The sequence below is a fragment of the Vicia villosa genome, linkage group LG1, assembly GCF_029867415.1.
Source record: "Vicia villosa cultivar HV-30 ecotype Madison, WI linkage group LG1, Vvil1.0, whole genome shotgun sequence".
NCBI lineage: Eukaryota > Viridiplantae > Streptophyta > Magnoliopsida > Fabales > Fabaceae > Vicia > Vicia villosa.
Window position 1 is genome coordinate 54,002,723 of NC_081180.1, and position 72,089 is coordinate 54,074,811.

At 31.0% G+C, this 72,089-nt stretch overlaps 2 protein-coding genes and 1 long non-coding RNA gene across 3 annotated transcripts; all 3 read left to right on the forward strand.

The window, feature by feature from the left end:
• The first annotated feature begins 30,717 nt into the window (after positions 1 to 30,717).
• LOC131638078 (2-oxoglutarate and iron-dependent oxygenase domain-containing protein CP2-like) lies at positions 30,718 to 34,846 on the forward strand. Its single transcript, XM_058908634.1, has 9 exons — positions 30,718 to 31,153; positions 32,485 to 32,532; positions 32,746 to 32,922; positions 33,018 to 33,168; positions 33,256 to 33,342; positions 33,917 to 34,041; positions 34,160 to 34,278; positions 34,370 to 34,481; positions 34,626 to 34,846. Exons 1-9 carry the CDS (start codon positions 30,830 to 30,832, stop codon positions 34,659 to 34,661), a joined length of 1,179 nt encoding a protein of 392 aa, XP_058764617.1. The 5' UTR covers positions 30,718 to 30,829; the 3' UTR covers positions 34,662 to 34,846.
• Positions 34,847 to 55,116: 20,270 nt separating this feature from the next.
• On the forward strand, positions 55,117 to 55,977 carry LOC131606544 (E3 ubiquitin-protein ligase RHA2A-like). Its single transcript, XM_058878753.1, has one exon. It carries the CDS (start codon positions 55,214 to 55,216, stop codon positions 55,706 to 55,708), a length of 495 nt encoding a protein of 164 aa, XP_058734736.1. The 5' UTR covers positions 55,117 to 55,213; the 3' UTR covers positions 55,709 to 55,977.
• Positions 55,978 to 61,566: 5,589 nt separating this feature from the next.
• Positions 61,567 to 63,441, forward strand: LOC131606554 (uncharacterized). Its single transcript, XR_009284877.1, has 3 exons — positions 61,567 to 61,853; positions 62,178 to 62,323; positions 62,433 to 63,441. It is a non-coding gene; the product is annotated as an uncharacterized LOC131606554 (long non-coding RNA).
• The last annotated feature ends 8,648 nt before the right edge of the window (positions 63,442 to 72,089 follow it).

The following is a 72,089-nucleotide window of genomic DNA, read 5'->3' on the forward strand; positions in this document are numbered from 1 at the left end:
GCAAAATCCAACACCGAAGAAGAACATTTGAGTCATTTACACAAGCTGTTTGACAGACTCAAGAAATACAGATTGCGACTGAACCCGAACAAGTGTACCTTTGGAGTAAGATCCGGTAAACTCTTAGGTTTCATCGTCAGCAGTAAAGGTATTGAGGTTGATCCTGCCAAGGTCAAAGCCATTCAAGAAATGCCTATACCCCGTACCGAGAAACAAGTCAGAGGATTCTTGGGACGTCTAAACTACATAGCCAGATTCATTGCCCATATGACTCCTACTTGTGTGCCAATCTTCAAATTACTGAAGAAAGATCAAGTGGAAAGATGGAATGACAAATGCCAGTTAGCCTTTGATAAAATCAAAGAATACCTTCAAAAACCGCCAATCTTGTTACCTCCTGTGGAAGGCAGACCTCTGATAATGTACCTAACTGTGTTAGAAGATTCAATGGGGTGTGTACTCGGACAACATGACGATTCCGGTCGAAAGGAGCACGCAATCTACTATCTTAGCAAAAAGTTTACCGATTGTGAAACAAGATACTCACTACTCGAAAAAACTTGCTGTGCCTTAGCATGGGCGGCTCGCCGACTAAGACAGTATATGCTAAATCACACCACTTTCCTGATCTCCAAGATGGATCCAATCAAATACGTGTTCGAAAAACCTGCTCTCTCTGGAAGGATTGCAAGATGGCAAATGATCCTAACAGAATATGACATTCAATACACTTCGCAAAAAGCAATCAAAGGAAGTGTGGTAGCTGATCATTTAGCTCATCAAGCAGTAGATGATTATCAGGCATTGAACTTTGACTTCCCAGACGAAGACATTATGCTAGTCAATGACTACAAACAACCAGGATCCCGATGGACTATGGTTTTTGACGGAGCTTCTAATGCGCTCGGCAATGGCATCGGAGCTGTGATCATTTCCCCCACAGGAGGTCATACACCCTTCACCGCCAGATTGTGTTTCAATTGCACCAACAATATAGCCGAATACGAAGCATGCATTCTGGGTCTCAAAGCTGCAATTGATCTAAAAATCAAATTCCTTGAAGTCTACGGAGACTCGGCCTTGGTAATCTACCAAGTCAAAGGGGAATGGGACACAAAGCACCCAAATCTAATTCCATACAAAGAACATGTGTTGAGTTTGATTCCTTACTTCGAGGAGATCACTTTCGAACACATCCCACGCGAAGAAAATCAACTAGCTGATGCCTTAGCTACCATGTCATCCATGTTCAAAGTCAATTGGGACGACGAAGCTCCTATGATCACCATTTACAGGCAAGACGAACCAGCCTATTGCAATGAGATCGATACCAAACAAATGGAAGACAAATCATGGTTCCATGAAATACAAAGGTATCTCGAAACCCAGGAGTACCCTGAAGGGGCATCTATTAACGACAGAAAGTTTCTAAGGAGATTTGCCTCCAAATTCTTCCTAAGCAATGGAACTTTGTACAAGCGCAACCATGACTCGACTTTACTTCGTTGCGTAAACAAGAAGGAAGCAGAACAAATCATGGAAGACATACACAATGGTACCTTCGGTACTCATTCCAACGGACATACAATGGCTAAAAAGATCTTGAGAGCAGGTTACTACTGGTCTACCATGGAGACAGATTGCCATCATCATTCCAAAACTTGTCACAAATGCCAGATATATGCCGACAAAGTGCATGTACCTCCAGTTCCATTAAACGTTCTGACGGCTCCTTGGCCTTTCGCAATGTGGGGTATTGATATGATTGGAGAAATCAAACCTACTGCTTCCAACGGACATCGCTTTATCCTGGTCGCTATTGACTACTTCACAAAGTGGGTAGAGGCAGCTTCATATGCTTCTGTCACCAAGAATGTGGTAGCCAGGTTTATCAAGCACAATCTCATTTGTCGGTACGGCATCCCCGAAAGGATCATCACTGACAATGGCACGAATCTAAACAACAAAATGATTACTGAACTCTGCACGCAGTTCCAGATCAAACATCATAATTCTTCTCCATATCGACCAAAGATGAACGGCGCTGTCGAAGCCGCCAACAAAAACATCAAGAAAATCATACAAAAGATGACAGTAACCTACAAAGACTGGCATGAGATGTTACCTTTTGCTCTTCATGGTTATCGCACATCTGCGCGTACTTCAACAGGGGCAACTCCATTCTCGTTAGTCTACGGTATGGAAGCAGTTCTCCCAATCGAAATCCAGATTCCTTCCTTAAGGATCATGAAAGAAGCCGATCTAGACGAAGACGATTGGATTCAAACTCGATTCGACCAAATACACTTGATCGATGAGAAAAGACTTGCAGCTATCTGTCATGGCCAGCTATACCAAAAGCGCATGATCAAAGCCTTCAACAAAAAAGTCAAAAGTCAAGCATACCAAACTGGTGGCTTGGTTATCAAACGCATCATCTTACCACAAGGTGATCCCAGAGGCAAATGGACCCCCACCTACGAGGGACCATTCATAATCAAGAAAATATTCTCCGGCGGTGCCATGTTGCTTACCACCATGGATGGCGAGGATTTCCCACACCCTGTGAATGCGGACATAGTCAAAAAGTACTTTGCTTAAAAAAAAAAAATACAGCTCGCTAAGTTGAAAACCTGAAAGGGCAACTTAGGCAAAAATGAGCGTCTCGGTGGATTGAAAACCCGAAAGGGCGATCCAGGCAAAAATTAGAGACAAAACAAATACAATCCCGGTAGGCTGAAAACCTGAAAGGGCAGCCTAGGCAAAAATTAGGGAATAAAGCATACAACTATGTCCCGCTCAGCTGCCTACTCACCGACAAGGTTCAACACCTCAAAGACACCGATCAGTCTAATCACTTTCTTCCAACAAGTGAGGGATGAGATGCTCGAAGACAGATTGGCAATAGCAGAATTGAAACTTGACTGGATCGTTCTCACATAGCTATTTCTTTTCATAAATACTTTTCAAAACTTTCTGACAATTTCCTACTTCTAGGATTGTTGTCTCCCTATACTAATCCGCCTATCACGGCACCTTTTCAAAAATCAATGCAGCTTATAACTAACATTTTCATTTTTTCTGTTTTGAATACGCGAGCATCCCAATGATATTTTGAATGAACATATGCATTTGAATATGATTGATGTTTACCAGGAAAAACAGGAATAGCATTCAGGAAATGTCCCGATCATCTGGACATTATCCCATCAGAAGAAAATTACCAAGAGAAACGCATTTCTCAGCAAATTCCTCAAAAAGATTTTCTCTTCAAAAGAAGTCTTATTCCCCAGCAGGATTGTTCCAGATTACTATCTTCAGAAGGTGTGATCCCCGCACCCGGACTTGGTCAGATAGTGCATCGGAGGATTATGCATTTTCCTCATTCCCATTTGAAAGGGCATCAGAACTTCCAGTTACCTTTGGTTCCCCAAGCAGTAGTCAAAGATCCTTCAACGGGATACCCGGGTTCTCAAAGAATTTCCCCAGACGAGGGTACTCAAGCAAGACAAAAGATCATCAACGATCACAGTCCAGCTGACTAGTGGGAATTTATTTTTCCAACTAGAAGCTTGACACGCATCACATTCACATTCATACATTCATACATTCATACATTCATACATTCACATATTCATACATCATACATCATGCATCATGCGCATATTCATACACAGCATAACATGCATATTTCTCCGGGAATATCTCACATTTACATGCATCATAAACATTGCATATCACTAACTTGATTTTTCAGGTAGGCAGATATCTTCAACAAAGATGTTCTCAATCACATGCCGTGTTCACCTGAATTCCATGAACGGTTCTCTCAGATATAATCAAGCCAAAGATTCATTCTGATTACTTACCAACTCAAAAAACAAGCATCACAGATCAAAGTTGATACCTCAGACGGTTCCAGAACGATCTAACATCACAGATCAAAGTTGATACCTCAGACGGTTCCAGAACGATCTAGCATTACGGATCTAAAGCGATACCTCAGACGGTTCCACAACGATCTAGCATTACAGATCTAAAGCGATACCTCAGACGGTTCCAAAACGATCTAACATTGCAGATCTAAAGCGATACCTCAGACGGTTCCAGAACGATTTAACATTGCAGATCTAAAGCGATACCTCATACGGTTCCATAATGATCAACTTCCAAAATCTAAATCGGAAAAAACTTTGGACAAGTTCCGTAGCAATCATCCTCCAAGACTTAAAGCGGTAACCTTGGACGGTTCCGAAACAGTCAACACAAAGACTTTCAAATCCTTCATCAAGATATAATCAACAGATTCATTCTGATGAACAAACCATCAACACATTGTCCAGGTGGCATCCGAAAGCCCATCTCAGGTAATGTTTCAATCTGCCAACAACATTTCACAGACAACATTCAAATGCAACTTCCAACATCTCTGCTGATCAAGGTAAGTGCAAATTTTCAGGGCATCTATTTATTCAATCATCTTCTACCCTCAGATTTCAGACAATCTCTTCAGGTTTAAGAAGATTGAATAGGGGCAACTGTTATACCCCAAAATTTGCCCACATATTTTTTCAAGAAAACTCCAATCTGAAAATTAAGAGTTTCATATAATCATGGATTTTTATTTCAAATATCCTAGCATATGAAGTACTTAAATTTCAGAAACTTTTCTTATACAGTAGCTTGGCTTACAGAGGAATTTATTCTTACGCAAACGCCAAATACTGTTCATTACATCACAAATACTATTTATTTATTTACAGATAAATAGTACTAACACAATCATGCAGAGTTAACTCTTTTTGCAGGCGCAGAAGCAGGAAACTCACACTATACTGGTAACAATTGTTTTTGGTTTCCCACTAACTTTTGTACTATATTCCATTATTTTCAAAATCTTTTCAAATCTCTTTTTCAAAAATCAAATCTTAACTTGTGTGTTTTCTGCCAGTCAAATATTTCTATTTCTGTGCAGTAAACAATTTTCAGGTTATTATCGGTAATTTTGCCCGCATACCGTAAATATCAGTTATTTATTATGTTTCTGTTTTCTAACAAGTCATGTAAATAAATTTTCATGCTTCACACCAAACAAAAACAAAAATAACAACAAAAAAAAAAAAGAAAATTAACTTTGACGGTTGATTTTTCACTTTAACTGCTGCTTCAGTACACGAACAGTCGGTTGACAGACAAACTGCAGACAGTACAATTCACAGTGATTTGTACAATCAATCAAATCAATCATTCACAATTCAAATTTCCAAGATTTTTGTGTTAGAAGTCTTCTGAATATCACATGATTAGCAGAAACTCAACACTGCACAAAAATCAGGTACGCTTAACTGCCTCCTATACAGACAGTCCCTAATCAGGGTTTTTCTTGTTTTAACAGGAGCAACAAGTTTTGAGAGCTCAAATGGATTTCATATACATCCATACATCTCAAAGTACCATCATACAAATTTTCAAACTTCAATTCACTCAGACGCACCGTCAGCAGCTCAAACAGTCAACAGACGACCCGTTTGACCAAAAAAGTCAACTGACAGTCAAAAATGAAATTTTTTGTCAAAGTCCATATTTTGTCAAAGGATTCAACATTTGATCATTGGATGATCACAATTCATCAAGGAAAGATCAAAAATCAACAAAACCCTAAGATTCAAAATTAGGGTTTTTGCCTGAAAAGTCAACTCAACTTTGACTGATCATAACTCTCTCATCCTTCATCCAAAAAATGTCAACCAAAGCTCATTTTGAAGGAAATTCAATTATCTTTCAAATGCAATTGATCCCATGGTCATAGCATTCACCATTTGAAAAATATGGCCAAAGACATTACAGGTCATTTTCAAAGTCAACAAAAAGACACTTTTTTCAAATGGACACACAAGGAGAACCAAAAATCATTTTGATATGAGACCAAAGACATTGGTTAGAGGACTCTTTGAGGTTTCCAAAAAGTGCAAGATCTCCTTCATATGACAAAAATTGAAGGATTTACACCTTGTTGAAGTTGGCTAAATTTTGGGAAAATGCATGAAATCAACATTGCTCAAAAATGTTTTTTTTCCAAAAGATGCCAAGTTTTTATGGTCCAAACATCTTTGCCATGTTACTATGGGCCTCCCACGACCAAGATTAAGCCCATACCTTTATTGTCCATTTTTTGCATGATTTTATCTTACTTTAAGATTAAAATTAAAAGGAAAATGCATGGATAATGGTAGCTTGATCTCCAAGCATGACTCACCACAAAGAATCTTTTATTTTTCTGCAAGAATTGAAGAGCAAGGCAAGAGCATTGAATGGAGTCAAGGCTTAGTCAAAATTCAAGGTTTTTTAAATATTAAAAAACCAAACTTTCAACAAAGGCAACAAAGCTTCTTGCTTCACTTCCAAGCAGCCTTTGGGCTATAAAAGGAGCTCTTCTACATCCACAATAGGAAGGGACACGAAATATTGCAAGGCATAGTCAAGAAAGTCACCAAAATTCTCTAAAATTTCCATAACTTTGTAAATTTCAAATTCAATTCTCCAATCAACATTAATACAAACCAAGCTTTCTAATCATCTTCTCAAACATTATAGAGTAAGATTGAACTCTAAATATAGGCCTATGAGAGTCGTATAGTGCATATAAGTGTTCTTCATGTATATATGCCTTAACTTTCATTTTCATATTTGCAATTAATTTCCATATGAACTAACCACCCTAACATGTTTATGAGGTCCTACATAAGTGATCTGGGTCTTAACATGCCAACTCCCACGTGAGGATAGCCATATGCCATTAACATAAGCTTATGAGTGTTCATACTTTAACATCTTCGAACCTATAGCTACGAGCCTCAAATCACGAAACTAATGACATATTTGGATTCAGGGCATCATGTTTAGTGGATCTGGGTTGCTTTCATGTGTTGCTAACGTGTGTTCTTGCAGGTTTGGGAAGCTACCAAAAATAACGTTTTCTTATTGTAAAATAGAGGGGGTTCAAAACCCCCGCTATCTGTCTAGAAAAAATGCATGGGACGGAGGTTGAAGACGACCACGCGTCCGAGCGTGGTTCGTCAGTCAACAGTCAGCTCTCTCTCCCTCTGTTTCCATTGGTCCACGCAGGCGAAGGTGGGGACCAGTCTGACTTTGGTCTCCCACTAATCCCATGATCTACTTTAACCATGTGCATCATGTGACCTCAGATCTGAACCCTTGGATCACTTCAATCTTCAATCCAACGCCTCACACACGCAGCTCCATGCTATGGCCCCTCAATCAAACCACACAGGATTAGTATCCTTTTATTTCTGTTATTTATTTTCTATTTTATTTTAATTTCTTTGTTAAATTAATTAAAAATAGTTAAAAAATCCAAAAAAATCCACAAAAAATATTTTAAACTTCTAAAATAATATATTATTTTCTGAAATAAAAAATATTTTATTTTTCTTCAAAATTTCAATATTTTACATAATTAATTAGCATGTACTTATATATTTGCTTATTAATTATTTTAATTAGTCAAAAAATCATAAAAAAAATTGTTCTTTGTGTTAAATATTGTTTATATATTATAAACTAATTTTGTACATATTTAGGATTATTTTTCTCATTAAGTTTTAATTATTTGTGTAATTATTTATATAATTATGTTTTGATTAACTTAAAATATCCAAAAACAAATTTCAAAAATTCCAAAAAAATTAGTTTTGTTCTAAAATCAATTAACAAACATTTTGTACATATTTTTAAACTTATTTGCTAGGTTTAATCATATTTCCATCTTTTCTTTATTTTAAATTAATTAATAATGCATTAATTATATTTAAAATAAATCACAAAAATACAAAAATATGCCTTTTATTTCTTGCAATTTAAAATTCCTAGATAAATGTATAGGATGTCAAATTCATGTAAATAGGCTAGTTTACATTTCCCGCACAATCGATGTAATAGCGTAGATTTACTTTCTGCACTTTACATTTCCGCATTTTAATTTCCAGCACCCATATAAACTGCGTGTATGTCAAAGATAAAACTGAACCGTCAGATCACTAACTTCAAAGATAAATATCTGAATTCAATCACAATCACATTTGCACCTCCTAGGGTAACCCCTTTTCACTCTTTTCAAAATCAAAGTTACATTTCTACTGTTTCGAGTACAAAATCGAACCTTTTGTTTATATCCGACGAATGGATAGATTTTTAAAGGGAACAAGGATAAAGACCTCCTAACTCAGGGTAGACCTCCTAGTTTGCTTGCTCAAAATCAAAACAAACAAAATTCTCATACACTGTTGTTTTTTTAAAAACGAATTTTCCAAAAGACAATATTTTGTATACATCCAAACACGGATCATTACAAAATTAACGATCTTTTCAAAACATCTTTCGAAAGATAAACAAGTATTTGTATATATCCGCACAAGGATCATTACAAATTCTATTTGCAAAGGTATTTCAAAAACACAGGTAAAGCATTCCGAATCAATTGAAAAGTAAAGCAAATGAGCTAAGCAAACTAAAGAGCCCATGGATAACCATGGATACAAAGGGTGCTAACACCTTCCCTTTGTATAACCTACCCCCTTACCCAGAATCTCTCAAAGGTCTTTTTTCTGTTTCTTTTATAAACCTTTCCTTCATTGGATAAAATAAAAGGTCGGTGGCGACTCTGTAAACTTTTTCAAAAGTGACGCGAAAGCGTCCGATCGACAAAAAAGAGTCAGTTCACGTATCCCACCCACGGAGGGGTATGGCCCGAAAGGACGGTCCACAAAGACTTTGAGAAAGTTAGCTTGTAGATTCTTCTTGAATGAAGATGTTCTGTACAAGAGAAACTTCGACATGGTTCTGCTCAGATGCGTTGACAGAAAAGAAGCAGAAATACTCATGAGAGAAATACATGAAGGTTCCTTTGGTACTCACACCAATGGACACACCATGACAAGGAAAATACTTAGAGCAGGATATTATTGGCTGACGATGGAGTCAGATTGCTACCAGTACGCAAAGAGGTGTCACAAATGTCAGATCTACGCCGATAGAATTCATGTGCCACAATCTCTTCTCAACATACTCTCTTCCCCTTGGCCTTTCTCCATGTGGGGAATCGACATGATTGGAATGATCGAACCAAAAGCGTCCAACGGACATCGCTTCATCTTGGTAGCTATAGACTATTTCACCAAATGGGTTGAAGCAGCTTCATATGCGAACGTTACAAGACAAGTTGTCGTCAGGTTTATCAAGAATCACATCATCTGTCGCTACGGCATTCCTAGCAAGATAATCACCGACAATGGGTCAAATTTGAATAACAAAATGATGAAGGAGCTTTGTGAAGAATTCAAGATTCAGCATCACAACTCATCTCCTTACAGACCAAAGATGAATAGAGCTGTAGAAGCAGCTAACAAAAACATCAAGAAAATCATTCAGAAGATGGTCATCACTTACAAAGATTGGTATGAAATGCTCCCGTATGCTCTTCATGGTTACCGTACATCAGTACGTACTTCGACTGGAGCAACTCCTTTCTCCCTTGTATATGGCATGGAGGCAGTCCTACCTATAGAGGTTGAGATTCCATCAATGAGAGTTTTGATGGAGGCAAAATTAACAGAAGCCGAGTGGTGTCAAAGCAGATTCGATGAATTGAACTTAATCGAAGAAAAGCGCGTGACAGCTTTATGCCACGGACAGCTATATCAACAAAGAATGAAGAAAGCTTTCGACAAAAAGGTTCGACCTCGCACAATCAAAGAAGGCGACCTTGTACTCAAAAAGATTCAATCTTTTCTCACAGATTCGAGAGGGAAATGGACTCCCAATTATGACGGCCCCTACGTGGTCAAGAGAGCTTTCTCAGGAGGAGCCTTAATACTCACGACTATGGATGGAGAAGAATTCATCCGTCCTGTGAACGTCGACGCAGTCAAGAAATACTTCGCCTAAATAAACAAAAGAACAGCTCGCTAAGTTGAAAACTCGCAAAGAGCGACTTAGGCAAAAAAGAGCGTCTCGGTGAATCGAAAACCCGAAAGGGCGATTCAGGCAAAAATTAGAGACATAAAAAATATATTAATCAATCCCGGTAGACTTAAAACCCGAAAGGGGTAGTTTACGCAAAAGTTAGGGATATATGGCAAGTAAATGTGTTCAGGACAAACTTGATCATTCAAAATCCATAGCGGAGTATTCATCAACAGTAGGTCATCTTCTACGAAGCACGAATACAGCGCAATTCGGAGTGGAAGGGAAAGATAACGGTCGTCACGTTTCATCGTAGCCCTTTTCCCGAAAAATTACCAATTTCCAACTTTGTAAATACTCCATGGAATCAAGCATTTGGCTGATTACCATTCCATATATAATAATTTGAGCCTTGTGCTTTTCTTTGCAATCTAGTCTTATTCAGTTTCTTGAAATGCATTTTAAAGTTTAAACAGTCATTTTCTTGAAACAAATGTTTTCATAAAATAAAATGAATTTACTTGCAAAAATAAAGGTGAAATTTCTTTCTAAGGTTTACAAACAATAGGAAGAATGCAAACAGTTGCTCCGAGAACGGTTGAGACTCCGGGAATTAAAATTTCCCCATGAGGTCGCTTTGCGAACATCTCCCGATGACGGATCTTTACTTCAATTCATATTACTCACTTCGGACAGCGGACAACTGATAACCAGATATTCCCAACGAAGTTCGAGCTACAAGAAGAGGACATCTTCTGATCAACAAGAATTCAAGTCGTATCTTAGTATTTTCCATCTGCGACAATTCTATTCACATTCACTTTACATTTTATCATTTTATCATAATATTCATGCATACATTACATCATGATTGCATAGCCGAATCAGGCTTTGATCCTGTGAATGCCTAAGTCATTTAGGCATGAACTCAAGTTTCCCCTGCAAGTTCCGGAGAAACTTTTTTTCGAAACAACAGTTCGTACACAAGGATCTCACCAAGCAAGTCAACAGATGGTAGTCTCCCTCAAAGAGATAGTTTGTTCACTTTTGGAATTCCTCAGCCGAGAATCTCCCGCAGAGCGACATTCGACAGTCTTCTTCAGATAAGATAGTCTGCTTCACATTTTGGAATTCCCTACAGGTTTGGTATTTCCCCAGCAAGGTCAAGAGGTGCCATTCTTCATCAAAGAGAAATTCAGAATCTCCCAGCAGATCGACAAATAATTCCCCCGCGGAGTCAGCGAATGGTAGTCTTCATCCAGGAAGATAGTTCACGATCCCCAGCGGAGTCAGTGAACGATAGTCTTCGTCCAGAAGATAGTTCAGATTCCCCAACAAAGTCAGCAAATGGCAGTCTCTTTCATCAGAAGATAGTTTGCTCACTTCTATCATAACAAAGTCAGCAAATGGCAGTCTCTTTCAGCAGAAGACAGTTTGCTCACTTTCTTTCATGACAGGGTCGACAAATGGCAGTCTCTCCCAGTAGAAGACAGTTTACTCCCCTAGCAATTGGCAAATGGCAGTCTTTTCCCAAGAAAAGACAGTTTGTCTGTTAAATACTCAAGAGATCGACAAATGGCAGTTCCTTCGAACAGTTTGTCTGTTTCTGGGATGTTTAACTCCCCACAGAGTCGATGAATGGAAGTTTTCCTCTTAGGAAAACAGTTCGTTGATTCCCCAGGCATCAGTTGACGAATGGCAGTTTTCACCCCGAAAACAGTTCGTCCGCCTTCAAACAGAGTCATTAGCCCCTCAAAAGATCATGAGGCCATATGACATTCTTTCAAAGACGTCAAGTCAAAAGGGAAGATGATGAAGTTTCTCTACAGCCGTCAAATGGCATCTTATCTCCAAGCACTGATAAGAAGTTTGACGAGGAAACAAACCTTTGAAGTTTATTTATTACCGTCAAATGGTATCTCATCTCCAAGTGCTGATGAGAAGTTTGATGAGGAAACAAACCTTTGAAGTTTCTTTATTACCATCAAATGGTATCTCACCTCCAAGTGCTGGTAAGAAGTTTGATGAGGAAACAAACCTGTGAAGTTTCTTTATTTACCATCAAATGGTATCTTACCTCCAAGTGCTGGTAAGAAGTTTGATGAGGAAACAAACCTTTGAAGTTTCTTTATTTACCGTCAAATGGTATCTTACCTCCAAGTGCTGGTAAGAAGTTTGATGAGGAAACAAACCTGTGAAGTTTCTTTATTTACCGTCAAATGGTATCTTACCTCCAAGTGCTGGTAAGAAGTTTGATGAGGAAACAAACCTGTGAAGTTTCTTTATTTACCGTCAAATGGTATCTCATCTCCAAGTGCTGATGAGAAGTTTGATGAGGAAACAAACCTTTGGAAATTTTCTCTTTATCTGAGATATTGTCCAAACGCAACTGAGACCAGTTTCGAGATTTGGACATCCGGAACGAGAGGAGGTTGTTTACCTTTTTCTAAGTATCAACACTTAGTTAAAGAAGATGGATTGCGCATCCTACATTGCCATCCATTCACCAGAATCCACATCAAGTATTTCTGCAGGAGTTTGTCTCCTCATCCCCCGCCAAGTGCGACAACGGGATCAAATCATGCAAAGATTTTATTATCTCAGGAGCGCCCAAAATTCGGGCATTCTTTGATATTTAAGTCTCTTTTACGCAGGAAAGATCGAGATCTCAATCTCTCTCCCTCCAGATAAAAGAAACTTAAATAGGGGCATCTGTCATACCCTAATTTTTGACCCCCCTGAGATGTCACATCCTAGGCGTCAAATTCGAAAATGTTTCTTGATCGGTTTGGAAGCCGTAATCAAGATTTCATTCATTCACTCATTCTTTGAAAGAAAATTTCGGGTTCATGGAAGTTTTCATTTAAAGGCGCCATTACCATTGGTTTGATTTGAGAGATTTGTTTAGGATTTATTCCATGGTTTTTGGGCACGTGGATTGCTCATGGTGAAGAAATTGATTCATATGGATTATTTGATCATTCATGGAAATTTAATCAAAAATGCAAGAAATATCTTTTAATCCATTTTGTTGAAGGAATTATTTCAAGTATGGTCTAAAACCATGAATTTAAGAATTTCGAGTTCAATATCTTTTCAAGTTCATTGGTGCAAAGACACTCTTCAAATCACTTCAAGGAATTTCCATTCAAGATTTATCATGGTTCATTTGAATTTGCAAGATTCAAAATTTCATTCAAAGAATATCCAAGATTCATGATTCATACAATTTCATTCAAAGAGTTCCAAAAGGAAATTCAAGCATTTTTACAAATGGAGTTCTTTACATAAAAAAGTTCCAATTTCCAAATGAATTACAAGGTGGACTTCATTCAAAATTCAAGATGTTACAACATTCAAAGTTCCATTGATTCTCAAGAATACAATGTCCAAATTCATACAATTCTAAGGTGGAATTAATTGGAATTACAACAAGCGAAAATCCAATGCTTTCTTGAATTCTTCAATCTTCAAGTTTCCATTCTTCATCCAAGTCTCCTTCTTCATGTTTTCTTCAAGAGTCCTCATGTGACATGAAAAAAAAAGAAACATAAAAGAGGTAAAATTAGCAAAAGTCCAACAAAATAATTCAAGAAGGGCCCAAAAGCCCAAATCAAGTCAAAGATGTCAAAAAGTCAAAAAGTCAAAGAAATATATATATATTATGTCATAACTACCACATGGAAGTTACAATGTATGACATAAAACAATGCTGTATCGTGGAACTTGCAAGAGTTGTGAAGGGAATCTTTCCATCCCATGTGCATGTTCCTCCCATGTGCACAAACTTGTGAGCTTTGCCATTAAGCAAACTTAGCATGTAAGAAATTCTGCAATGATTATTTTGGGAAAGAATATTCTTTGTGATGATTAAAGCTTTGCCACTAAGTAATCTTACAGACTAAGCTAAAGCTCTTGAGGTGCCAAAAATGACCAAAATTGTCCCTCATTTGTTCCTCTATAAATAGAGGAGAGGCAGAAAAAGAGAAAAGAAAAGAGAAACTTTCTGTCACGCCTAAGAAGAAGAAAAACAAGGGGGAGAACACAGCAGTCTGTAACTTCTAAGTTACAGAAAAATACAGAAGGAAGAAGGAGGAGAGAAGCATTCATACCTTGCTTGGGTGCTGGCAGCTTTTCATCGATGGCTCCCATCTTCAAGCCTCCATAGATAACTCTTCAACATCTTCGCCACAGAATTACAGCTCGCAGCAAATTTCCAGAAACATAGGAACAGCAAATTAAAGCTAAAATTCAGAACAATACCAACAATCAATTCAAAGGTTCAGAGCAATATCAACAACAACAATTCAGTTTCCAGAAGCAAGAAGAATCAAAGTCATACCTCGACGACAAATCCGGCGCGTAGGTAAGTCGTTTCCACCTTACTCTTGATAATTGCTTTTAATTGCTTCTGTAGATATCATTCTCTTATGTTGTCTGAAAACCGAAAATACAGAGAAAATAAACAAATTGTTGCTATGTCGTAAAAAGAGAAAAACGAAATTGGAACAAGTTTGTGTTACCTTGGGTTAAGAGAACTTTTGTTCTTTCAAACGGAATCGGTGATATCTTTGGAAGCACAAGCTGTTGTTGTTAAACCCAGAACCACCGCGAATCCGAGAGTAGCTTCGTTGTTGTTGTTGTTGTTGTCATTCGCGAGGAAGATGATGATGAGAACGAAATCCATGGTTGTTATCGCGGAAGAGAGAAACCGAGAGAGAGATTCGTATTGTTGTTGATTGTTCCGAGAGAATGAGGCAATTTGTTGGTTGTTGTTGTTTCTCTGATGATTCTCAGAACAATCGTGAAAGAGAGAAAGGGAAAAGAGGCGCTGCCTCTATGTTTTGTTTTAGGGTTTTTTTAAGAAAACCAACCCTTATGTTAAGAGAAGAACCGGATCCGGGTTCCATCTGAACCGACCCGGTCCGGTCCAGATTGTTTTGTATTTTAATTCAGCATATTGGGCTGCACACCTCCCTTTCAGATTTTGAACCTCCTCAGGCCCAATTATTAAATTTTTCTAAGTATTTCTTTTAGAAACTATTTTTCATAAAAAGTATTTAGTATTTTATTTTAAATATAGGATTTAGTTTTATTTTCTAATCCTTTATTAAAATACCAAAAAATATTAGATACATATTTTTATTTATGTTTTTAATTATTTTCTTCTTTCATAAAAAAATAATAACAAAAATATCTTCTCTTAGGATTAATTTCATTTGAATTTAGTATTTTCATATAATTTTGTCTAGTTAATCATTTAAATTTTATTTGATTATTGTTGCATATATTACTTGAATTTTCTCACTTCACCCAAGACTTCGAGATTATATCTCCGTTGTCTTTTTCCTTTGTCTGTTTGTTTGGTCTTCCATTTGCTGTAGAAGTCCATAAACAACTGCTGGAAAATCATTAAATGCTGTAAGCTGTTGAGCTTATCCGATGTTCTTTTCCGCTGGTGTGGATGCTCAATAACTGTTGAGATCCCAATTTATTCCAAGCATATCATTTGAAGATCAAGGTAACCCCTCAAACTCCGAAATTCAATTTCTCATTCTTCGAGGTAAGCCTAAAACTCTTAAACTGTTTTCATAACAGTAATCATTTCAAATCAATAATCAACTGTTTTCACAACAGTAATCATTCAAAAATCACAAATCATTTTCAAATTGCTTTTATCACCAGTACTGTAAAGTACTGGGCCTCTAATAGAGTGTAAGTCCCAAAAACCTTCTCTTCTTAGCTTGTTTTCAAAACTGTATTTTCAAAATCTTCTTTCTGTTTTCAAAACATTCTTCTGGTATTTGAAGGGCATTATTCCCGGTGAAACTCTTCAGATACCTATGTGACCTTTGTCCATCTTCACTTCTTCTGTTTTCAAAAACCATTAACTGTTTATCATATATATATTCAACTGTTATCCACCAATTACTGTTGAGGCTCTGTACATACTTCTCCAAAGGCCTCCACTCCATCCAGGTTAGGCTTTACAAGCTTTTAATTTACAGTCTTTATTTAAATTACTGTCAAATATAAACTGTGCATATATATTAGTTTAGAACTACGTTTGAGTATAAACCTTAGGACAGTTAAACTATATATATATATATTATAGGAATATGGCCTATGATTGAGAATGTCTTCCCGGTGAAGGCTCTTTCCTAATTAGAAATCTGTAGTTCAAACCCCCAAGATGAATTATTCCCGGTGAAACATCTTGGCAAAAACCTTAGAATCCAAAAAATATAGGACACATCCACCCAAAGAGGAATTATTCCCGGTGAAACCTCTTACCCATTTGCTTAGAGCCAAAATAAGTTCAAAACTACACAGCTTTCTCTTGTGCTATAACAAGGACCCTCGATTAGCCTCCTCTTGGGCTTTGTACAAGGACCCACAGGCTTCTTAAAAGCATTTCCAGCTTCCTCTTGAGCTTGTATACAAGGACCCATCAGGTTTCTTATAAACATAGGAATAGGTCTTTAGTCACCTTTTAGCCTACCCTGGTGAGTTTTCTTCCAATTTAAACCAGACTTTTAACAAGCTAAGTTTTGTCTCAATTTTGCATTGAGTACACCTTTTGGAATGAGAGACATGGACAGTCTCTGTCACCCTTATCTTCATCAATCTTCCTTAGCAGAGTCTTGGATCTATGTTTATTTTCTCCTCAGCATGTGTCAGCCTTCATCTTGGGCTTTAAACAAGAAGTCTCCACTAGATAATCTTTCTGCCATTCATTTTAATAAAAACCCCTGGAAAGGGTTAGCCTCCAAACATTCCTTTATTTTAACAAAAACCCCCTGGAAAGGGTTAGCTTCCAAATCAATCCATCATTTCAATAACAAACCCCTGGAAAGGGTTAGCCTCCAAACATTCTTTCACTTTAACAAAACCCCTGGAAAGGGTTAGCTTCCAAACATTCCTTCATTTTAACACAAACCTCTGGAAAGGGTTAGCCTCCAACATCAGTCTTTCAAAACCAAATATTCATTCTCTTAGGAGATAATTTCCCCAAAAGAGTCAAAACCCCTGGAAAGGGTCAGCCTCCAAAAAACATGATAAAAGTCAGTCTTTTAACAGACAATTTCTCCAGCTGAGTCAAAATCCCTGGAAAGGGTTAGCTTCCAAAGAAAAACAGTCTTTTAATAAATAAAATCTACTCAGTAGAGTCAAAACCAACAAAAACAGTTAGCCTCAACCTTGGGCTTCATACAAGGCACCAAACAATAAAACTCCCCTGTCAAAAGTCAGCCTCAACCTTGGGCTTTGTAAAAGGAAGATAAACCATATTTTCATGTGTCAAAGATTCCTAACACCTAGGATCTTTTCCCCATAGAGTCATCCATACTCAGTTTATTTAAGAGTCTGCCACAACCTTGGGCTTTGTACAAGGCAGAAAATAATGTTTTTCCTAGCTAGAGTCAGCCACAACCTTGGGCTTTGTACAAGGCACATAAAATAGAGTCATTTATTCAATTATCCTCAGCAATCAGCCACAACCTTGGGCTTTGTACAAGGCACACAAATATAGTCTCCCTAAGTAGAGTCAGCCTCAATTCTGGGCTTTGTACAGAACACAAAAATACCCTGTAATTAATCCTCAATGGAGTCATCTCCCAGAGTCAATATATTAATTAATCAATCAAAAAGCCTCAAGCTTGGGCCTCATACAAGCCAGCTAAAGTCAAATCTTTTATACAGTAGATAGACATAGCTTATCTCTATAGAGAGATATTTTTACTACTCTACCACATTCAAACAAACAAACATTTCAATTTCAATTTTAATCAAGTCTCCCATTTAGGATTTTGAAAGGCATGAGCTGGCAGTAAAACCCAGACATGTAGTAACTTTCCCTAATTTGGATGAGCATCTTTCTTTCATTTAAGAGGCATTTGACTGGTATACTTGCACATACACAAGTAAGGTCCCCCTCTTGAATGAAATGAATTCAGTTATTCTGTCACTCTTTAAATGTTTGTGGTAGAATAGTACAAATACCTCTCTGTAAAGATGATTTCATGTCTCTTTACTGTAAACAGAGATTTAATTCAAGCTTCAACCTTGAGCTTCAAGCAAGGCACCAAAAATAATTAATTTCCCTAGTTAGTTCCCCGAACTACATTAAGCTCTGACTTCCACTAGGGATATGTAGGCATGAGGTTCACAAGGAATCTCAGCGAGCTAATAAAATACCAAAAATAGTCAGTCTGTCTATCTGTCTGTCTTCCTTTAATCAATTCAATTCTCTCTCCTAACACAAAGGAGAAACTTTCCCAATCATTAGCAGCAAACACAATCACAATGACACAGAGAAGGTTCCTGTAGAGTACTACAGATATGTAGGGTGTTTAAACACTTCCCTATGTATAACCGACCTCCCGGACTCCAGAATTTCTAGTCTAGGTGAAATCCCCACACTTAGCAAACTCCTAGGGTTTAGTTGAGATCTTTTTTTCCCTTTCCTACTCGTAGGACCAATAAGAAAGTTTGTGTGTTATCGTAGGAAGAACTGAAATAAAATTCATCCCACCACGGGCGCATTCTCCTTCCAAATTTCGCGTGAAGGGTTTAGCGTGCCGTCCTCCCAAGTGAAACGGGGAGGTAAAGAAAACGACCACCACAAATACCATTAACTCAACAAAAGGACAAAAGAGGATAAAGTGCCACAATGACAAATGTGGTGGTCCCAAGCATTATGCCACTTGTCCCTATCCTACAACCACTCGCCGGTGTCGCCACCGGCGACACCAGCTCCGACTCCGGGTCCGGGGGCGTAGAGGCGCTAGTGGCGGCTTGTCTCAGTGTCTGTGATTTGAATTTTGAATTCGGAAAGTTTGCAACTGTTCACGAAATAATGCAGAATTGAAACCATGCAAATGGTACATGAAACAGTGTACATGCCAACAGTCATAATTTTTGAAAAATATATTGTTTCATCAAGGGTCGCTACCTTTGAAACAATATTAACATGGCCTATTAAAGGATGATTTCGGATTTAGAAATCACATAAAAAAAACCGAAATTCCTCTAAATAATTCCAGAGCATTCTTCGCTGCATTCGAGTTTTCACCGGTCTTGCGCAAACTTTATAAGGCTGAATTATCCTGGATATTCCTACATCAAAACTCTAAGACATTCGAGAGTGCTTGAAATACTATAAAAAAGTGATTCTATTCACGATTCCAGCCTCGGTCCATTCGATTGAAACTTATATTTTTCTAACAAATACAATTGCACTGGAAACTAAATCATATTATGATGACACACGTTATTTTTTATGCAAATCAATTAGTTTATGATGATTGTACATAGACTTTATTAATTAAAAAAATATTTCAGCCATTTACTAAATTTTTATTTAAGTTTTTCTTTTTAAAATTTAGTAATATACATTAACTATAATTAAAGGTACTATTAAAATGTAATAAATTATACTAAAATTTCAATTTATCAAAAAATGTTAGTGTATTTTATGATAAACGGTATCATTTATACTTAAAAAATGTCATAAATGTTTGTATATGATAAAAGAACATGAGACAATTATGATAGAAACATACATAAATTTTTATGAAAAATATAAATATATCATTCTTTTTACCTTTTTACAATTATATATTATCATTTTATTTAATTAGTACACATAATATAAAGTTTTATCACCGCAACAAAAGTAAATTTTCCCTCTTTATAAAAACGTAAAAAATAAAATACATTAATTATAATAATTTTAATTATTATAATAATATACATTAAACGTAGAAACTTATAAGCATTTGATGGGAGTTGTCATACATTTTAGGTTTGAAAAAATTAGCTAATATTTCAAATAGTTTTAATAAATTTTATTCTCTAACTATGTTTAATTTCTCAATTAAAATTATATTTTTTTTAAACTTATAAATTATATTTTTTATATGATAATAATATACATTAAATGTAGAAACTTTTAAGCATTTGACGGGAGCTGTCATACATTTTAGGTTTGGGAAAATGGGCTAATATTTCAAATCGGTTTAACTCATTTGGATTCAATTGGGGTTTGTTAACTCATCTGAATTGACGGGTAGATGTGAACGTATCTCAGCTATTGACTAATCATTTTAATGTCTATCTTTTAACTATTTCTTTTGTTACCGTTTTATAAAATTGAAGCAGACCACATGTCAGAGCAGAAGTGTACTTGCAAAATTTTGAAGCGTAAACAATAATTTAGTTTTTCAGTTTAAAATATTTTTACTATAAAAGTAATTTTAGAGTTTTCTTTTTAACTTAATGTAATAATACTTACCATCATTTTTAAACAAATTTTATTCCATGGTTAAATATTTAATTTATCATTATAAAAATATAAGAATAAAAATTATTTTGTAGTTATTTAGATCCTTATTTGAGATATAATATATTTTGAAATTATTTATATTTTTATATAAATATTAATAAAACAAAACAAAATCAATTGAAATTTTATAATTTTTATAAACTTAAGAAATAACTAAAACTTATAAGAATCTTTTTAAATTGACTTTATAATTGTAATCATGATAAAAATATTTTAAATGGTAGTCATAAAAATTTAATGATAAATGGTAATCATAAAAAATAATGATAAAAGATAAAAAATGTATTAATATAGTCAATTTTATTAACGGAATAAGCTACAATTATTTTTATAAACATGAATAAGTTATAAATTGTTATGAATAATTGGATGATTTGTCTCCCAAACACTTCATTCCTTATTTAATCCATTTATATTTATTATATTGTCTAGATGATGTTCTATAAATAGGACCAATCTCGTTGTATACGATTACACCGATGAAATAATATAGAATCATTCTATCTTTCTCTCTTCTCTTTTATCTTCTTTCTCCTTACTTCATAACATGTTATCAACACGAAGCTCTGAGACTTAGAAGGTACTATTATTTACGTTATTTTTCTTTTATATTTTATATATTTTTCTCTCTTCTCTTTTATCTTCTTTCTCCTTACTTCATAACATGTTATCAACACGAAGCTCTGAGACTTAGAAGGTACTATTATTTACTTTATTTTTTTTTATATTTTATATATTTTCTATGTGTTATTTATAAATATATTGGCTAGAAATGAAAAAAAAACTGTGATGATTTGCATGCATCTTTGATAGTTTGCATGAATAATGTTAAAGCATCCCTGAAGGATACAAAACAAATTATTAATATAGTTCCTGAAGAACTTGTTAAAGCATCCTGAAGGATAGCAAAACAAATTATTAATATAGTTCCTGAAGAATTTATTACGCATCCCTGAAGGATAGCGAAACAAATTATATATATAGTTTCTGAAGAACTTATCAAATATCCCTGAAGAATCATATTGAGGTTTTATATAGTTACTGAAGAACTTATCAAGCATTTAAAAAAATGCAAATATTATTATTTTTATTAATAAAATATTTGTGATTGAGTTCCTGAAGAACTACAAAATGAGTTCATGAAGAATTGAATAAAAAGATTTGTGATATAGTTTCTGAAGAACTTCGGAAAAAAATTGTGATTGAGTTTCAATATTATATCTTATTAAATTATCAAATAATCCCTGAAGGATTACAAAACAAAAAGTTTGTTATATAGTTCCTGAAGAACTTAACAAATATCCCTGAAGGATAGTAATGAGTTTATATATAGTTTTTGGAGAACTTAACAAATATTCCTGAAGCATAGTAATGAGTTTATATATATTTCTTAACTTATCAAATATCTTTGAAGGATAATATTGAGTTTATTAGATAAAGCATATCTGAAGGATAATATTAACAATCCCAGAAGGGTTACATCTATAATATTAACGAATCTCAAAAGGATTGCAAAATAATATTAACGAATTAACGAATCCCAAAAGGATTGCATCTATAATATTGCAAAATGATTGCATCAATAATATTATCCAATTCGAGAAAGATTGAAAGAATGATATTGAATACCCTAGAAGAATTTCATAAATATTTTTGTTATATTGATCTAAAAATTTGTAATATGCTCCTAAAATAATTGTCATTCCAGAAGAATAACACAAATAATTTTAATGCATCCCAAAAGGATGATTATATTTTTTTAGATCGTTGTTTAATTTATAACAAATAATTTTAACGCTTCTCAAAATGATGCTTATATTTTTCTTAGATCATCATTTATAAACTAATAATTTTAACGCATTTTCAGAAAGATGATTATATTTATTTTAAATTATTATTTATAAATATGTATAATATTCTAATTTATTTCTCTAACATTTGACTGCGTTAGAAACTTCTTAAAATTTTTAGAATATAATTTGTTATATGTTTGAGATTATAAATCTATATATTTCCTTAAAGGATTGACTATATATTTTTTTATTGTCTTTGATGATTGAGGCATTGTCTATGTGTTTGGTGTTAAAATATTTTACTAGAATAAATTTTGTTATGTATAATATATCAGTTAATATATTTATGTAACAATTAGTCAATGTTATATATATATTTTATTGCTGCTATTAGATTTCTAAATTAAGAAACTTTTGTCAAATATTAAGATGTGTTTGATATTTTAAGATATTTTTTATATTGGTTAATTAATATCATTTGGTGCAACAATTTTAATGATATATTTTTTTAACTTATATTATATAATTATAACTCATAGTAATTAAAGAATACAATCGTATTACTTTGACATATTCCTTATTGACTATCACGCTTAATTAGTAATAATGTGGTTTCTATATTTGTATGAAATTTTGTGTGTTTCTAAAGGAAAATAAAAAATATGAGAAATTGAGTTATTGATGACATTAATTATTGCATCGATTAAAATATGATGCAAATGTTTATTATCTACTCACAACCAGCCGTGTGTGAAATTGTTTTCTCATACTAAGATCTCAATATCTGAATTTTTCAGAATTTTTTTGTTAAGTATCACATGAATTATTAAAATTAATATTGAACATCTTATAGTACATGTTCATGAAAAAAAATGGACTTGAAGATCTATTCTTTAGACGTCTAAAGTTAATTTATATGGTTGATACTTGTGAGATTATAAATTCTAAATTAGATATTTGAAACACGCAAAACATGAATATTAAGATATTTATCCATATCATGCCAACACATTGTGATACATTTCTCCTTCCTTGATGTATAATGTATTTTAGGTTAGTAACCTTATACTTCTCGTCTAAGTGAACTTTTGGATGTGTTGTGTAGTTTTCAATTGCTTCAATATAATACATTAAGACGGATCTTGAAAGAATATTGGAAAAATCTATTTCAGATAAATCCGAATTTTGAGATATAATTTGAGCAAACAATTGGCTACTTGATTGCAGCCTAGTAGGTTGACTATTAATTGAGAAATTAAATTTTCCAATATTAGGGGGAGAGATTGTGCATCTAAAGAGTGAACCAGAAGTTCAAATGAACAATTTAAAATAAATTGTTGTCTTGATCATCTTACAAACTAATATGAGCAAAAAGTTCCAAATATTATTCATTCGCAAAGTTTATGAAATAAATTATCAGCTGTCAATATTATACTCATAATGAATTCTTTTGTGAATAATCTAATATTGCAAATGAGTTGTAACTGTGCCTGAAGCGTGGTATGAAAGTCGGTTTCAATGTTAAAAGTCCTATACCTAGAAAATAGACTAAAGTTAAAGATGGCCCAAGTGAGGATATGAAAATTTTAAAAGCACTTCAACATAATTTATTTTTAGTTCCAGAAGAACTAATCAAGTACTTGAAATATGCAATAAAGAGATCTCGATAAATTATCTCATGGATGAAATGAAATGGAACTGAAATTAAGATAACCAAATAAAGTCGACATTGGCAATGTATTTGTATCAATATAGCGCTAAATATGATAAATGATAACGAGGATCATGAAAAAAGTCTATAAAAGATTATAGACAAAGTGATAATTGGTCAAAATGAACAAATCATGAATCAAAGTCTATCAAAGATTGTAGGCAAAGTGAGACTTGACTAAAATGAATATATTCAATGTTGGAGAATTAAACTCACTTTACAAGTGACTCAATTTTGAACATGTAGTCCCAACACCTCAAGGTGTAAAACCAATGAGATATAAATGAGTTTTTGTGAAAAATCAAAATAAGAATGGAATAAAGTTTGATTTGTTTCTCAATGATTTTCGCAAAGACTTAAAATTGATTTTGATGAAACATATCCACCTGTAGTGGAGTTAATTAATTTTTCAATATATGATTAGCCTTGTAGCATATGAATGGCTTAATTTGAACATGATGGATGTTGTGACATCTTACTTATACGTCTCACTTGATAATAATATTTATTGAAACTCGCTAAAGGGTTTTATATATCAGAGAAACATAATTTTGAATCTCAAGAAACTACTCCATGAAATGAATAAATCTCTCTCTATAGGCTGAAGCAATTTGGACGCATGTGATATAACCATCTTAGTAAATATTTGCTTAGAGAGTGATATACAATTTACTCCATTTGTCCTTGTATTTTATAAACAGACCAGGAAAAGAATTTCCAATAATAGTTATTTATGTTGATGATATAAATATTATTGGAACTCTTGAAGAGATTCCAAAAGCTATAAATTGTTTAAGGAAATTATTCTTGCTGAAAAACTTGGGAAAGAAAAAATTCTTACTAATTGAACATTTAGAAAATGAAACTTTTATATACCAAGAAGGTTATATAGAAAAAAAAATAACATTTCTATATGAGAAAATCTCATATATAGAAAAATGTTAAAATGTTCTTATATGATGGACAAATCTTGTATGTTGTCTACCTCTATGATGTTAGATCATGGGATTTGCAGACGATTTTTTTTTACCTCGAGAAGAGGATGAAAAAGTAATTGGTCCTGAAGTACCATATTCTAGTGTAATTTCAGCACTAATTTATCTTGCTATCAATCTATTAGCAAGACACAGTTCTTCACCTACACGAAGACATTGGAACAAAATCAAACATATGTTTCATTATCTTAGAGGTAAAATAGACACTGGTCTATTTTATACCAAAGTCTCCAAATTCGAATTAACAGGTTATACAGATGCAAGTTACTTGTCAGATCCGCATAATGGTAGATCACAAACAGGCTATTTGTTTATTTACATGTGGTGGTACAACTATTTCATGAAGATCGGAGAAACATACAATAGCAACAAGTTCATCTAATCATGCAGAAACTTTTAGCATTACATAAGACTTTCCAGTGCAAAAAGGATTGTTCTTTATCGTCGAAGAAATAATTGTTCAGTTGAGGGGGAGAAATAAACGTTCAGCTGAGGGGGAGAAATCAATTTTTCTTAAAAGGATATGTACTCTTTTTCCTTCACTAGATTTTTCCCACTAGGTTTTTTCTAGTAAGGTTTTAACGAGGCATATCCAAAACAAACATCCAAGGGGGAGTGTTATGAATAATTGGATGATTTGTCTCCCAATCACTTCATTCCTTATTTAATCCATTTGTATTTATTATATTGTCTAGATGATGTCCTATAAATAGGACCAATCTCATTGTATACGATTACACCGATGAAATAATATAGAATCATTCTATCTTTCTCTCTTCTCTTTTATCTTCATTCTCCTTTATAACATAAATAATTTTATGAAAGTAATAAATTTAACTATTTATACAATTATTTGTATAAATGAGAATAAAAAGCAGAATATGAAATTTTCATAATTTTTTATTTAAAATTAATTTGACAAAGTATTTTAAATTTGAGATTCGGATATTTATTACACTATCAAATGGAGATTACTTAATACGATTATTTTAAATATATGGGAATAAATATATATTATTTATCATAAGTTTAAATTTCTATTTTTTTATAATTGTACATATTTAGATCTAGTTACTCTATTAACATATTCATATTTTAATTATGTGTTTAATTTTTAAATATTTTATCTTTTGCTCTGCAATTTTTTGGCGGGATACTGTCATACATTTTAGATTTTAGATTTGTAAAATTTGTAAATTTGAAATTTTACGGGGAGCTGTCATAAAAATGTAATAATATCTAAAATAGGTTTACTAAATTTTTAGAATTAACTCATTTGAATTCAATTGGAGTTTATTAACTCATCTGAATTACGGGTAGATGTGAACGTATCTATGAGATACAAGTTATTGCACAAATGCTTGATATATATAAAGGAATTTTGCAAGTCAGAATTAGATACATGTAATGTGAAATCTCGATCAGACCCGTGCGACAGTCCGGGTTTTCTACTAGTAACTATTATATAAAAGAAGCCAATGATATTATAGTATTTTTCATTTAGTTGTACGTGGTACAACTTTTTGGCCGGTGGTTAATTAAGCGGGTTACAAAATATTAGATAGTTGTCCAATCCATTAATCTTTTATTTGTGTTGTTCTTTATTTATTTTTTAAATCAAACATTAGACAAATATTTTTGTCCTATCCAATCCCTTATTTTTTTTAAGTAAATCAAACACATCCAAAACTTTTAAAAACAAACAACAAAATCACAAAATACTTAAAGATACACTTCAAAAAGTCTAGTATCTTAATTCAATCAACTAGGGTACCCTCCTTTTAATTTTGGCAAGAAATCATTCCCAAGCCAATAATTTTGCCATTCTAACCACATTTTCCAAACCAATTTTTATTTTGATTAATTTTATATTCAAATATATTATCAATTATAATTAAATTATTACACTTGTATACATTTAATTTTTATAACATTATTTATTAGTTAATTTTAAATCAAATTATCTATTTAATTTATTTTATATTTATAAGAAAATACTTTTAAAATTGAAAGAGATTATTTTAAAATAACTAGATTGTGACCCGTGCGTTGCGCATGTGTTATTTATTTTTCTATATGTGATAATATTTATTGAAAGAGGTAGAAAATAATTACGGAGTATTATTTTTAAGCAGAAGTATATGGAGACCTAATTTAAAATTGATTTGTTTAATCAGAAGTATATAAAGACCTAATTTAAAATTTATTTATTAGGGAAAACATATGTAGATCTAATTTTTTAAGGGAAAAAACGTATGCAGGGGCTTTTATTTAAGGAGTTTGGTGCTGGAACTTTTCTAAATGGTTCGGAGAAGGGAGTGCAGTGGCCACTTCAGCTATGGGTATATGGATGTTAACTTGCCTCCGTTAGCGGAGATTTCCATGGGTATTTTCCGTTTGGGGCCCCAAAGACGGAGAATTTTATCCCCGTGGGGACGGGGATGGGGAGCAAAGTCTCCCCGAATGCACTTCGGGGACGGGGTGGCGTAAATATTTCCCGCCCCGTGGAGTCCCCGTCCCGCCTAAAATAGCATAATGTCATTAATTTATATATAATTTTAAATTATTATGTAAGTTTATTTGTTATTTCATATAATTAATCTTATACACAAATTTAATATATATATATATATATATATATATATATATATATATATATATATATATATATATATATATATATATATATATATATATATATATATGTATTGTTAGTAAAAGAGTGAAAACTAAAAGATTATTTCAATTTTTTTTAGTTTGAAATTTTGGTGGTCATGACGCTCAATAGATTAAATATTATTAAAACAATAAATTTATCACAAGGAAATAATTTCTAAATTTCTTGTGGTTAGTTTTTAAAGCTTTTCCAATTAATTTGGTTTAAAATAATAAATAAAAAATCACGTTTATGGACTCGCGGGGATTCGTGGGGACTCGCGGGGATCCGCGGGGACGGGGATGGGGGACAAAATCCCCCGTAGCGGGGATCCGAAGCGGGGATGGGGAATATATTTGAGGGAGGGGATTGTGATGGGAATGTATCCCCCGGCCCCGTCCCGCCCCATTGACATCCCTATATGGGTATGCTAAATTCCGGTTGGCCGAACCACTATGCAGCGCCTGCTGCTACTGTTTGCGGCCCGGTTGATGCTGGCAGCAGTACCGATGATGCGCAAGCTTGCGGAGATCTCTGATGGACGTACTTTATTGTGTTCCGGTTAGGGAGAATTGCGAGGATAGCTTCTCGTGGGCTTTGTCTACTAACAGGTGCTTCTCCGTTAAGTCTTGCTACGACCTCTTTATGGCGTCATTATCCGGTCCTCCTTTGGAAAGTAATAAGGTATTGGCCTTAAACTATCTTTGGAAATGCAAAGTTCCTTCAAAAATTCTTTTTTTTGGTTGGAGATTTTTACTCAATAGATTAGTCACTAGGGATCAATTGGTGAGAAGAGGTGTTTTGGTGGAAGGAATTGATTCTTTATGTGCTTTGTGTTCTTCGGAGGAGGAAACCTTGTCTCATCTCTTCTCTTTTTGTGTAATATCTCTATTCGCATTTGGAGAAGGGTGTTTACGTGGCTTGATATATCCGAATTTTTGTCTTTTGAGGAGTTTGGGGCTTTTTTTTATAACTACGGGAAGGTTCCTTTCTTAAATAAGCGAATGATTGTGGGTAATGTTTGGCTTGCTACGGTTTGGACTATTTGGTTAAAGCGTAATGCCTTGATCTTTAAAGAGGAAGATTTTAGCTTTACTGAGTGTATGTCGGAGATTGTTCTAAACTCGTGGAGGTGGTTATGTGCCTCTTATAAGAGAGTGAATCTTTGTAGTTTTTATTATTGGAATATTCTTCCTCTTCTTTGTTTTGAGAGGTAGAAGCTTTCCTTCTTGTATCGGGGCGGAGCATCCCTTTTGCTCCCTATAATTCCATTGCTTATTTAAAAAAAAGATATACTATATCAAAAGTGAATTTACGTGTACTAAATAGTAAATCAGTATTAGAGTTTTTGGAAAGTGACACGTTATAAAATTTGTGATTTGGAAATATTTATTTAAGATGGGAAAACAATATGATGATGGGTGAAAGAATTTGAGATTCTGTTTTAATATAGATGATAATAAATTTTGTGATGAATAAAATTATTTTTCTTTGATATCGTCTAAATTTAATGAGTGTAGACAATTATTTTTCTTTGCAATGGTTGATAAATATGATTATAAATTATTGATCGATTATTGATGATTAATAATAATAATACTATTATTATTATATTTTTATTATTATTAGAAGAATATTATATGAGTTAAAAGGTAGTGCACTGACAGTGTAAAACTATTTTACACTGTCATCCAATAGGGAGTCATGAATGTGTCATGTCATTAAAGTTTTTTTAAAGTAAAATAATGTTTTAATCGGATGCATGGTGGTGATTGGTTGACAGTGTAAAAATATTTTACACTGTCAGTGCATAACCCCCTTTTCAAATTTATTATTATTAATAATATTGTTGATTTAATACCTATATTATTATTATTATTATTATTATTATTATTATTATTATTAATTATTATTACATGTAGGCAATTAGGGTTAGAAATAATATTGAATATTATTATTATTAGATGAATATTATTATAGATTTATTATTTAATTATTATTAATAATAATATGGGTAATTTAATATTTATATTATTATTATATTTATATTAATATTATTATTAATATTATTATTATTATTATTATTATTATTATTATTATAATATGTAAGCAATTAAGGTTGAAAATTAATATTGAATATTTAAAAAAATGTCACATATACAATTGAAATTAGAAAAAATGCCACGTAAATAATTAGGATTAGAATTATGATCAAATTTGTCATCATAATAGTCTTAAATTTAAATTAAATTGAAATAATTTATTAATATCAATAACTTATTTATATTAATTTAAAAATATAAATAATTATTTGTAAAATGAAAGTGATCATTCTAAATATACTTTAATTTTTAGTTTAACATAGACATTTGTTATTTGTCAGGGAAAATTAATTCAGAAATGAATTATTATTTTGTTAGGGGGGAAAGGTGGTATTAATTAAAAAAATATTATTTAAATATATTATAAAGTTAATAGTTATTTATATAGAAAGTTTTGATTTATCACTTTAAAAAAAAATGTTTCATCACTCACTTAAAATATTAGTCTTTTGTTCTTTTATTAGAGAAATTATCTCTTATAAAATATTTTATTTATTTAATTTCCTGATTTTTACACGTTTAGGGGTATAAAAAATTATAGAAGTTTAATAATTTTTTTAAGGGGTAAATCAAAACCCACTTATATTACATGAGATAAATAACTATTAACTTTATATTATATTATTAATTTAATAAAAAAAAGGATATGCTCTGATTGGTTGTATGTGTAAAATTAGTTTATTCTTTCAGGGCACTACCTTTAAACTCTAAAAAAAATACCCTATCAACCAATTACAACCATGTTAAATGTCTAGTGATGATTTTTTATTGTATGACGTGTAAAATTCATTGCAAAATTTTTTAACTCATTTAAAATAACTTATTTTTAAAAAAAATTATAGTAAAATATTTTTTATTAATTTTATAACTAGTTAAAGAGAAATACTTGCATGGACACGAACCTAAATCCATATTTTTTGGAACAACCAATTAAAAGAGAGAGAATATAAATTTATTTAAATTTTAATTTCGTTTTTAATTGACATCATGGGGTGGTTGAGATAAAAGAGGAGAGAGACAATTTTATTTTTAATTTTTAATTAATAAAAAAAATGTGATTGGTTGTGTGTAAGTATAGTTGTTATAATTGTGTCTACTTAAAATAATAATAAAAAAAAATTGTAATAAGAGAATCAATCAAAACCTTCCATCATCTTCCTCTTCTCAATATCTGATTTTTTTTCTTGGTATGAACATGAAAGAAGAACAGTAAACCCTAAGACACACCACCACCACCACCACCACCATGTATCACCACCACCACCAGAACGGTTCCTTGGAGCGCAGAGCTCAAGCTTCAAACGGAGACATTGCTACTAACAATGGCACTAATGCTGTACTCGGTGCTTCCAATTCCAATTCCAATTCCATTACCAGACTTCTTGGAAACCCTAGAATTGATCACATACCTGATAATTATGAAGACCTTCCTTTGGATTTCAACCCTCTTGTTTTCACTTCACTCGAAAGACACCTTCCTTCTCATATTCTTACCCTTTCCAGAGACCTCAAAGCTCACTACATGTCTAATATTCTACTCCGTTATTTGCCTCACAGTGAACGCATTAGGGTTTGTGTTTTTCTCTTCATTTTCTTGAATAAAAATTTGATTTTTATGTTGCTCTTAATCAATAAGATTCGTGGATTGTTTTATATATATGTTCTAGTTGCTTGATTGGAGGGTTTTGAGGGAATTTAGGGGTAAATGGAAATTGGGTAAAGTTGAATTTTGCAATTTGGATTTTCTTTCTTAGTTCTTATGTCAATGCCATTGTCCGAAAAATATATCGATGAGGCCAGTCTTATCTTTAGGGCTGTTTGGATTGACTAATTTGAGTTTATCTATTGGCATATATGTACATGTGAGTCTCTTTAAGCTGTAAGTTGTTTATCCAAACAAGACCTTAATTTGTGTGCCTTTTGTTAAAGAAAAGTACTTGTTTGTGTATTTTCTGCACTCGATACATCTGGCTGGCATATTCATGGTTTTACTTTTACATGAAACCATAGTGTTCCTTTGCATGAGTTTACGTTTTACAAAGTCTGGATTCGCTTGCTACAACTGTTATCGGGAATGTAATATTGTCTTTTGTCGGGATGGCATCGCTAGGTTGCATTTTCTAGAGCCACCTATTTCAAGTTATTCCTTTAGATGTCTTGTAAACCGCCAAGAAATAAGGCGTGTTAAAGTGCAAATTTGATACTCAAGAATGTATGAGAAGGGCATTATTCATAACTAGCAAATTGAAGTTTTGTGGTGATCATTTATTCCCTCAGAGATAGATGAAAACAGCTGTTTGGCCATGCCAAAATATAAATCTCAATTCAGACTGTAGGAAATCATATTAGAACGTTGGATTTGAGGTTTAAAAAATATTGCATCCTCTTAATATAAATATAATTAGTTGATTCCAAATTGATATGAGGTTTAAAAAATATTGCATCCTCTAAATATAAATATAATTAGTTAATTCCAAATTGATATGTATTTGAGCCCGTGTCACAACATATGTTAGTTAGTTAATGTAATAAAAACAATTACTTGTTATCCTAAAACGGTGATGACAAATGAGCTGTGTTACCAAATATCCGCCATGACAGTGCTATGGCGGATATACATGGCAATTTTTGAGCTTGCCGCAATGGTAAATATTGGCCGATATTGTGGGTTTTTCTCGCCATAAACCGCTATATTTGTGGCCGGTATGGCGGGATTTTGGCTCTCTCCCATTCGCCATCAACAACACTGCAAATGAGCCTAATACATGTTGTTTTGGGATAGTGAGTTTCTCCTAGTAAGACAGTCGGAATGAAGTTTCTTTTGTTTTTCCTATTATTTTGTCTTTAGCTTGGTTTTGTCCAATTTCTGAGTTTTTGGTTGTTCTATGCTGGATTGAACAGATGCAAAAACAGAGGGAATACAGGCTAAGGATCATATTAAACTATCCTGTAAGTTTTCTATTGAATGCTAGAAAATCCTGTTTGTTTCTTGTTATGATTCTTTTGTAAATCATGGGATAAACATTGTTCTGTTTTGAAGGGGGCATATTTTATTCATGGCATGTATAAGATAATCAGGGATTAGCACATAAATATAAAAATTTCTAGCATTTATTTACAAATCACGCCCTATCTTACCAATTATTCACATTTGATTTGTAGCCGCTTCATAAGGAGATATATACTAAGCTCAGTGAAAACTTTTTTGCACCCTCATTTCTCAGAGCTATTAAAGATAATACAGAAGCGAGTTTCAGAAGTATAATGGCAGAACCCTCCCGAGGAATTTACACGTTTGAAATATTTCAACCATATTTTTGTGAAATGTTGATATCAGAGGTATCACATTCCTTTTCTTTCCTTTACGTGCACATATCGTTGCATCTGTTCTATATTAGTGTTTTGTGTTTTCTTAACAGGGTTTGATTGCTTAGGTAGATCATTTTGAAAGATGGGTCAACGAGACCAAAGTCAGAATCATGCGACCTAATACAATGAATCAATATGGTGCTGTTCTTGATGATTTTGGCCTAGAATCCATGCTTGATAAATTGATGAATGATTTCATACGTCCTATAGCCCGAGGTTTTTTTTTTCCTTAAGAGAATGAATGAGAATAGAGGACAGATAAGCAAACAATACTCACTTTTGCAATTTGAATTATTTTTGTAGTTTTCTTTTCTGAAATCGGTGGATCCACACTGGACTCTCATCATGGTTTTGCTGTTGAATATGGAGCCAATAGAGATGTGGAACTTGGTTGGTTTTTCAAACTTCTTTCACAGTTATGCAACTTGTTATTAGCTCAAACCTTTATCAAAATTTTGAACCTAAATAGTGTGTAATGTTTTGGACATATCTAAATAGACTATAATGATAAATTATCATGAAACCTTCCAATCATGGGTTGCGGCGGCGGCGGATTTTGGACGACTGCATTCCCTCTAAAATCCTCAATCTAGAATGATTTATAGTTCACTTATACTATTTTTTAAACTTTACTCCAACTTTCCTGAAACTGATTATTTGAGTCTATTTTCTGCCTTGTCATTTTCCTTTTCTCTGATGCACAATACAGTTAGATATACAATTCTAGATAACAGCTGCTATTATTAGTCTTTGCTTCTTTCTTTCTAAGAAAGACCAACTTTTGATGCCTTACTTGTTAAGCCTAATGAAACATAATAGTTGGATCTCATGGATTTTATTCTCCACTTAATCTGCTTCCTTCTTGTTTGCCTTACATTCTTTTGCTACCTATTTACTTTTTACCTCTGAACCTTTTAACTCGATATGCTTTTGTTGGAATCTAAAAGATATTTTATTTTTACAGGGTTCCACGTGGATGATGCAGAAGTCACCTTAAATATTTGCCTGGGAACACAATTTTCAGGCGGTGAACTGTTCTTCCGAGGTGTTCGATGTGATGAACACGTGAATACAGAGACCCAATCAGGGGTATGTCTGCTATCTTTTTGTTAGAGGATAAATATCGATGACGTTGACCAAAATGGGTGATAAGTTATCTGAATTTCATGTCAACGCTTTTTTTAAAACTCCAAACATATCTATGCAGGAGATATTCGATTATCATCATGTTCCAGGACATGCAGTCCTTCATTCTGGTCGCCACCGTCATGGTGCTAGACCTACAATATCTGGGAATCGGATCAACTTAATTCTATGGTGTAGAAGGTATTTGCATCACTTTTCTCATACTTGAATGTGGGTGGCAACCCAAATTCTTATACTTCAAGCATAATTATTGTCATTGTTCTTCATGTAGTTCGGCGTTTAGAGAGATCAAGAAATACAAGAGAGAATTTCCTAGCTGGTGTGGAGAATGCAAACGCAAGAAGAAGGAAAGAGAGCGTATATCAGTTGCTGCCACCAAAGCGGTAATGTAACACCATGAGACCATACATTCTTCGGCAGGGATTTGAACTGTCTCTTCATGTTATAAAGCTAGGCACTACCGCGGTAACACCAAACTTGCACTTGCACAATGTTAATATTGTAATATTATGATTTTCATTCTGCAGGAATTACTGAAGAGGGAGCTTAAATCCGCCTCATGAATTAGCACCAGCTCATGCAAATGGTACTTGGTAGCGTCAAATTGACATTTTGAAACTTTTTTTGGATTCAGGTGTATTCTTAGTGTAACGATAATGTGATTTTATTTAAAAGTAATGTAAGCATACATTTCATTTTTTGATTGGAAGCTAATCTTTCCTACATTATAAATAAATAAATTATGGGATCTTTGTGTATATTATGAAAACCACATTCTTTCTGGCTTACCAATCCCTCCGGAGAAACATCAATTTGAAATTCTATATTTAGCCCTATAACAGTTTCTCATATTATGATGTTTTCACTTAACACTAATTTTATCAAAATTTATATTTCATAGATAGGACTAAATTGTTGGGTGATTTTATAAATAATATTAAACTAATTATATAATTATGAGTGTTATAGAAAATTAACAGATAAAGATATACACATATGTATATAGGATCAGTTTTATTTTGGGTTGGATTTTTTCACATATCTGAAATCCAGTTAATAATTTTTATGTTTTAGTATTTCTAACTTTATTTTATTCAGCTTTTTAAATTTTTAAGAAGATAAGGTATAACAAACCAGCAAAAATTTTTTATTTATTATTTTTGCAATGGGGAGGGCATACGCCCAAAAGAAAAATTAATTATAATAAGATTCTCCTAGAAATGGAATATTCTAAAACATCAGAAATCAAATGCCTTGAAAACACTTGAATATTCTCTCCAAAAAAGAAAAAAAAAAAAAAAACTTCATTCGTGGTTTCAAACTTAGCTAAAGCATCTGCGTAAAGAATGGCTTCTCTATAATTGTGAGTCACCTTAATATCTTCAAACATCTCCATAAACTGAACGATTTGTTTCATCAAGGAGAAACTATCCATATCCAAAGATTTGATTGACTTGATCACGTCGATAATTATGGTGGAGTCCATATTAACGTCCACTTTAGAGTATCCCAAATCTTTAGCGACATAAATCTCCCAAAACTCAACTTTAACTACACTACAATTATTTAAAAATCGTCCTTTAGTTCATATATATTACATTAAAATTACTTAAAATTTTGAAAAAATTGTCTTTACACTTTCCGTTCATATATCTGAATATGCCAAAAATTCGTCCTTACACTTTCCGTTCATATAACTGATTATACCACCGCAACCTGACACATTACCACATCTACAAGCTCCATTCAAATTTAACTTCACCCAACCTCTATCTGGAGGTTGCCAACCTACCATGATCAAGCTATACTCCCTACCATACACTATTTTGTTTTTTTAATAGGTAATGAATCTATTAAAAAGGAGTATAAGAGATACTCTGTCCAAAATACAAAACGGAAAATCCCTACCTCCTAAAACATAGAAGAGGTAGAGTATTCCACACAGAAGTTACAAAGATTTGTTAATTTACAACATAACCTTAACCACACTCATGATCTATGAGTAATTCCACCAACCACTATTTTGTTATTCGTCATGCTTATATCATACTCATCCACCCTATTTTTGACATGAAGTCTCAGATATTTCGGTCTATTGAAGCTCTCCTCGTGCATTTCGTTGTTTCTCCAGTACCAATTACTATGACCCAACCGCCTAATAAGTTTCCCATTTATTGTTCATACTGAGTTTGAGATCAATCGAATCTAAAAATTCCATGGAATTTTTTTATCTTTATTCTATTAGGAACCTTGTGCAACCAAACATGCTTAGCTTTGGGATAATCTCTTAATGCATGCAACGTTGACTCCTTGACACCTCCGCAATCTTGCAATCAGCACCACCAAGCCCTTTCTACAAGAACAATAAATGTTTATACATTTGGCCTTGTGATTTTGATGATAACTTTACATGTTATCTTAGAGAATAGTTGTATAGACTAATGGTTTCGTTCTAGTGTGTAGCTGCTGCTAAAATGTCCTGACTCTGATAGCAAGGCATGTGACGTCATCAGGTTCTGAACATACACTCTAGAAGAAAACATGTGGTTACGTGTTTCGTTAAAGTCAAGATTCTCAATCTATCTTCTGCAACGTGTCTAAGAAACGTTAGTACAAGAGGTTTTGATCGTGACTTTGTCGTTTAGCTTTGGAGGCCTTCTGAAGCTCTACTTATGGTGTTACAAGTTCTGAAGATTACGAAGACATGGTTTTACTGAACAAGTTCTGATGATATGCAGAAAAGAAAGTTCTTACAACCAAATGCTGAAGACTCGGAAGACAAGTTGTATGTGACAAGTTCGGAAGATTCCAAGACTTAGGTTCTAAGGCTTAAGAAAGCTTCTTCTACAATAAGCTTCAACGTTCAACATTCAAAAATTTAAAGCCTCTAAAGACAAGAAGAAAGTTTGAATGGTTAATGTGTGATATTGTACAAAAGGTGCATAAGGTGTTTGTGACCTCTACCCTCTAGGGTGCGTAAGGACACCCCTTTATACTGCATTGTCAACTATAACGCCCGTATTTCGATTTATCATTTAATTTGGATTATTTTGGTATTTATTGAGTTTTGGCGTATTTTGGGCGATTTAGTCGGTATTATTTCGGGATAGCGGATCGAGAGTTAATCGAGAATTTTAATATTTTCGGTATTAGAAATATTATTGGAATAATATTTGAAGTTTTGGGAATTTTACGAGTAATTAAAATTAGACCAGAAAATGCGAGACATAGAGTAGTTAAGGGAGTATACTGAAATAATATAATTAAGTGGGCTACAGTACGTGTAATTGGTGTTATTTGGCCCAATTGGAATAGTAAGTGAGACACTTAGGTTTGAGGGAAAAACCATAAAAACATAATTGAAAGCATTTGGGAAAATAGAAGCAGAGGAAGAGAATAAGGGTTTGGTGGTGAAACGAAGAAAGTGCAGAAGAAGATAAACTGCAGAAAAGTGTGAAGCCGGAAGCTTAGATTCGACCGGAAGTTGTAGAGAGGACTCCGAATACAAGGTAAGGGTGAGGTTCTTACTCTATAAACGGGGATATGATGGACCGTATGTAGGGTTGAGGGGATTAATATTATCTCTATGTCTAGTATGATTTTTGGTGTCTGTGTTTGTTCGATTGATTTCCTGAAAATTGCATGAAATATGTGTGATGATGTTGCTGTGTTGTTAATCCGAAAAATTGTCTGAAAGATTATGTTGTTATGTGATTATGTGTTGTCTGTGAGGTTTGAATTATAATTGTAATTGATGATGATGAACACATATGTTTTTGTTTTGTTAATTGATTTGGTGATGCTGCGATGATAAATTTTCTGGAATTGGAAAATTATTGCGTTGATTGAAACTGACACTGGGATAGAAATTGAATCTGAAAAAAAAAAGAAACTGATTTGGTGATGTTGTTATGTGATTCTTCAGCGTTTTTTCCGTTTCTTACTTTTCAACAATGGCATTTTCTTTGAAGGTTATCGCGGTTACATTTTTAATTTTCTTTCTTGGATCAGTTGATGGATTCGACAACATCATTATTTCTTAGTCAGGGCTCCAACGTAGTACAAGGTGCAACAGAACATGAGGCTTACTAGCTTACTAGCTGTCTTCGTGCACCAAAAGAATACAATTTTTCACTTCATGTGACGACGACCCGTAGACAGAAAATTTCCTCGTAACCGGTACATTTGACCGAAGTTTATTCCATGACGACGGCAAGGCAATCATATAACCTTTATATTCTTTTGATTTTTTTGAAGTATTTTAGATAATAATCATCATTATGTATATGATTAACTTGTTCAGATTGCGAAATCTTTAGTTTTGAAAATGTCGTTGTGTTGGCCAATTTACACTATGAAAGACAAGGACTTCTGGAAGCATGAAAAAAAAATGGGCAAGTCTTTCGGTTTTGAGATTAAATTCGAGCGTAAACCTAGACACTCTTTTTCTTGTTAATCCACTCCTCTAACTCTACCCCACTTCAACGGTTTTGTTACTTCGTCTTCTTCAACTTCTTAGCGTTTTTTCTTTTTCTTACTTTTTAACAATGACATTTTCTTTGAAGGTTATCGCGGTTACATTTTTCATTTTGTTTCTTGGATCAGTCGATGGATTCGACAACATGGTTATTAAGTTAGTCTAGGCTCCAATGTTTCGCAAGGTGCAACAAAACATGAGGCTTACTAGCTGCCTTCGTGCACCAAAAGAAGACAATTTTTCACTTCATGTGACGATGTTCCGTAGCGAGAAAATTTTCCCGTAACCGGTACAGTTGAACGAAGTTTATTCCATGACGGCGGCGAGGCAATCATATAACCTTATATTCTTTTGATTTTTTTGAAGTATTTTAGATAATAATCATCATTCTGTATATGATTAACTTGTTCAGATTCCGAAATCTTTAGTTTTGAAAATGTCGTTGTCTTGGCCAAGTTACACTATGAAAGATAAGGACTTTTGGGAGCATGAAAAAAATAAACTTGGGCGGGTCTTTAAGTTTTGTGATTAAATTCGTGCGCGAACCTAGACACTCTTTTTCTTGTTAATCCACTCCTCTAACTCTACCCCACTTCAACGGTTTTGTTACTTCGTCTTCTCTATCTTCTTCAGCGTTTTTTCTTTTTCTTACTTTTCAACAATGACATTTTCTTTGAAGGTTATCGCGGTTACATTTTTTATTTTTTTTCTTGGATCAATCAGATGATTCAACAACATGGTTACTTCGTTAGTCTTGGCTCCAACGTAATGCATGGTGCAACAGAACGTGATGCTTACTAGCTGTCTTCGTGCACCAAAAGAAGACAATTTTTTATTTCATGTGATGACGATCCGTAGCCAGAAAATCTCCCCGTAACCGGAACAGTTGACAAATGTTTATTCCATGACGGGGGCAAGGCAATCATATAACCTTTATATTCTTTTGACTTTTTTGAAGTATTTTAGATAATAATCATCATTCTGTATATGACTAACTTGTTCAGATTCTGAAATCTTTAGTTTTGAAAATGTCGTTGTCTTGGCCAAGTTACACTATGAAAGATAAGGACTTTTGGGAGCATGAAAAAAATAAACTTGGGCGGGTCTTTAAGTTTTGTGATTAAATTCGTGCTCGATCCTAGACACTCTTTTTCTCGTTAATCCACTCCTCTAACTTTACCCCACTTCAACGGTTTTGTTACCTCGTCTTCTCCATCTTCTTCAACGTTTTTTCCGTTTCTTACTTTTAACAATGACATTTTCTTTGAAGGTTATCGCACAAATTCCACAAGTTAGGCTATCTTCAATAAAAGTTTCCTAACCTCAAAGAATATGCCAACTATGAGTATGAGGATGAGGAAGATATGTTACTTGTGGTAGCTGGAAGCTCTAATAAGAGTTTCTCTAAGAATCACATTTGGTTCTTAGATAATAGGTGTAACAATCACATGTGGAAATAAATGATGGTTTTCATTTATTGACTCATAGTTCATGGAAACTGTGAGATTGGGGGACGATTCCCAGATACAGGTCACATGCAAAGAAAATGCATGTCATATCATCAATGGCATTGCTCAAGTTGTCACTCATGTCTACTACATTCATGAATTGAAGAACAATCTGTTGAGCATAGGTCAACACTAGAATAAAGATATTTAAATTATGTGTAAGCATAACGTGTGTAAGGTTTTTCATCGGAATATGGGATTTCTTATGTCATCTAAAATGGCCTAAAACAAGTTATCCCTCATAACTGCTAATGTTGAAATGATGTATTGTTTGAAGATTGAGTGTGAAGATATTACACACACACATATATATATATATATATATATATATATATATATATATATATATATATATATATATATATATATATATATATATATATATATATATATATATGAGGAGGGATCAAATTACACCAACAAGTTACACTAATTGTTACACTCTTTTATAACCATTGATGGTACTTTAATCAAACGGTTATTAAAGGACTTCTTTTAGACACATAATTCACACGATTCTTTCTAAAGATAATTTTCTCTATTTTTGGTAATAAATAAAAAATGATTTTCTAAATATTCAATAAATAAAAAAATTAGAATTCTTAAATACTTCTACAAAAATTATTAAATTATTAATAAAAAAATAGTTTCTTCTTATTTTTAAAATAATCTCACTTTTTAATTTTTTATTATATTCAACTAAAGCAAATAATTATTTATGATTCTAAATATTTCTTAAAAAATCATAATTCTTAATAAAAATAGTTTTTTTTTATTTTAACCAAATTTATTTCTTATTTAATGTTTTTAATACGATTATGTAATCTATTTAAAATTTTATAAATTTTAAAGTGTGCTTTAAGTGAATAAAATTTTGTTTTACTTAGAAAATGTTAATAAATATTAATATTTACTTTTTCTTTTAATTTTATCCACTTAAAACAATATTATTTACTTTATTTTAAATAAAACAATATCTATACACTTAAAATACACAATAAAAGTTATAAGTTTTTAAATAAAATTTTAAAATTGTATTAAAAATATAAAATGAAAAAAATAAAATAGTGAGTAATGTGTATATAATTATTATGTTGTAAAACAATATTTACCCACTTAAAATACACAATGAAATTTATAAGTTTTAAAAAAAATTACATAATTGTATTGAAAAATATTAAAGAAAAAATAAAATAGTGAATAAAATGTACATAATAATTATGTTGTAATCGAAAAAAATTATCACTTACTATAGAAATTGTACATAATAAATTATACATAATAAATTGTACAAAATCGTATTAAAAAAATAAATAAATTAAATAAAAAATAAATTTGTTTAAAATAAAAAAAGCTATTTTTATTAAGAATTATGATTTTATAAGAAATATTTAGAATCATAATTCATTTTTTGTTTTAGTTGAATATAATAAAAATTAATATAAAAAAATACAAAAAGTGAGATTATTTAAAAATAAGAATATACTATTTTTTATTAATAATCAATAATTGTTTTTAGAAGTATTTAAGAATTCTAATTTTTTAATTTATTGAATATTTAGAAAATCATTTTTTATTTATTACCAAAAATAGAGAAAACTATCTTCAGAAAGAATAATGTGAATTATGTGTCCAAAAGAAATCCTTTAATAACCGTTAGATTAAAGTAACATCAATGGTTATAAAAGAGTGTAACAATTAATGTAACTTGTTGGTGTAATTTGATCCCTCCTCATATATATATATATATATATATATATATATATATATATATATATATATATATATATATATATATATATATATATATATATATATATATATATATATATATATATATATATATATATATATATATATATATATATATATATATATAGCATTGTAGGTATGGATTAAAAATTCTAGAAAAGAAGCACCTGATGAAAGAATTGCCTATAAGTGAAGAATCAAAGTAAGTATGTGCATGTTGCATTGTAGAAAGCATCGTAGAGAAACAATTCTAAATAAGAGTGATTGGAGATTAGAAACGTAATTGAGGCTTATACACTATGACATATATGACATTGTAACTCCCTTTTCTAACAATAATTAAAGATAAGAGGTATATACTAATATTCACAGATGATTTTAGTAGGAAGACTTATGTGTATTTATTAAACTAAAAGCATAGGAAATTATACTATTATAAGAAGTTCTAAGAAATGATTGAAAAATAAATTGGAGAGGAAATTTGTGAACATGCAATCTCATGAGTATGGAACTTCATAGTTGCCATTGATAAATGAGAAGAAAGCATAAGATGCATGTGAAGAAGAAGAAGAAAGGTGTAAGTTCTATATTATTCATTTCAAAGAGTAGTGGAAGTTACAATGAGTCTTATATAGTTAGCTAGTGTAAGGTAACTAACTATGCTAACTAACTAACAAACAAAATAACCAACTAACTAACTCTACACAGTTAGTTAGTATTAGTACACGTGGAATTATCTTCTTCAGTTGCATCATTCACAACCCCCCTCAAGCTGGAATGAATATCAAACATTCCAAGCTTGGAACGCAAATGATTGAAAGGGCCTGGATGGAGAGATTTAGTAAAGATGTTAGCTACTTGTTCATGTGTCGTGACAGGCATCAAATGTATGGTTCCATCAAGAACACGTTCACGTACAACATGACAATCGATCTCAATATGCTTTGTACGTTCATGGAACACGGGATTCGCAGCAATGTGCATAGCTGACTTGTTATCACAATAGAGGATGATAGGTGATGTTGAAGGTAGATGAAAGTCATGGAGGAGCGAAGTCAGCCATATGCTCTCACATGTTGCATGCGCCAATGCCCGATATTCTGCTTCAGAGGATGATCTGGAAATGACTGCTTGTTTCTTGCTCTTCCAGCTAATGAGAGAATCACCAAGAAAGAAGCATATGCCAGAGGTAGAACGTCGAGTGTCAGGGCAAGCTCCCCAGTCGGAGTCAGAAAATCCAGACAAACGTAGGGCAGAATTGGATTTAAAGAGAAGGCCTTGACCAGGATGGTTTTTGAGGTATTTTAAGACGTGGATGGCAGCAAGCATGTGTTTGTCTGTGGGATTTGTAAGAAATTGGGAGAGTTTACTGACAGTATAAGCTATCTCCGGACGAGTGTGGGTGAGATATAACAATCGACCAAGAAGCCTTCTATAAGTAGAAGGTTCAGAAATGGGATGACCAAAAGTTTGATGCAGTTGTAGATGAGGTTGCATGGGTGTGACACAAGGTTTGGCACCTAGAAGACCAGCATCAGAAATAAGATCAAGAGCATATTTCCTTTGGCAAAGGAAAATGCCTTGTGTTCTACGAGCCACTTCAAACCCGAGAAAGTATTTGAGAGCCCCTAAGTCTTTGATGCTGAACTTTGCATCAAGTAGGGATTTGGTGCGTGTGATTTCTTCAGGATCAGTACCTCATATGACCAAGTCATCAACATAAACTAAGATCACAGTGAAACCTTGAGGGGATTGCTTAGTGAAGAGAGAATAGTCTGCCTTGGACTGCGAGTAACCAGAATTTGTGAGTGTGTCAGACAGCTTGGTGTTCCATTGACGACTAGCTTGTTTCAAACCGTATAGGGAACGTTGTAGCTTGCAAACAAGATTAGGTTGAGGTAAGTCCAGACCTGGAGGAGCCTTCATGTAAACCTCTTCATGGAGATCTCCATGAAGAAAAGTTGTGTTAACATCAAGCTGAAACAACGGCCAATGATTAACTGCTGCAATTGCTAGAAGAACTCGAATGGTTGTCATCTTCACTACGGGATTGAAAGTATCTGTGTAATCAAGGCCTTCAGTTTGGGTAAAACCCTTAGCAACCAAGCGAGCTTTGTATCTTTCAATGGTTCCATTGGCATGTAACTTCACCTTAAACACCCATTTGCAACCAATGGCTTTCTTCTGTGGAGGCAGATGTACAAGATCCCATGTCTTGGTTTTAATCAGAGCATTCAACTCAGCCTGAATAGCCTTTTTCCAATTTGCATCACAAATAGCATTCTCATAGGATTGAGGTTCATAGATAGAAGAAATATTCAAAATGAAATGCTTATGCATGGGAGACAAAAAATTATAATTGAGGACATTAGCAATAGGGTACTTACAAAGAGAAGAAGATGATGAGCCAGCTGATTTTGGAATACTGGATGTATCTGCCAAGAGTGTGCAATGATAGTCCTTAAGGTAAGAGGGTGGATGAACATGTCTGGTTGATTTCCTAATAGGGTTTGTGTCAGGTTGAGTGATTGTGGTATGTAAAGGAGAGCTGGCAGTAGGAGAAGTTAAGGGAGGTTCGAGGGAAGATGAATTTGAACTAGGTAATGGAGATTGAGAATAAGGATCAGAAGGAGGCTGAGGATGAATGGAGGTTGCAGTCATGAATTGATTGTCAAACAGGTCATCAAAGGGAGGAAATTGAGTATGAGATGTTTGAGAATCAGAAGAAGAAGAATGAGTATTGGTTTGAGGGTTAAGTTTGTATGGAAATATAGTTTCAAAGAATGTGACATCTCTAGAAAGAAAGATTTCTTTGCAGTGAAGGTCAAATAAAAGATGCCCTTTCACTCCAGTTTTGTAACCTAAGTATATACATTTTCTGGATCTGGAATCTAACTTTTTTCTATTAGCTTTCAGGGTTGTGGCAAAGCACAATGATCCAAAAACCTTAAGGTATGACATGTCTGGTAGAGTGTTGTGCAAGACTTGGTAAGGTGACTTGTGTTCTAAGAAAAGGGTTGGTTATCGATTTATAATGTGGACAGAATAGCTAACTGCATGTGCCCAGAAAATATGTGGTAAGTGAGATTGAAACAAGAGGGCTCTAGCAGTACCAAGTATATGTTGGTGTTTCCTCTCAACAATACCATTTTGTTGAGGGGTCCCTACACAAGAAGTTTGATGGGTGATACCACATTTTTGGTAAAAAAGAGGGAGTTTAAACTCATTGCCATTATCAGTTCTAATGCATTTTATTTGGCAGCTGAATTGAGTTTTAACTAAGGCTACAAAAGATTGAACAATAGTAGCAGCCTCAGATTTTTGTTTCATTAAGAATAACCATGTGAACCTACTCTTATCATCTACAACAGTGAGGAAATACCTAAAACCAATCATAGAAGGGGTGGCCAATGGGCCCCATATATCCATATGAAGGAGATCAACAACTGAAGCAGACACATGATTACTAAGAGAGAATGGTAGTCTCTTTTGTTTGGCATAGAAACATACATCACAAGGTAAATCAGTTTTGACAATTTTGATAAAAGGAAAGATCTTATTGAGTTCAAGAAGTTTGGCATGTGAAGTATGCCCAAGTCTGAGATGCCAAAGGTTACAATTAGAATGATCAGTATGTGACTTGTTAACTAAGGAATTGATAGTATGGCTAGGTGGATTGGGAAAGAGTGAAATAGTAGGAGTCTTGAGCAGATACAATCCACCATGCAATTCAGTTGTGCCAATCATCTTCTTGGAACTGAAATCCTGTATAACACATGCAACATTAGTGAACATTAGTTGGCATTTGAGACTTTTAGTTAGTTTAGGAACTGAAATAATATTGAAGGAGAATTTAGGCATGTATAAAACATTGGTAAGATAGAAGGACTCAGTGAACTTAGCAGTGCCTGCAAGATTTGTGGTTACAAGGCTGCCATTAGGGAGTTTGATGGTAATGGGCTTGATACGATTTATGCATTGGAAAATTTTTTGAGTGTAGCAGACATGATCTGTTGCACCCGTATCAAGGATGAAAGTATCAGGATGAAAAAAGTTAGGGAATATACAAATGATACCTGAGTTGGAAATGTCATGAGATGTAAGTTGGTTAATGCTATGAGATTGTATTTGTGAGGCATCTTGAAGTAAGGCTAGTAGGGCTTTGTGCTGCTCAGGAGTAAAAGCCAATCCAGGAGATGTTTGGACATGAGCTTCAGAATCATCTCTTTGTTGAGCCTCAGGTTTGTCTTGTGAGGTGGTATAGTTGTTAATTGCACCAACTGCACCATCGGTTTTCCAATTGGGGGGGTATCCGTGCTTTTTGAAACAAGTGTCAATGGTGTGATTTGTCATGCCACAATGTGTGCAAACATGATTTCCTCTACCTCTGCCACCAACATTTCTACCACCTCTTAGATTACCTCTTCCCCGAGTATAGGAATTCCCTCTAGTTTGAGAATCACGACTGGTATTGGGAGCAGTCAATATTTTTGATTCATCAAGGGGAGTGGAAACTTGTCTTTCTTGCTGAACCAGTAATGAATAAACTTTGCAAATGTTTGGTAAAGGGTCCATCAACATAATTTGAGATCTAATAGCAGCGTATTGATCATTCAACCCCTTTAAAAAATGAATAACCTGATCACTGTCTCTATATGCACGAATCTTGATGAGAGCACAACAAGAGGGATCACATTCACAAGTAGGAAGAGGACGAAAATTGTCTAACTCTTGCCATAAAATTTTCAGTTTAGTGTAATAAGAGGAAATAGAAGAATCACCTTGCTTAAGGGTACAAATTTCTTCTTGTAAATCAGAGATGCGAAACACATCACCTTGGTAAAATCGTTCCTTCAACTCATTCCACATGTCAGCTGCATTATCCATCCAAAGAATGCTTTGAGCTATTTCCTATTCAACAGAATTCTTGATCCATGACATGATCATGGTGTTGCACCTATCCCAAGCAATTGAATTGAAATCAAGATCTGTAGGGCGAGGCAAGACGCCATTGATGAAGTGCAGTTTATTCTTGGAACAGAGAGCCATAGTCATTGAACGAGACCAAGAATGATAATTGTTGCTTGAGAGAAGAGGTGTGACGAGAATCAGTGCAGGATTCTCGTTTGGGTGCATGAAGTAAGGGTTAAGAGTATCAGTTTGATACCCTTTCTGTTGGTTGCGAGGAGTGGATTCGCCATGGACGCTTCCCTCGGTGTAGGCTGATATGATGAAAAAAATGAAGCAAGAAAGAGAACTATCACGGAGAAGTGAAGGAGACGATGATGGAGATGAAGAAACTTGCATAAAACAGCGGAAGAAACGAATCACAGGCCTATGATACCATGTGAACATGCAATCTCATGAGTATGGAACTTCATAGTTGCCATTGATGAATGAGAAGAAAGCATAAGATGCATGTGAAGAAGAAGAAGAAGAAGGGTGCAAGTTCTATATTATTCATCTCAAAGAGTAGTGGAAGTTACAATGAGTCTTATATAGTTAGCTAGTGTAAGGTAACTAACTATGCTAACTAACTAACAAACAAAATAACCAACTAACTAACTATACACAGTTAGTTAGTATTAGTACACGTGGAATTATCTTCTTCAGTTGCATCATTCACAAAATTTGTTACCTAAGGACTGACAAATAAAGATAATTCAACTCTTATTAATTCAAGAATTTTGGTGAAGAGAATGACATCAAAATGCAACTTATTGAAGCCTACACTCCTCATCAAAATGAAGTGGGTGAAAGAAAGATCATAACACTCATCAACATAATAAGAAGTATGTTATTAGGAAAGGGAACAGCAAAATTGTTTTGGCCTAAATCCGTGAACTGGGAAAACTATATAATAAATAGAAGTATTATTACTGCTACACCAAATATCATTGAATAAGCTTGGAGCAAATCAAAACCCTTAGCTTAACACTTTAGAATCTTTGGATGCATTTCCTAAGAAAACAAGGCTATATATGCATATATAGTCTTGTACAAAGTGTATATATGGTATAAGACTATATATGGACTAAAGCAGACTCCAAGGGCTTAGTATAATAAAATAGATAAGTAATTTGAAAATCAAGGCTTTTTCAAGTGTCCTCACGAACACACATTATTTTTGGAAGAAGACAACAATAGAAATTGGTTGATCATTACCCTTTATATAGATAATTTAATCTTTTTTTAGAAAATGACAATAATATGTTAAAGGGTTTCAAGTAATCCATATTGCATACCTTTGACATGAGTGTCTTGGGAAAGAAGATACATTTTCTAGGAGTCAAAATTATGCAGGACAATGAAGAAATATCCATGTGCCAACAAAGATATGCTAAGGAAATACTTGACATGTTTGGTATGAATCAAAGTAATGTGTGTATACCAATTATGTTAGGGACCAAGGTATCAAAACAAGACAGTGGAAATAATGTGGATCATACTCAATTCAAGTAAATTCTGGAAAATTTAATATACCTAAATGCTATTAGGCCTGACTTGATGTTTGCAGATAGCATGATAAAAAAATACGTGAAACATCCCGTGGAAACTCACTTATTGACCATCGAAGAATTCTAAGGTATCTGAAAAGAACAATTGAGATGTGAATTCAATACAACAAATAAGAACACTTTGAATTGGTTCCTTAGTCTGATAGTGATTATGGAGATGTATATGACAAGAAAAGTACTTTAAAGTATGTGTTCTTGCTAAGATCGGGTATAATGTCTAAGTCATCAACATAGCAATGTATTGTGACCTTATCCACAATTGAAGTTCAATTCATAGTTGCAACTCATTGTGTGTGTCAAGGCAATATAGTTGTAGAGAATTCTAGATTGCTTAGACCTAAAGCAAGGTCAGTGCTTAAATATATTATTAAAAACGTTAAACAAAAATATTGTTATCAAGTTAAACAAAAATATTGTTATGCATGAAAGGAGCAAACATATACATACAATTTCATTTTCTAAGAAACCTAAATAAGAAATGTGAAGTTGATCCATATATTGTTTCTCACAAAACCAACTAACATATATAATGTCAAAACTTCTAAACCTTGAAGTCTTCGAGAAGCTCATTAACATTTGCAAGATTTCTATAATAGCTAGTTTTAATATTTCTAGTTTGATTTGATATATTGTTTATAGGGAAAAGCTAACATGTGTCCTCCCAAGGGCACATGTTAATAAATTATTTGTAAAAATATTCTATTGAAACGTGTACATTTAATATTTTGAAATTTTAAATATAATTTTATTATATTTAATTATATCTAAATTTTTATAATTCTTATGACACATGTTAGCCTCATCCTTCTTTATAAACTAGTAAAGGACCCGTGCGCCCGCACGGGTCACGTAAAGTCGGTATAAATATTAAATAAATATAATATGGTTATGGTTAAAGAATTATATTAAAATATATATTAATTAAGCGAAATAATTTCTTCAATGATGATTATCATATCAATATTAATTTAATTTATCAATTTGTAGTTGTTTTCAATGATGATATTTATGTTGGATAAAAATTAAAATAATATTAGAGATAATTAATTATTATTGTTGATTACAATTTTAACTCTGAAAAAATATAGTTCTTGATAAAAAGTAAAAAAATAAATAAAAATTGAGATAATGTAGTTATTATGTACTATCATTATCAACAATTTTTATGGGCTCCCACCCCTAGTATGTCTACCCGCCTTTTTTTTCCGCAGACGCACATTATCAACAATTTTTATGGGCTCCCACCCCTAGTATGTCTACCCGCCTTTTTATGAGCATGATTCAAATTGCAAATTCAAATTATCAAAATAAAAAATTGCAAAAAAAATTATAACATCTATATAAGTCAAGAAACAAAAAATAATGAAATGACATATTATAATTCAATGCAACACATTTAAATCTCATTATTTAACTTTAAATATATATTTAATTTGATTTACCAAAGAAAAATTTGTACAAAAGATGTATATTATTAATATTAATGTTGCTTATCACATATATGTCGTTAAATTCTCATATTTGTGTTAGCTACTCATACAGAATCAAAAATACTAATGTAATGAAATAAAAACAGCAAAAATATTTAATTCAAATTGCATATCCAATAACAAAAATAGAACATTTATTAAATAAAAAATAACGTATAATTTTATTTATAATCTTGACAGAAAAAGATTTATATACCAACTCTTTCTTTATATTTGATATATTTAATGAAATGAATATAAATTAGAATTAATGTCAAATATTTTTTTTATAGATATTAAGGAAATGAATATAAATTAGAAGTAATGTCAACTATTTTCAATGGGAAAGATACAATAATGCGTATTGAAAGGTGTTATATGCATTTAATTTTTAATTTTTAATTCTATACAAAATCTTTTTTGTATGTTTATTTACAATTATTTTATATTGATTCCTCTATTTGAATTTGAATTATGTCAAGGTACTATATATTTGTTGATATTGTATGGAAGGTAGAGAGTTATATAAATTTCACTTTTTTATGATTAATTAACCGTAATGATTACTTTTAGATATTGGAATTGATTGGAAAACTTGTAGCATGCAAAAGAAATAATGATTGTTTTTAGATATTGTCAAATATTAAAGACATAAGACATGCTAATATGAGTTGATGATGAAAAAAGACAATTGAAGGCATGAAAATCGGATTAAAATATTTGTTTAAACTTGGACATGAAATTAATTTTGGTAGACATCGATTTTCTTATTATGATAGTAGATCAATTATTTCTTAAAAAATATTAATAATTGCAAATGTTAAAAAAGAAGACTAATTATTATCACCTAAAACTACATATTCCCAATGACATTTTCTTCAAACTTCTAATTAAAAAAGACTACTAATTATTACCACCTACAACTAAAACCTACTACAACTAAAATCTACCTCTATTGGTTCCTTTATTGCGATAGAATAAAATAAAACTATTTAATATTTTATTAAATAAATTAGGATTGGAAAACAAAAACAAAAAGTTAATCGTGTGAATTTTTTTAGCCATAAATAACTTTTAGAGATATTATTATTATTATATATTAATTTTAAAAATATTATTATTTCTATGATTAATAATTTGGGGCTGTTAACTCAACATAATATTTTTATTAGGTTGATTAATGTATAATTGTTATTAATAAACTCTTAATGTTGATTATTATGAAAATTTAATGAAAAATGAGACTGTTCTCCCATCGAACCATCTCCACTTTTTTTTTGTTAATGTCCTTGATGTAGTCAAATTTTCTACTCTTTGTCACTGAAAAAAATACATTAATAAATAAAAGGCAAGTAAATCAAACGCAGAGGTTGATGTGAATCATAAATCTACTATAAATCGAAACAAAAATTTGATGAATGAATAGAGTGGGAATTCAAAAGGTTAATTTTTTGTTTCCAATATGTTAATTTCTTTAACTGAGAAAAACGGTTGGAAGTATAATAGGGTTTGGGAAAAGACTTTAGGTCAAATATGATTATATATATATATATATATATATATATATATATGATTAATATTTAAAGTAATAATGCATTTAAGACTTGTTAGCTACAATTAACATTGAGAATCAAAATAATTAAATTGGAAAAAGAAACAAAGCATGATTGAATTATTTGAAACATAAATATTTGGCACGTAAAGAGTCACATAATAAAAATGGTAATAATTTAATTGGAACGTAAATATTTGACACGTAATAATTTAATGCATTTTATAATTATTTGTGTGTAGTTAATTTTTAATTTAGATTGAAATAAATAAATTGAAAAATCATATTTAATTTATGAATTAAATCAAATCCTAATCCTTTTTTAACTCTCCATTGAACTTCAGTGAATCATATATTTAATTTATTGGAATTTAAGATGCTCCTCCCAACATGAAGACACTTTATTTTTGGTGAAATTTTTATATGAGAGAATCGTAGTCAAACTCTCCCGTGAAATCTTATCCTTGCTTTTGAAATTTTACGTGAGAAAATTGCAATCCCAATTTTAAACTCTCCCGTGAAATTCATATACCCATTTTTTTTCAATTAAATATATTAAAAGTTTTTTTTAAAGAATTAAATAGGAGGATGTACACTACTTATATATAATTTTTTATAAATAGTAAATAAATATATAATAGTTGATATCTTGGCCTTTATTTTTAAATATAAAAAAGAAATAAATTTGTGTCTTTCATAAAAAAATTTGTTTATTCATCAATCATAATTTTCTCATGTTTTTTAATAAAAACAAATATATGTATCAATTACTTTTAGAATAAATGTTAACATCTAATCATAAATAAATGCTAACATTTTTTCATGTCAATTTTATTTTTATTTGTATCATGTAATAATAATATATATCATTTTTTATCAGGTATATGATATTTTTGCTTAAAAAATTTATAAAAGAAATCATACTTAATTGATTGAAATAATTTTTATAGAAGCAAATTATTGTTGCCTATAAAATTGACACTCTAAATCAAAAACAAATTTGAAAATCAAAATAAAATTGAATTAATTAATTTAACGTTTTATTAATAAGTATTTATATGAATTACATAGATAAGAAAATTAAAAAATATATGGATTATACCATATTATATTTTGGTAATATAAGAATATTCCAATTATTTTAAGATAATTTAGATCAAATATTAAATAAATATTTTTTATCTATTAGTTTGAATTCAAAATTAATCATCAGAAATTCTTATTAGAAGGAGTTAAGTATTTTTTTTTCTTGTATTAAGTCATAATATTAAATATAATTATTTTCTTTTAATTTATGATATTTTTTTAAGATAAATTTATAAAAAATCATACTTAATTTATTAAACCCATTTTTATAGGACCAAAATGATCTTGTGATTTTTGTGTATTCGTTATTGTCCATGTAAAATATTCATTTATAAAAAATTATTGCCTTCCGATTTCTTATTATCATTGAATAAATATTTTTCTTATTATCATTCAATTATTTTCATATTCTCATTCAATTATTGTCTTTTTTTCATATTCTCATTCATTTTTCATATTCTCATTCAATACAATTGCAATTTTTGGAAAAAAACAAATAATTAAGAATGTTAATTATATAGCCGTAAAAAGATTATGTGGATTAATGTCATTATTGATATAGACCCTAAGAATTGTTTAGAGATTAATGAGATAATTAGGGTATGAAAAATGACCGGCTATTGATTTTCTTATATAGATAGTAGATAATTTGATGGTCTTAATATTAAAAATTAATATATATAATAACACCCTAAATTTTTAAAGCAATATTTAGAAGATAATACTCATTCTATACTCATATAATATAACAAAATATTTAATAAAAATAAAAAATAAACAAAATATATCTCTCAATGGAATGCTCTGTAATTAAACTTTTCCACTTTCTATTTCTCATATATTTTTTTTCTTTTTCAAAAAAAATAAAGTAAGAGTAATGTAGAAAAATGTAAAGTTAAGAGTTTGGAAAAATAAAGTGGGAAAATTAAAACCTTTCACTTTATTTATTAAAAAAACTAAATCTTAATAATTAAAACTAACGACTCTTAATTAACAATAATAATTAATAAAAATAATCTTAATTATTTTTATATTGAATTTTTCAAATCAAGTAAGAAATGACATTTCACCATTTAATTAAAAATTAAAGAAAAATAAATAAAAGAAGTAACCATGAGGAAGGAAAGAGAATGCAGTGATGTAAATTTTGTGTGCAGCAACGTAAAAATAACTTTTTATCTCCAAAAACAATTATAAAAAGTGATTATTTCAATCCAAAATCATTTTTTCTTTCTCTAATTTATGTCTTCTCTATTGTAATAAAATCAAGTAAACACCATACTCTCTTTCTTATCTCATTAAATCAACTCCACGTTTCTTTGTGGTCGTTAATATCCTTGATGCAGTCAAATTTTCCACTCTTTGTCACTGCAAAAAAAATACATTAATGAATTAAAGGTAAGGAAACTGAATGCAGATGATGGTGCAAATCACAAATCTATTATAAAGCAAAACTTTTGTCTTCACGTATCTGAATTTAAAATCCTGAAACAAAAAAAATTATATTAGAGAATCAGAAATTAAAATTGAAAATCAAATTCGTAGATATGCAGAATAGTAAGATCTGAAGTTAAGCAGAGCAACTGAATGATGGCAGAGTAGTGAATGAGGAGCAAAGGAAGAGAATAAAAAATTGAGAATGCAAAGAATGAAGAAGGTGGAAATAAATAACAGAGAATAATAAAAAATTGAGAATGCAAAGAATGAAGAAGGTGGAAATAAATAACAGAGAATGAAAGAAGAAAAGGTGATGCAAAGAGATAGATGGAGGGACTCATACAATGGTTCAACAATTCCCAATACACTAAACCGTAAAAGCAATAAAAATACTGTTGTGTATGGAATAAAGCAAATGGGTTTAGGGTTGAACTTGTGGATGAGAGATGCATTATGTAGTTATTATAGGATTCAAGAGGCAAACGAAATTGAATGAGAGGAATGGAAAAGGTATGCAAATTTGAAATTATGCAGACCGATGCAATAAAAAAGCGTGTTCCAATAAAGAAGTTTTGCATTAAATTGGATGTTGGAATGTAATCATGATTAGATGTGAAATGACGCTCAGGGGTATGTAAAACCATGTTTAATTGATTGTGATTAGGGTAATTAAGGGAATTTGGTGGTAATTGATTTTTATATATTAAAATAGACTACTCCCTCCGTTTTTTATTATAAGTCCTTTTGGAAAAAAAAAATTGTATTTAAATATAAGTCTATTTACAATTTCAATGAATAATTAATGCTACTTTTTTTATTATATCCTTAAATATTTATTATTCTCTCTCCTTTCAATTATATAAATTTATCTTCCACATGTCATTAATGAAGGCTAATTTTGTAAAAACCTTTAAAATTTCTCATTTTCATACAATAATTATTATTTTTCTTAATTTGTGTGAAAAGTTTAAAACGACTTATAATAAAAAACCGAGGGAGTAATTATTTGGCCCATGGAATAAACTTAAAAGTCTTGGAATGAGGAATTTGATGTCCTAACAAACAAATTGTCTATATGTAATCTATCTATAATATTCCAAGGTACTCCAAATCCCACTAATTTATAAGTTTAATAAAACACCTAATTAATTGATCACTATTATTTGTGAGATAGACTCTCCCTTACTCTAATGTTAATTAGCGATTCCCCCATCACATCAAACCATCATTTATAACTCCATATAAACCTCTTCTCTTCTCTTCTCACAATCCACACAAAAACGACACGCTCTTCACCCTCTTCTCTCAAATTCACGATGGGTTTACAAAACCAACTAAACGACGTGTCGTCGGACTCAATCCCCCTCCTCGTGCTGATGCACATCGCCACCGTCGTCAACTACATCCGCACGATGCTTCTTTCTCTCTTCCAATCCATCGGCCTCTCGCGTCTCCAAACCGATCAGATCGTCGACGACCACTTCCTCGCCGCCGTCGGATCAGGTCTCGCCGGAATCATCCTCCTCTCCGATCAACTAACGCTCAACAACCAACACTTCTACACCTACGAAGACGCCGCTTCGGCTGACAACCACCGCTGCGTGTTTTGTCAATCAACTTTCGAGAACGGCGACCACGTCCGGAAGCTTCCCTGCCGCCACGTCTTCCACCGCTACTGTCTCAACGGGTGGTTTCATCGGTACAACTTCAATTGTCCGTTGTGCCGATCTTCGCTTGTCTCCGACGAGCGCGTGGCGCTCACCGAACGCCGTGTCGGTAGCCAACTCATCTCGTGGTTCACTCTTCGCTGATGCGTCGTCGTTTTGCCTCTCCATTTTCGGCAAATCCCAATTTTACCCCTTCATTTTTTTATTACATAGTCGCGGTTTTTCAGTAATAGGATAAAATTTTCAATTTTTTTTTTTACAGTATTGAGTTTTTTTTTTATATATCTGGTGGTACTATTTTTGGAAAGGGTGGCTCTGCTGTTTGAGAAAACCCTTTTTTTGGGATGATGTAAATTTTGAACTCCTTTGTGTTTATGATTAATAAAAGGAGACATTACCAATTTTCTGCAAAATTTCCATGATGGATATTAGGAGACTTCTTTTTTCATTTAATTTGAAGTTAAATTCAAATGTTAAGATAAAAATTTGAATGGTAAAAATGTCAGTCAGTCACCATTTGGTGATTGAATTGAATTTAATAAAAGAACTGCTTCAATTTTAAATTTGGTTGTCCATTATTTAATCTTGTTCTTTGAAAGAGCTCTCTATTTAAAATTGAACTTTTTATTAGTATTATTACATTGTTGGTCTAAATTCAAAAAAATTGTCTCCAAAAGGTGATTTTTGGCTTACAAAGGCGTTTTTTTTTCTCTCTCAACTTAAAATTGAGGCAATATGCTGAATAAATATTTAGAGCCGTTTTTTTTTCTCTCTCAACTTAAAATTGAGGCAATATGCTGAATAAATATTTAGAGCTGAAATTGTTAGCATTATATTTTAATCACTGTTTTTCATAATTTAACATTTTATCTTATATCAATATTGAGTAATTAACTAAACGATTTTTTATTTATAAAACAATTAATGAAAGAATGTCAAATTTTGTACTAAGTTCTTTTTAATTAATAGTATCTCTGGTTTGATTTTTAAAAAGATATTTTTTTTTTTAAATTTATTGATTGATTAATGTATTTGATCAATATAATGAGGAGGATTATATTGACTCCAAAAGTAAGTGTTCAACACTTACTCCAAATCATAACCATTGATTTTCATTAATCTAACGGTTTTAATTGATCATTTAATCTAATTATTTTTGGAAATATTTTTTTATATAAAATTTTAATTAAAACCGTTGGATTAATGAAGATCAATGGTTATGATTTGGAGTAAGTGTTGAACACTTACTCTTGGAGTCAATATAACCCTCCTCCAATATAATATATTAAAAATTTTAATTATTTTAAAAAATCTAAAATAAATCTTGTAAATATAACCATATTGATTGTTTTTGTAAATAAAGCTTAATAGACCTTTTTTCTATAAATCCTCTCTTAATTATATATACATTTGCACATTCTATCATTATCGTCAATTTTTTCATTTTCTAAATAATCAAAACTATTTTATTTTTTTATTTTTTAATGTTATATGTAATTAAATATTATAAATTATACCATTAATAGTTATATTTAACCAAAATTCTTAATATATAAACTTATTTTCTTATTATCATCAAACTAATCTGCCATCTACTATATTACTCTAAAAAGAAAAATAAATACTTAATAACTTGTCATATTTAAGAAGAAGTATAAGTGATAGGTTTTTTTCTTTTCTTTCTTTCTTATTCTTATGTATCTTTTACCACGACCTCCTTTGTTGCATGACTAACTTTTTTTTTAGTTATAGTTATCAACTTTTTACTATCTTTGCCGGAGCCGGCCCTATCAAATGGGCCTCAATTTAAAAAATATATATAATCATAATAAATTAAAAATAATATATAAAAAATATAATTTTATATTTTTAAAAAATATTTAATTAGAATTATTTTGATTTTTATCAATCTCATTTTTATAATGTATTGAGTTTTTATTATAGTATATTTTTAATTTATTGAATTTTTATATAATATATTTTTATTTTTATTAATATTAATGTAAAAAAAATTAAATTTTTAAAAATTTTAGACCCTTAAAATATGAAGCTCTGTGCTGTAGAGCCTACTGCTCCTGTATAGGACAGTCGGCTCGACTCTATGCTATTTACATAAAATTTCTTATGTAATAGTCTAATTTCTTAAAAAAAATTTAATTGCTCATTAATAAATTTTTTAAGATTAAACAAAAATATGTTTTGTATGTTTGATTGGACCAAGTAAAATTCTATCCATCATAAAAAAAATGACTCTTTCATGTAGCTAGCTTAAACAATACTCTATTTGCTATTATTTCATGTAGTTATTAATGCTTATGACACTATTTATTTGGATGCCTCTCCCATTCTTCATTTGGATCATACTATGAAATTGCTTTTCTCCCGTCTTTGGAAGTCTTAAAGTTTTTAGTCAGATTCATATTTTTGGTTGGAGATTGATTTAGAATAGACTATCGACAAAAATGAAATTGGTAAAACGTAACATTTTGGTCAATCATATTGATTTGTTTTGTCCTCTTTGCTTAGAGGTTGAAGATGATGTTGATCATCTTTTCTTTGGTTGCTCGTTTACAAATATTTGATGGAATAAAATGCTTCTTTGGCTTTGATTTGAATGAGGCCTCTTGGGTGACTACTTTTTTAGACCGTCTTCGATGGTTGGACCTTAAAGGTAGTGAGGTTGACAACTTGGATGTGGGGATGTTTTTTGGTTTAGTTTTTTGTTGGATTATTTGAAATTGTAGGAATGAAGTAATTTTTAAGGGTCTCTTGTTGCCTTCTTTTGATGGACTAAGGTTGGTAAAATCTCTCTCTTTGAATTGGTTTAGTTTGTTCTTTAGAGATAATTGTAATGGGTCGAGGGAAGAGTGGCTTGTTGATCCGAGTTTATTTTTTTCTTGAGTTTTCTTTAAGCTTGGGAAGTTGGTTTTAGGTGGGGGTTTCTTTGAGAGGTTCCTTTCTTGTTATCTTGTATTTGGGTTAAGCACCCCTGATACTTCATTAATTCAATTTTACTTATAAAAGAAAAACTCTATTTGCTACGATATGAAAATGGATGGATTTTAGACTTTCTTTTGAATATAGAAACTCTAAAATAGTTAAATAGTATCTATCTCACAACAAATCCATACCTATATGCAATTTGTCTCAATCAAAGTCCAGAACACTTTCCCATAAAATTTACATTTAATTGGGCTGGTCAAAATTATGACCACATTCTCAGAAGAGATGTTTGACTACTTAAGTATTTTTCAAGAACATCATAATGTCATACACTTAAAATTGCCGTTATGAATGCTTATCTTATAAACTAGTAATGTATGTCAATTTAGCTTAATCTACCAAAATAGATAATTGTCTATTAAATACATCTTCATCAATGCAAAAGACCAAAGGAGAGAATCTTCTTGCCTCACTCAACTAGAGAAAAAAAAAATTACACCTTTCCCCACGTATCATAATTAAATGAGATATGCTACACATACACTAAAATTATACACCAAATGCTTTACACCATATTTATTCAATTTCAATTCTTCTATCACACAAATTCCAATGCAACTAAAAATAATTAAAAAAGAAAAAACTAAGTTGTATTAATATAATTATACGATATATATGTAAAATTGGGTGTAAGTATATCATTTCTATAATAAATTTGTTTGAATTGAGAATGATAAGTATTTAAACATATTTTAATTAAATTCGTGCAGCATTCGGGTCTTTTGTTTTTGGTACCTCTTGTACCAATGCTAGCTTAATATATACTTGTGGTCTTCAGTTGTTTGATTTTTTTTATATTTATAAATCAATGTCATAAAAACTGATTTTTTTTTATTAAAAAACCACAGAGCAAACATCCTATTTACATTACAATCTTTTGAATTTATGAGGAACGAACGGGGTGTGGGGTTCAGAGCCAGCCCTAATTTGAGGTTTTTTTAAATTTAAACTTTTGAGACCTAAAATTTTAGCTTGGGTAGCTTGGCCTTTGAATCGGCATAGGGTTTCGCAAGGACTAATTCCAACAAGAGCCTAATAAGCACATTGTACATCACTATTAATACTTTGTTTGGTAGCAAGGAAAAAAATTGAGAGCAACGACAGAAAATAAAAATAACAAGTTAAGCACATGTTTTGTTGGGGTAGAATACTTTGCATATAGAAAGTTAGTATTTACACCAACAACCACAAAATTTTATTATTGTCCTTTTCAATTTCAATAAATAAAATATCTGATGTTAGATATTCTATATAGAGTTTTGTTTTGACTTCAATCAAACTTTTTATGTATAAATAGTAAATTTATTTGCTCATAAGCCATAAACAAGTATCACTTTTGATTTTAGACACTAAAATGATGGTAGCCACATATAATAAACACATAATATACTCTCAAGTGGGCTAAAACAAATTGGTGGAGTACAAGCTCTCCTAAACCGCTTACTTTCATCCCTAATTATGTTTCTCTAAGAAGAAAAATTGTTCTAAAATATAAGTCATGTGTAAATTTTTATTACATTTCATTTGTTTTGAAACATACTTCTTTAATATTAATAATGCTAATTTATTTTAAAGATGAAAGTTAAAAATAGATATTTTAATATATATAGTGTTCACATGGACAAGACTACACTGTGCCAAACTAGCAAATTACTAACCTTATACTTTCACCTACATCCTAAAGAAGAAAAATGACTCAAACTAGCAAATTACTAACCTTATACTTTCACCTACATCCTAAAGAAGAAAAATGACTCAAAGAATACTCTAGGATCATTAGTGATAACTACCTATCTCTCTAACCACTTAAAATCTCAATACGACGAGAACAAAACAAGTTCACGAGAAATTAAGATATGACTCAATTAAATTTCCATAAAAGAATAAAGTAAGAGAAATACTTGGATTTAGAATATCACCTCTCTTAAACCATTTTTTTAATAAGGAGTTTATTGTACAAAAATTGTAAGGGAAAGACCAAAATCGTAAAGGAAGTTTCACTAAACCAAATAAATGGAAGGATCCAACTCTCTATTAAAGAGGAGACAAAAGAAAAAATTAAAATAACTTTTTGAATAAAATAAGTCATCAATCATCAGTTATAAACTATTAATTTTCAGTCATCAACTATAAATTATAAATTATAATCCATCAACTATAAACTATAAGCTATAAATTATCAACAATTTGTCATAAGTTATAAACTATCAACTATTTTATCTATTAGCCACTATTTTTATTAAACAAAACTAAAATCTTCTCAATAATGAGTAGCTCTCTAATAAAAAATTGATCGAATGTTCTTCAATATAACTGACTGTCGAATACAAATTCTCACATGCCCGTTGATCAAAACTAATCAAATTTGTCCTTATACATGCATGTTTTGATTATTTGATTCTACCATGTACCACTTATTGATAAATGATTTACAATCCAACACTATTTTAAAATCAAATTATGCTCCAATGAGACCCATCATATTTCTTGGACTTAACCACAATTTTTTAATATTTATTATTAATAATAATAATTTAATTACAAAAATATTATTTTGAAAACAAGATAAGATGTTTCATGGATAGTAGAGGACCACGTACAAACATCTATTTTAATATATAAAAATGAATTACCACCAAATTGCCTTAATTACCCTAATCACAAACAATTAAACATGGTTTTGCATACCCCTGAGCGTCATTTTACATCTAATCATGATTACATTCCAACAGTTTATTTAATGCAAAAGTTCTGTATTGGAATATGAAAAAACCTGCACTATCTTCTATACTGTTATTGCATTGGAACATACATATTAAAAAAACCCTACCTTTTCATTATTTCTCCCTATGTGTATATATTTAAGTCATTATTACTTTTAACTAATTAATTTGTAGATTTTTTATATTAATAATTGGACCGTTGGTTTTCCCCAAATATTGTTTCACGCGTAAAACAAATTATTTTGGCATTTCATCACTTCCAACGCTTCCTTCTCATTATTAAAGTCTCTATTATTTTCCAATGCACATCAATGGGAGCATTTGCTATAAGAATAACTACATGAATAACTCTCCTCATTCTCCAATTTTCTTTTTCCATTAAATTTATTCCCCTTCAACCTTTGGATGAGCGACTGTTTTTTTCAATTTTATTTTTAGGGTTGTATTTTCTTCTTCCTGTTTATTGATTTTTCCTAAATAGTGTTGTTGTTCTCTTTAGATTCGCACATTCAGTCCAGGGATCTGAACGAGAGGGTTGGAGAAATCAGATTCGCTTATGCAAGGTAAGTTATCTATGAATCTCATTCAATCCTCCTTTCAATCTTTAGTTTCTTTTTCTATTAGAAATCTCCTTTTCTCTCTACTTCATATATTTCAGTTCTTCTCCTAACTGATTATGAATTCTATTTTTAATCCCCAGAACAAAAAACAAAAGCAACTCATTTTAGAAATTTGTTCAGAAACTTAAGTATTTCGTGTAACTAAAAATCGACCCCAAAGTCAATGTAAAGATAGTATTTTTAATTATTGTTAATCAATTTTGTTTAATTTTAGTGTTTTTAGTAATGTTTTCAAATGAGTTTTCTGCTATGTGTTGATTTTAACAGAAAAAAGAGGGAGGAAGAGATGGCTAAAGAGAAGGAGCAGAATAATTTATTCAAAGTTGTTGTCAGTCAGCTTAAAGTTCCAACTGGTTATTATTTCACTGTGTAATATTTTTTGGGATTATAGTTAATGGGTTTCTGTTATTCAGGTGATGATGATATGCTGTTCATTGATGTTGTTTGTTTGTTATTGTTTTGGTTTTGATGAGATTTCTTTTTCATTTTTTTCTTCTGTTGTTTTGGTCTGATGTTATTTAGATACAATGGAGAAATGGGATGCAGAAAGTATTGGAGGCGAAGCAAAATAATCAGAATAAATCGAAAGGAGTATAATCAGAACAAATCAAAATGAGTATAATCAAAACAAATCAAAATGAGTATAATTAGAACAAATCAACTGACATCTTAGTTTAAGTTGGTTTTTTACCGTTTATGTTACAAATGATTCTAACAATTTTAAATATATAGGTAGGATTTTACTCTGCAAAAATGGAATGGTCCTAAATGACAAATACAGGGATTTCCATGTGTGAGCCGAATGTTGCTTAACAATGAATCGTATTGCGCCCCCTGTGGGGAAGGGGATGAGATGTTTTTTTTTAATGTTTTGTCATACTTTTGTTTTCAGGGGCATAGTCAGGGAAAAAAAAGAAACTAATATATAATAATTTGATGGACATCTACTTTAGTTTGTGTTATTATTATCAACCTATTTGGATTTTAGTATTTTAACTTAGGGAAATGCTAACAAGTGTCCCAGGGGCACTCTTTAATAGCTTTAAAAAGTAAGTTTTTCTTGGAAATATGCGTAATTAATGCATCGAAAATTGAAATGGTGAACTTTTGAAAGAATATTTTCTTTATTTAGAATGCTTAAAGAGTGCCACTGGGCAGTCGTTAGCATGACCCTTTAACTTATTAAAACTTTCAAACTTGCCTTTTTAGTATTCCAATAAATTGATATTCGAAATCATAATGTTCAATATTTGATAATTATGTTAATAAATAAAATAAGTATTGATGTATATGATCTAATTAATAAAATAAAATCAATAATTACATATTTCACCATTCATATTTGTACTTTTGAAATTTTCAAAGTTACGATATTTTTCAATATTTTTGTTAGCACAGGTAAACCAAAAGTTTGGTTTTGTCTCTTCATCTATATTAAAAAAATGAAAACAAAATTATTTTTAAAGTAATATATTGTAATTATTGTATTTTAGTATTTCAACAATAACTCTTTATATTCAAATTTCACAAACATTTATAGTCATCATTATTATTGTCATTAATATTTAACCTAATTATCTTTTTTTTTTAAAAATAAAAACGAATTTTTTAATACATGTATTTCAATTAATATATTTTATTATTCCAACAATATTGTATTATAAAAACATTTTTTTAATACATGTCTTCCAATTTATATATTTTATTATTCCAACAATATTGTATTTCAATTTTATTTATTTTTGTTGTTTGTTCCAATGTTAACCACCGTCCTTGAAAAAGTCATTTAATTTTATAAATTAAAATAAGAAAATCAATATTAAAATATTTTTGAATTTATGTTTAAAATATAATGGATTAATATTTCTTATCTAATATAATCATTACTACGATATTCTAAATATTTTTTTATTTAATCTATAAAGTAACAATTGAAGTGTCTAATACTAACTATAGATTTATTTCTTAATAGTAATTATAAATTTATTGATTAATAGCATTTATTTTATTTTACAGTTGAAAGAAATTTAAAGGTTAAAAGAAATGTTAAGCTATAACTATTATTTATATCTATATGTGAACATTAATGTGATTTTTTTTACACCAATCACCTCTTTTACCGTAAAAGTATTCCAAGCATGTTTCATATCAATTTTCCACGCATGCTTTCTCTTCCAATGAGAATATTTTAACTTTTTAGTTTTCCAGCATTGGGAAATATCACGAATTTGAAATACCACCCATTCCAATTCCTTCTCTACATCTATAAATTCATACTCCTAACCAAATCTACCTAACACTTTTCTTTTTATATTATTCAGTAGCATTCTATCAAGCAGAAGGGTCTGTGTCTCTTTTCATCTTCCTTAACCCTATTTTTTTTCTCCGGCTCCGCCGATTATAGGGGACATAGGAATCCTTCTTCCTTCTTATAAGTTTTAAAACATAAATATAGGGATCCTTCTTCCTTCTTTTAAGTTTTTAATCCTACATTTTCAATATATCCTTTACTTTTCCCCTAAATTATTTCATCCTTTCTGATTTGCAAGTATGATTTGTTCTCTAATTTTAACAATCATATATTTTTCAACTATCGTATTTTGTATTAGATTTTTGTATGTTCTACTTATCTTTTTCACTCTGATATGAAACAATCCCCCTCCTCAAAGTTACCGAAAATTGCTCAAAATTGTCGCTGCCATCATTTTATTTTGATTTAGTTTTCTGCAGTCTGTTCCTTCTATGAAAATCCAAAAATTTCTCCTTCATTTGTGTATTCTATGTTTTAAGATTTTTCTTTTTTTTGTGTAATAGTTTGTGTATTTTATATTTTGAGGTTTTTTAAGGGTTTTTCTTCTCAATATGTTTTTATTTTGACAAACAAAGTCATAAGTTTAACGGTTTGTTTTTAGGGAACAAAATAGAAATTTAACAATTTGATTTTGACAAAAAATCATTAAATAAACGTAAGAGAATACACAAACTATTGTATCTTTTTAAATGTCTCTTGCTCCAATCTAAACCTTTTAATTACTTATAAACAAGGGAAAGAAAAAGGTGAAGATGGTGGGCACAAGGGATGGCATAAGAGATACAGCAGCGCAGTGGATTTGTTTCCATTTGTTCTTATAGGGAAATTGGAGTTGCCTTATTATTTTAGGCTAAATTACCTCCAGGGTCCTTTAAGTTATTTAATCGTAACAATTCGGTCCTTTATGTTTTTTACGTTACATGTGGGTCCTTTATGTTAATTAACGCATGCACCGTTGACCTATTTCTACTTTATTTTGTTCTATTACATTTATTCTAACTTCTAAAATTCATATTAAATTCGTTTTTGGTCCAAAAATTATGAAAAAATTTCTAAAAATACTGCTTCTCATTTTACACTTCATGTAATTTTATGAGAATTTTATTTTCTGTTTTACTATTTTTCTTTAATTTTTTCCTTTGCATGCATTTTAATTAGTTTAAAAATACTTTTATGCACTAAACAATTCTGAAAATTTTATTATATGATCCAATGATGCTCTATCACCTATGTTATGTGATATATCAGTACCTTTAATGTTTCTTCAGCTTTTTTGGAAAGGATTTTGAGAAAAACGTTAATGGTGCAAACGTTAGTTAACATAAAGGACTAACATGTAGCGAAAAAGGACTAACTTGTTACAATTAAAACATAAAGGACTAACTTGTTACAATTAAATAACTTAAAGGACCCAGGAGGTAATTTAGCCATTATTTTATGGAATTAATATGGTTGTTATTGTAAGAATACATTTACTTTATTTGCTTCAAGTAGATTGTTAGAAGAAATTAGAATTGCTATTGCTTTTATAAGAATACATTTTATTCTGTTATAAATATATGAATGTGTTGTAAGAATTTATTATTTCATGAAAATGATGGTTCTCTGATAATGGTTGCATAGCTTTTGGATGAAAATTGTTTCACGGCTTTGTGGCTTTATCTTTCACTTGGTTACTATTATGAGAATTGGTTTATTGTTCTTGGTGTATCAAAGCTATGTCAGTAATTTATTAGTACATTTAGTTTTATGAGAATTGATTTATAGAAATGTATGGTTCTTATTGTACCAAATGTAGATATATTGTTTAGAGGTTTTTTTTTATATAGAAAATTATGAATCGATGGAATTGTTGTTTGAAATTGTATTATGATTTTTTTTAATCATGAAAATAATGATTATTAATAAGAAAATTGATTTTTTTTCCAAAAGAAAAGGGTGTGAAATTGATTATTTATTCATTCAACACAGATCTTATTCATAGCTTAACGGAAAATGCTTAGGGATATATTGTCTAATAAAGGGTCATATTTCTCTTTCTTCTAAAATAAATCATAATAATTAATTATTACAATTAATATTGTGTATATGGCATAATTAATAGCCATCAATATATTAATCATGCCCACTCACTTAAATAGGGTTTATTAATTTGCGATTTTATTGTAATTTTGGACTATTGGTTTAATCAATATTTTGAGTTTATACAAAACATCAGTTTCTAATGCTTCTATACACGTTTCTATATCATTATCCTCTAAGAAAATGTAAAGTCCCTCTTTTACCATGGCGTAGACTTTTTCTGTTCTGTTTCTATTTTTAATATAAGAAATTGAAAAGTTTTCCATTATTTATTTTCCACTATTTATACTCCTTCCTTCAAAATCTCATATTTGTCGAAGAAAGAGGGAATTTTTTTATTGGGCTTTTGATCTTTTATTTCCAATTTTTTATTAGACTTTTGAATATATGGTCTATAACTCTATATATAATTTATGATTATTATTATTTAAAATTTTAAATATTATAAATAATCTTGATCTGTGTTTAATAAATTTTAAGATGTTACTTTACATATATTTTTTTAAGTAATAAATATAATAACTATAATAAAATATATTAATTAAGTAAATCATTTGAAATTACAATTATATTATCGAAAAAAGTATGTTTTTATTTTTAATGGTTTTTAGAGGTTTCCATAATAACTACATTACTTCTATTTTTAATGGTTTTTATTTCCAAAGCATTTTATACTAAAGGTAACTCTACTCAACTTTTTGTGTTGGATAGATAAGAATTCACCTTTAAAAAATATTTGTATTAAATTATGTAATAAAGGATAATAATGATTATTAACATCATTTTGAAATATTTATATTTAAAAAATAACATCATATTTTTCTTATCTTTATATATAATAATAATAATAATAGTAATAATAATAATAATAATAACAATATAACAACAACAATAATAAAAATACTTTCTATAAAAAATAAAATAATAATATTAATAATAATAATAATAATAATAATAATAATAATAATAATAATAATAATTTATTAGTATTGTAAATGGTGAATATTTATAAAATTTATTTTATATATTTATTACATATTAAATATTATAAAAAATTCGTAATTTGGAGAAATTTGCATGTATTAAATTGATAAAAAAGATGGATAACACAATTTTCTTATGAAAAACTCAAATTTGTTATTATTTTTATTTAATTTATTTTATTATGTATTCAATATTTATAAAAAAGATGGATAAATTCATACTATATTTTTTGCATATATAAATTCATAATATATAAATTTTATATTCATATGAATTTTATACTCATATGATATCTTTTACAATTTACTTATCACATTGCATTTTATAAAAACTTTTTCTTTTAAATTTTTCAACAATGATTATTTGTTTAAAATTTGTCAGAGATTCCTTATAAAATTTACCTGTGTTTAAATTTATTTTCTATTAGATGATAAAATTATATATTATCAATAGAATTAATAAATTTACAATACAGAAAATTTAAAAATTATAGGCATGCCCGACGGGCCTAACCTATTATTTTGACGGGCCGACAAAATATTTACTTAAATTGAACAAATATAGAGATCATATATTAATGAATTCTGAATTACTATAGCATATAACTTATAAATTATTACACAAATTTAACAAACATAATCAAATTGTGTTATCCATCTTTTTTTTGGTGTATATTTTTTTTTTTTACATTAAATCTAATCAAATTATTAAACCAATATATTTTTTTTTGTATAATATATTTTATTTTATAATATTGATAGAAATTGTAAAATTAAAATTATAAACAATTATAAAAATTATTGGCATGCCCGACGGGCCAAACTTTTTTTTCCACCATATATTTGGTTTAATAGCAATTACCCAATCTATCTATATCCTAACAACTACTACAACTTAATAAATTAAATTAATATTTATATGACAATTAATATTGATTTTTTTCTGTTAATTCGTATAAATTAAAATACATTTTTTAACCATAACCATATTATATTTATTTAATATTTATACCGACTTTACGTGACCCGTGCGGACGCACGGGTCCTTTACTAGTTAATTTGGAAATAAAGTACATCGAGATAAGTTTTTAAATAATTTCAACGAGTCAAAGAGCAAAATTACAACCACAAGTTATATGTATATGGTTTTATATTGTAAATTATTCACCTATGAATTATTGGTAGCATTAGTGGGTGTGATTTTGGGATCAAAATTTGTGGTGTTGAAATCATCAGAGTACTTGGATAGCAAGCTTCTTGACTTATAAGCGTGTGTTTGTTTATAGTTCCAAAATAAATCAACTTATAAAATACAATATTGTTTGCATCAAAAAGAACATTATTGTATTCCCCCTCAAAATAATTGTAAAACTTCAATGTATAATAACAATACTCAATTATTTTATTTTAATATTCAAACGATTCAATTAGACCGACTCAATTCAAAAATTTAATTTAGGGTTACACTTATTTAAAAATGATAAATAAATAAAACTTTTTTCAAGAGGCCGCACACTAAAAAATGGCATCATGTTAATCATAGTTGTTGGTATCAATACAACGATTATATTGTTGGAAATCTATCAAAATCTATGATGAATTTTTTTCAATCTTGATGAACAAGATTGATATCACCACACAATGACAATGAAAAATATAGAAGAAGAAGAAGAAGAAGAAGAAGAAGAAGAAGAAGAAGAAGAAGAAGAAGAAGAAGAAGAAGAAAGACAATATTTCTGCAGAGCTCTACTATGGAAAACCTTTTATGCACTTTACAACTGCAAAATTTTGTGAATGACTTGAATACAAAAAGAGAAATGATAAGTTGACAACTTTATTTGACACCAACAACGTACATTTGTACATACAATGCATACATTCTATTTTTTAATACTTTGGGCAGTCTTGATTTATGTACAAGTGCTTATGTCCTCGTTAATTTCTAAAGGTGTACATACAGTGTGTGAAAAATATAATGTAAGCATAGCATTAGCAGGGCTCATACAAAAAATAGGAGTTATTCTCTCTATTTATAGATTTAGGTTAACTAATGTCCAAAACTATAAAAGCCTAAAATACTTATTTTAGAGTTAAATCAAATCTATTCTATTTTAGATCTAAATCATATCTATGTGAATCTAAAATCAAATTTGTGTGTAACAAACTGTTTTCACACACCTAATAATATACTCACTCCGTTCCTTTATAATTGTCACTTTTGTGAAAAAAATTTGTTTCAATTTAATTGTCACTTTCAAATTTCAATGTAGTAATCATTATAGTTTTGTCAAAATTGCCCCTAACTAATTATTATGAGAGAGAAAAAAGTATATAGAAATGATTAAAAATTAAGAGTATTATAGACAAAAGAAAAATTATAGCTTAAAAAGTAACAATCGTTATTAGTTTTCTTAGTATGTGTAAAAAGTCAAAATGTGACAATTAAAAAGGAACGGAGGGAGTAATACTTTAAATGAAATTGAAAACTTTTTGTGGGGGCTTAAGCCCCCATTCTAGTATAAATGGATCCGCCCTTGGGCGACGGCAACGATTTCGGTAAGTTTTGTAAAAATAATTCTTTGCACTGCAAAGAGAGAATGAAACTTGTATTTTTAAACCTCTTCTATCCCAAAAGAAAAAATCTGAATGCACATGATAAATAAGAAAAAATATAAAATAAATTTTAATTAAAACCTAGACTAATTTAGTATTTTCCAATATATAAAAAAGAAATTTAAAAAAATTAAAGGGGAGGCCATGGCCTACCCCTGCCTCCACCACTGGTGCTACATGCTAGAACCAAACACATAGAACTTGACATTCATTTTATCATGAAAAGGGTTGTTGCTCACAGTATGGTAATCAAACATGTACTTGCTGCAGCTCAAATTGAAGATACTTTTACAAAACCATTGGGGACTGTTGTGTTTCATGATCTCCGAAGCAAACTCAAGGTTGTGACTCAAGGCCACTACCATTCATTTTGACGGGGGTATTAGAGTTAATGTTGACTTTTGTTATCTTTCCTTTACTTGGTCTAAATGTTAACTCTTAACATAGTAGTTTAACCGTTACTATTATATTGGCTGTTTAGTTGGTTAGGTGTTAAACTTAACTCTTGCTGTTAAGTTGGGCATAGAAATACTCTCTCTTATACCCATTGTAACTTTACTCTTTTTTTCCCTTTTCACTCTTCGGTTTTTTTTACAGTAAGAGATGAAGTTGAAGATTCATCTCTAACACACCATCATATCAATTTCGCGGTACACATAAGAATCATTCTTGATTCGCACGAAATCCACACCAAATTCTTCATATCTCCTATCTTCGCCAACCACATACAAAAAAAAATTGATAAAAAATATCTCAAAAATAAATTTTAAAAATAAAAATATATCTCAGAAATAAAAGAATAATTTCAACTAGTTAAAAATAAAGTTATAACCACAAGTTACATGAACATGGTTTTAGATTATAAAATATTTACCTATGGATTATTGATAACTTTAGTGAGTGTGCCTTTTGATCAAATTTTGTGGTGTTGAAGCCATTAGAATACTTGGATGACAAGTTTCTTCATTCATTAGCGTGCATTAGTTTGTAGTGTGATGTACTTTCCAAAATAAATCAACTTCATAAAAACAAAATATTGTTTTCATGAATTTGTTGATTGTATCATTTTAGAATGGACCCAATGACAATGGTTGCTTACGCCACCATTCGATATGAATGCAGCTTTCGTAGAAGTAATGAACTTTCCTATTCAAGTCTACATTTTTTCTCTTATTGCAATTTCCATTACTATTCTTACTTCAATTTGGTCAATTTTTTCTTTCCATATTCTCCTCCAACGTGCTTTTAAAATGCTAAGGAATTTATTGCTTACTAAACTTAGGAGTTTGTTATCAACAAAACTTGTGAAAGATTGTGACATCCCATAGTGTTCTTGGGGATCAACTCATTGTTATCCATCCACCATAAAAATTCCATAAGCTAATGTTGTAGAATTGTCAATCGTTGTATGTTAAGAAATTAAAGTGAGAAAAAGGACTTGTTTCAACTAGAGAGAAAGAGTCGAGAAGTTATTATTTAAAAAGAAAAAGATTTATCTCGATTGAAAAATAAAACACAAAGCTTCATCTATGCCCGCTAAATATATTTTATTTACTCATTAAGTAATAAACAACTGTCACTTTGAACTTTAGACACTGAAATATGATAGTAGCCACATATAATAAAGGCATAATAAACTCGCAAGTGGACTAAAACAAATTGGTGGAGTACAAGCTCTCCTAAACTGCCTAGTTATTAATCACTTTTTCTTTGTAATTAAGGACCAGTTTGTTTTGGTTTTTTTTAAAAATAATTTTTATAGTGTTATCAAATTTTGTAAAAATGATTTTTATAAAGAAATTTTTTATAAAAGTTTCAAATGAAAATTTTGTTTAAATAGTTGTTCTTAAAATGTGATTTTAGGTATTTTATCTATTTATAAGAAAAAAATTTGGATATCAAAATTTCAGAAAATCACTTAATTTTGAAGCTATTTCAAATAGATTTTCATAAAAATCATTTTTGAAATACAACTTTTTGAAAAAATTATAATTTTGACTAAGTTTTGGTCTTCAATTATGCATGTTTATGTTATAAGATATCAAAATTTGTGTTTCATTTTAGAAAAAACGAACATAAGAAAACTTGTAATATTTTGAAAAACGGTTTTAGAAAATAGAAAAAATCCATTTTTTTAAAATTGAAACAAACTGGCCCTAAATCATATACTCCCCTCATTCCATATTATAA

Bases quoted from the DNA above. Each gene is read 5' to 3' on its own strand.
- LOC131606544 (XM_058878753.1), top strand. From the start codon at position 55,214: ATGGGTTTACAAAACCAACTAAACGACGTGTCGTCGGACTCAATCCCC.
- LOC131638078 (XM_058908634.1), top strand. From the start codon at position 30,830: ATGTATCACCACCACCACCAGAACGGTTCCTTGGAGCGCAGAGCTCAA. The intron at 31,154-32,484 runs GTTTGTGTTTTT...TGGATTGAACAG, and splicing joins CTCACAGTGAACGCATTAGG to ATGCAAAAACAGAGGGAATA. The intron at 34,279-34,369 runs GTATTTGCATCA...TTCTTCATGTAG, and splicing joins TTAATTCTATGGTGTAGAAG to TTCGGCGTTTAGAGAGATCA.